Source organism: Canis aureus, chromosome 5, assembly GCF_053574225.1.
Source record: "Canis aureus isolate CA01 chromosome 5, VMU_Caureus_v.1.0, whole genome shotgun sequence".
NCBI classification, from domain to species: Eukaryota; Metazoa; Chordata; class Mammalia; order Carnivora; family Canidae; genus Canis; species Canis aureus.
In genome coordinates, this window is record NC_135615.1 from 31,580,618 (window position 1) to 31,652,706 (window position 72,089).

General features: G+C 38.5%; 1 pseudogene; it reads right to left on the reverse strand.

Annotated features, from left to right (window-relative positions):
* Window positions 1-29,337: 29,337 nt before the first annotated feature.
* On the reverse strand, window positions 29,338-55,519 carry LOC144313549 (eukaryotic translation initiation factor 2A-like; annotated as a pseudogene).
* Between the last annotated feature and the right edge of the window lie 16,570 nt (window positions 55,520-72,089).

Below are 72,089 nucleotides of genomic sequence, written 5' to 3' on the forward strand. Positions count from 1 at the left end.
GTAGAATGTAGGCTCCATATTATTTAAGGTGAAAAACTTGCCTGTAGACTATATGGGTGGAATATGGCAACTATATGTTTAGAAGGATATATAATCACTACGGTGCATTCTGACCTTCAGTATTAACTATCCTGGAACACATTTTGGCAGTTGAACACTATGTTAAACATGGAGTAACCATACCACTCCACAATTCCATTCCTAGGTGCATAGCTGAGAATCGAAAACATATGTCAACACAATAACTTGTATGTGCACATTCACTGGAGCATTGTTCATGACAGCCAAAAAGTAAAGACAACGCTAAGATCCATCGATGGATGAATGGTGAAACGGAATATGCTGAATCCATATAAGGGAATATTATGAAGCCACAAAAAAGGATGAGGTATAGGTACAACCTTTATCATGGATGAGCCTTGAAAACACTATGCTAAGGAAGGCAGTCATGAATAGTTACATACTGTGCGATCCCACCTACATGTAATATCCAGAATTGATACGTTTGTAGAGATAGAAAGTCAATCACTTATTGCCAGGCACTGAGGGAAAAGGTGCGTGGGCAGTGATTAACTACCAAGGGACATGTAGTTTCTTTTTCAGGTGACGAAAGTATTCTGAAATTAGGCAGTGATTGTGCAACTTTGTGTGTATATTAAAATTCACTGAATAGTATGCTAAAAAGGTGAAATTTTCAGTTTATGAATTTTACAGAAAAAAATGAATAAGTAAAAAACTGAAAAATCGATTGATATAAAATAATTAGTGTTGGAATTCCACCAGTATCTTGGCCTTGTACATTTTCTTCTACTTCATGTTAAAACAAGAGGTAGATTGGGATGGATATGAATGGGCTTTTTCAGTTCCTTACTTCTCTGCGACTTGGCGCTTCTGGGTTTGGGTTTGGCAGACACAGATAATGCAGAAACAGGGAGAAGTAAAAATAAAGCAGAACCAGATATTTTGCACAATGAAGTAGCAGAGATTTTGTGTTTTAACGTTTAAAAATTATCCCAAGATCCTATTTCTATTTTCCTTTTCTAGACTTTACAACTTTCTGATAATTAATAAGAAATGATACATATAATACTGTCTCTGTTTGAAAGAAAATGGCCAAATAGACTTATGTAAAATCTTCTTCACATGGAAGGTAAATAAATACATTTTCTAAGTAAGATTCATTATAGTGTAATTGTGAACTTAAAAGCTCTTGGGGTCTGAATTTGGTTTATGCTTGGCAAAAAACAACTTGCTTCTTCAAAGAAAGACATCTATAAGAGGTTTTGAGGTTTTCTAAACATCAAATAGCTCTCATTTGTATGATTTAATTGTAAACAAATAAGAATAAGATTTTAATTTACTTTGACCACCCATGAAAATTTGAGAATTTAAAAGCTGGGTGGGAGAGGGAGAAATAGAGTAGAAAACTAGTATGTGGAAATTTATTTAGAACTTTCTTGAAACCCATGAAGGGATAATAAAGGAAGACATTTTCTTTAAATGATTTTTTTTCCTTTAAAAGATAAACCTCGCTATGATCAATACAGTTACAATTTCTTTAAAAGATAAGGACCAATTGAAAATTATTTTATAATTTGGGAACAGCACATTGAATACTTGAGTTTGGCAACACTTTGATTTGGAACAGACATAATGAGACACGCGTCCCTGTAATGGTCAAAGTTTTCATACAAGAGGTATAGACATGATACATCATTTTCCTTGTCCTAAATTTTCCCAATGATTCAGGTTGGAAAATACAAGTTTTTTTCTGGACACATTTGGAAGTTCTAGATACAATGAGAACTTCATAAACAGTACAGTAAACTTTAGTTTTTAATATTAGGCTATACTAAAAGAACATATCTGTTGGGTAAATCAAATGTATTATTCAATTATATCCTACCCAATTTGACTTTTTTAAATCAGTTTGAAGGAAGAAGGAAAAAACTTGTCAGTCCATTTAATGTATCAGCACATTATCTAGATTCTACAGTCATTGAATCAGGGCTCCTTATGCCTTCTGAACTACCACATCTGGCATAATCAGTATTTTGAGTTAGTGCAGTAGCTAACCAATGCATAAAAGGAACATTAGCATTAGATCGTAATTTTATTTGTTATAGGTCAAATCTGCTAAGTGAGAAAATGCATGTGGAAAACCACTGCAAATGGCAAGGGTTGCAGACCCATAAAGCAGGCAGCAAGAATCTATAGTTGCTAAAAAAAAAAAAAAAAAAGAAAAAAGAAAAAAAAAGAATCTGAGTTGCTTGCCATCCGGATAATTTGTGGATGTAGGCAGGATGCCAGCACCTACTACAGTTCAAAATGAATAGTAATTAAATATATTTCTGTTGAATATTAGTAAATGCAAAGAAAAATAAGAAAGCCTTGAAATGCCATCTCTCTGTAGCCTGCAGGTCTTTCTGTAGCCTGTTATATTTATCCATGGATCTGCAATACACTGAGGGATACAGAGGTGTCCTGTCTCCACCAGTGGTTGAACACAGAGTAGGTGTGAGACTGCGTTTTGCTCTTCCCCAATATTCCCCAAATGGCTCCCTACACTGCGTAAATGTGTGGGGCAACAGAATGATACATATAAAGAGATGAAAGTATTCAGGCAGTTTCTGTTGACTTTAGGGGACAGTGTAATATTGTCTTAGGATTGGTTTTGCTTAGTTTTTAATTCCCACAAGCTTCATAGGGAAAGAACCTGCAGTAGAGGCAGGATTTGAGCACATGAGCAAAGTGCACCCTTTGCATCCGCCACCACCAGTGACCAGGCTCTTGAAGATGCCGAGAAGATTCTGGGGGTCTAGGATAATACACAACTAACTTAATTGTTAGATCAAATAAAATATGTCTTTTGATATTACATGGATGTATATTTTTATAAGGGAGTGTTGTGACTTTTAAATTGCATTGCCATTAATGACTGTATAAGAAAATATTTTACAGAGTGGCCATAAATCCCAAATTATGAGTTCCCAAGAAGAGAAAATTGTGTGTGTGTGTGTGTGTGTGTGTGTGTGTATGAAATTTCCTTAATAATAAGTCAAACAGGTGAAAAGAATTTTAAGCCAGATGGAAATAAAGGGTGATTTGGGAATTAACATATTACCTTAATATGTCACGGTTAATTAACCAAAAAAATTTTGTTTATTTTAGTTAATTGGTTTGTGCTTATTCTTTTCAAATTTTATCATGTAGCTAACAGTGTCATTAATCATGTAATTGTAAGTGGGCATCCATTGAGGATCTTTGAGAATGAAGAATAAAGAGAAAACACCCCCCCCCCACACACACACACATCCAAACCCAATGACAATGATGACTCCTAGAAAGAAAGCTGTTGCACATGACACACTGAAATTCATGATACAGGACAATTTAGAGCTGAATTAAACCAGCTTCGCTGGCCTGCCAGAGTGAAGGGGTCACCTTCTTTGACAAGCCTCGCTATCATTAAGTCAGGCGATGTACTCAGCATGTTGCAAGCTTAGCCCTCAGAATGCTGGTGACAGGGGACATGGTGAGAGAATGTATTCCTCGAGTATATGGAATTCAAATTTCAATCCTTAAATATAGCCAGGTAGCAGCTCCAACACTCCATCGTTAGAGGTTAAGGCAATTAAAATTCCTTTTGGTCTCTTTCATATTTTGTTTTGTATCATCTTCTTTCCCTCCTACACTATCATCTGTTAGGAGGATGCTGTATTACATAAATCTGGTAACTGCTTCCATCAATTAAAAAAAAAACGATACCTCGAACCTAAATTATACCTTTATCCTTCCTAGGGCTGTCACTGCAGACATCAATTCGATAAGGGGGAAAAACAATAGATTTGAACTTTGTGCTAAATGTAAAATTTGAGGATTATATGATGTGTTCTTTGCAATTGTTTCATTCATGGGGTGAGGGACTTGAAAATATCAAATCTTCATCTTATGTGATTATGCCAAATTACATTACCCTAAAGATAGTAATAGGAGTGGCTGGTCCTAAAGGTGTCTTTTTGGTGGAACATTCCAATTCTAATTGTGGACAAATTGAATTCACCGGGGACTTGGCACCTGAAATTTCAGACAGAAGAAGAGACAAGAAACCAACAAACAAATATATATGTTTCTTTTGACAAACTAGATTCTGAAGAGGAGTGTGTGTGCATGGGTGTGCAGACATGCGTGTTAAACAGGAGATAAACGTCCTCCGAGCAGAAGAGAGAGGCGTGTTTGGAGCACCGCACCATCTATTGGAAGAGAAAGAGGGGAGCTGCAAATGAAAGCCGTGTAAGTAATTTTAAATAACCTCTTAGCCACATGAAAGAAAGGGAAAAGGACACACAGGTGAAATTAATGACAACCAGTTCACCAAGAATATGCATACAGCATCCCAGCAAGCAGAAGCTAAGATGAAATGATTTGAATGTCTCACTTTTGAATAAAATGAATGTTTTATTTTGAATGTTTCGCACTAAGTCTTCCCCGAGGTCTCAATTGGGACTGAGCACCTGCGGAAGCTCCCGCCATGTGAGGCTAGTGCCATCTTCTCCTGAACAACTCTAAGTCTGCTTGTGCCATTGATACTGTACGATCCTACCAACGAGCCATGCCACCCTCATACCTTCATTACTCTAGCTGTTAAAAACAGGATTATATTTCCAATTTGGAACCATTTACGGTTGATTATGACCAATAAAACTTGGCATGATCTCCACACCTACATTAGGATGATACTAGTTCTCACAGGCCTGTAATCACTGATGACTTGCTGCTAAATGTCCTTAATATTGTGATTGAAATGTGTTTGATAAGGCCCTGTGATGGGATTAGCAATGAAGCCAATTAATTTTCAGAAAATTGACAGACGTTGTTAACCTGCAGCTCATTTCCCATTCTCCTCTGCGAACACAACACTGATCTGGCTTAAGAATCTACCCAACATGGGGAGTGACTGTATCATTTTTGTAGAGGTTAGTCCTGAAGTTCGACTCTCCAGCAAACAGAACCTGAGGTGGAGAGCTGTCTCTGCGGGTACTTACTGGGAAGCGCTCTCGTGATGAACTCTCCTGGGATTGAAGGAAGTGGGAGTGAGCTACACAGGTACAGCAGAGCTCTTGGCAAAGTTCATGGAGAGCTCCGAAGCCATGGGGGGCCTTTTGCTAGTGTCCCCAATCCAGGTGATATCAGCCGGGCATTGAATGTGAGCTGCACCTGCAGTGGGACATACAGGTGGGCAACACTCTTGTGCCACAGAAGGAGCTCTTGCAAAGGTTCTCAGCCAGCAACGCTGCCAGATGCTGGAGAACAGAACCTCTGGTTTCTTGTCGGCCCATTTGGGGCCAGTATAATAGAATGCCACAGACTGGACAGCTTATAAACAACAGACATTTATTTCTCACAGTTCTGGAGGCTAGAAGTCTGGTAGCAAGGTGCCAGCAGATTCCAGGGCTGGAGAGGAGCTGGTTGCTGGCTCACAGAGGGCAACTTCTTGCTGTGTCCCACATGGCAGGAGCAGTGAGGGAGCTCTCTAAGGTCTCCTCCTAAGGACCCTAATCCTATTATGCCCTCTTGAAGGCCCCACCTCCTAACACCATCACCTTGGGGGGTAGGTTTCAAAATATGAATTTTGAGGCGGGGACACAAACATTCTGCACATCACATTCTGGGGGTATCTGGACAAGGACCACAGTGCATCTGAGATGATGCATAGTATAATCCAGTCCTTCCCGACCTGTCTCCGATCCCTTCTGAAAAATAAGAGATTACATAGAGCATTGAGGTCAACAGATAAGGCTGCAGCAGTAGGAGGTCTTAGCTCTCTGGTCCTGAAGATGAGGGGTGTCAACACGTTGGCACACCCACAGCCTACTCATGACATGTGATGGTAACTTGATACAACGGTGGGAAATTCCCATTAAAAGAGATCTCATTCTTCTTGTAGAGAAATGGGCAGGATGTCCAGTTCTGACCTATGTGATGGAGAGTCCCCTGGGGAAATGCCTGACCTATAGAAAGTTGCCAGTGGCAATGAAAACGTGCACAGTCCTCCCATATAGCAATTTGTTGAGAGAGAGAGAGACAGAACACAGAAGGTAAACAAACTAGGGTAGGTACTATTGATAATGGACTCTGAAGATTTAAAAATATTTAATTATACTCTGTTTTCAGAACTGCAAGGTCAGCCAGGGAATTAAAATGGTAACTGTCAATGCGCTGGTGTGGCAGTGATTTTTATCTCTTTTTCTTCCCTGCATTTATTCAAGTTGAACAATACGCTTTCAGCAATATACCTGTGAGATTAAGGAGTATTTTAACTCCATTTTAAGATTAGAAGAAGGAATGAGAGGGAACTCCTTTGACCCAGCCTGCAGACGAGGAGAGTGGGTTAGAGCAGGCTGTGAAATGGCCAGAACTGCCTTGAAAATCAGCTGTGCAGCACGGGACTTGGACCAGCAGCTTTAGTGTTTGGTGAAAAAGCTCTGGGCTGTAAGCATCTACAGTAATTGAAAACACAACTCTACCCCCGAGGATCGGTACCAGGTCTTGGGAATCCCAAGCATGTCATACTTGTTTCCCCAGCTCCATGGCCACGTTATTCACCTTACGCTATGTCTCAGGAATGGACATTTTGGAGAAATAAGGCAAAATGCTGAAAATTTGTATTTGTTTTATCTTGTTTTAAGATAAACATATGCTTTGTTTAGTTGCAGGGATGCTGGCCTGGTGTTTAACTATCACTTGGTTCAGCAGGGATGGATTTTTCTTCCTCAGGCTTATTTCTTAAACAGTTATTCACTTGAGTAACTGTGTTTCTGAAGCAATTTTGATCATGTCATTGGACACAGCTAAAGTAAGACAGGCTGACTGGGGCCTTTTCGTTTCTTACTATGGGTAATTGCTATTTCTACAAATGTCAAAAAGTGCCATGTTTTCACAGAGCTGTGAACAACACTGTCAATTCAAGGGCAGCAAAATGTGAAAACTATTTCAGTGCTTTATGGATACTGATTTAGGAATAAACAATAGGATTTCATAGTTAATACTCAGTATTCTCTCTTATAAATCTAGTGCTTCTAAGCCACAGATACCCATTAATACGGAGGATCTAGAAAAATGGCCAAGATAGTGTCTTGATAATTGCTTACAGAAAATAATCATGACTTTCTTTAGTTCTTTTTTTTTTTTTAAGATTTTATTTATTTATTCATGGGAGACACACAGAGAGAGGCAGAGACCCAGGCAGAGGGAGAAGCAGGCTTCCTGTGGGGATCCCAATGCAGGACTCGATCCCAGGACCCCAGGATCATGCCCTGAGCCAAAGGTAGATGCTTAACCACTGAGCCGCCCAGGTTCCCCTTTCTTAAGTCCTTCATTAGTTATTACACACTGGGCCTGCCCCATCATATGCAATCAAGAGAATATCCTAAATTCAACTCACATTTCTAGTCAGCTTCTGTGTTAAAGTAGTTTCTTTCTTTCTTTCTTTCTTTCTTTCTTTCTTTCTTTCTTTCTTTCTTTCTTTCTTTCTTTTCTTCTTTCTTTCTTTCTTTCTTTCTTTCTTTCTTTCTTCTTTCTTTCTCCTTTCTTTCTTTCTTTCTTTCTTTCTTTCTTTCTTTCTTTCTTTCTTTCTTTCTTTCTTTCATGCTAAGGTAATAAAGTGGAAGGTGTTGAGTGGCAGGTATGTCCACAAGGAGATTATAATCCAGGCCAAAAATTTAGAATCAGTGGCTGCTGGTGAAGTCATGAAATAGTCCTGGAATATTTACTTCTGTGGCCTAGTGCTCAAACAATTCACACTTAAATCAGCAAAGATTCGGTGCCAACACTGAGCAAAACACGGCTATGGGCTAGTAAGGGATGAAATTTAATTTCCTTCCTCCATTCAGGGGGGAAATCAGAAAAAAACTCCTTTGGATCTAGAAGAGAGGAGTGAACAGGAGATTTTTTTGCATGCAGATGAGAAGGGAGTATGGGATTTTCCCTTGATGCTTTCACTCCTAGAAGGACAGGTGCTTGTCTTGGGCTTTGCCAGGAGCCATGCTGGCCCCATTGGCCCTGCTCACCCCTGTTGCTTCCTGGCAGGATCTGCCACCTGCGCAGTCCTTGTGAACCAGTGATTACACACAAAAGGCAGCTGAAGATGAGCTTTGCATAGCTCAGTGGCAAGCCTGCTGATGGCCTCATACCACAGGATGGAATGCAATGTGGCTTGAAAAGGAAGATTCATGATTATCATAAGCAGATCTTCCCATTTTAAGGTGGCTTCTGCAAGGACCTTACTCTTTCAAGGGCAGGAAGACCAAGATCTACACTCCCTGATCCTGTAGGTTCCTTCTATGAGGGTCAGAATTTGGGAGCTAGAACAGGGTCAGGGAGCTAGAACAGCACTGGAGAGCTAGATCTATTTACCCCCAAGTATTAGTCTCTGGTGTATGTTCTTCATGCCTCTTCTGGTTTTTGTTTGCTTGTTTTTTTGTTTCTGATAATTAAAGTGCAGATAAAATGATACAGAAGCTACATCATTATCTTCAGCATTCTTAAAACCCATGCCAGGGATCCCTGGGTGGCGCAGCGGTTCGGCGCCTGCCTTTGGCCCAGGGCACGATCCTGGAGACCCGGGATCGAATCCCGCATCGGGCTCCCGGTGCATGGAACCTGCTTCTCCCTCTGCCTGTGTCTCTGCCTCTCTCTCTCTCTCTGTGTGACTATCATAAATAAAGAAAAATTTAAAAAAAATTAAAAAAAAAAAGCCATGCCAGGTTCTGCAGCCTGAGCTGGTCCAGGTGGTAGACCTCTTTGCAGTAAAAATGAAGCAGCAAAAGGAAGTGAGCTCTCTCAGTTGAGAATCCATGAACCCTGCTGCCTTTCCGGCTATGGTGGAGAAGGGCAAAGGGTAAACAGAAGTCATACTATCTTCTATAACTTGAAAATCTTCACTGTCCTACCATGTTATTTCAATCATAAAATAGAGTGCAAATTTCATGCTTTTTCTGTAAAATCCAACTGGATAGATTTTTTTTTTTTTTTTTTTTTTTTGTGAAATCTTGATCAAGGCCAGGGCCCTTTTCCCTTACTGGTTTGTTTTCTTTTTCTTATTAAATTTTAAAATGAGATCATTAGTTATTTGCCTAAAAATTACATTGCATTTTTTTGGCAAACGTTTTTCTTATGACTTTACCATACTTTTAAGTTAAATGTTTGTATAATTGTATTTAAGGTATATAGACTTATGTCCAGCTTAGAAAGAGCTTCCCTACTCTATTATTTTTTAAAGATTTTATTTATTTATTCATGAGAGACACAGAGAGAGAAGCAGAGACAGAGGCAGAGGGAGAAACAGGCTCCATTCAGAGATCCCAATGTGGGACTCGATCCTGGGACTCCAGGATCATGCCCTGGGCTGAAGGCAGGTGCTAAACCTCTGAGCCACTCTGGCATCCCCCTACTCCATGCTTATAGAGAAAAGCTTTCCTCTATAACTTTGTAAGTTTATTTTTAAAAGTTTAATATTTATATCTCTGGGAATTTATTTTCATATAAGAAATGAATTATAAATCTAATGTCGGGATCCCTGGGTGGCGCAGTGGTTTGGCGCCTGCCTTTGGCCCAGGGTGCGATCCTGGAGACCCGGGATCAAATCCCACGTCGGGCTCCCAGTGCATGGAGCCTGCTTCTCCCTCTGCCTGTGTCTCTGCCTCTCTCTCTCTCTCTCTCTGTGACTATCATAAATTAAAAAAAAAAAAAATTAGGGATCCCTGGGTGGCGCAGTGGTTTGGCGCCTGCCTTTGGCCCAGGGCGCGATCCTGGAGACCCAGGATCGAATCCCACGTCGGGCTCCCGGTGCATGGAGCCTGCTTCTCCGGTGCATGGAGCCTGCTTCTCCCTCTGCCTATGTCTCTGCCTCTCTCTGTGACTATCATAAAAAAAAAAAAAAAAAAATCTAACGTCATTTTTTAAAAAAAATTGGTAAAACAGTTTCCCTAACACATTTAATGAATACAGGATTAAATATAGAATGAATATACACTCAAATAAATCCAATTACTTGCACAAAGGAAAACAAAACTATAATGCAAATTAAAGCCACCATGAGGAAGGGGGATAAAATATATAATTGTGGGGATTTTATGCATTTTAACTCAGTGAGTATTACCATTATTATTATATCTTATTAATTGTTATCATAAAGTTAATTTTAAGCAAGGAGCTGATAAATAGGAAGAGGGTAGAGAGGTCAATACAAAGGAGGCAAGAACTCAGCCTTAAGCGCCTAAGAGCAATTAACGATTAAAACCTGCAAGCAAAATAATTCATTATATCTATTAGAATAAAAATATACAGGCTCTTGACAGCTTTGTGGTAGAAAAGATGAAAAAGATATATTTTAAAAGGCTGAAAATATGAAATTCAAATGGTTTTATAAATTTAAAACAAGCAACAGATAAGAAGATACATTTGATATTTCTGTATTAGAAAAGAAGTTTATTATTCAAAGGATATAAAGAATACCTATTCTATTGATTTCCTTCTGCTTCTCTAGCAACGTACCAAAAATTCAGTGGATTAAAAGAATACAATCTCTTATCTTATAGTTCAGAAGGTCAGAGGTTCAAAAGTGGTCTCACTGGGCTAAAGTTAAGTTGTTAGGCCTGTGTTCCTTTCTGCCAAATCTGAGGTGTATTCCTGTTATTGTCTTTCAAACTTCTAAAGCCCATCTAAGTTTCTTGCTTCAGGGCAGTTTCTCCATCTTCAAGGCCAGCAATAGTTGTTATGGTCTTTCTAAGGATCCCATTTCTCTGGATCTGACTCTTTTGACTCTTCCTCATGTAAGTACCCTTATGATTATATTGGGCCCAGCTGGATAATCCAGGATAATTTCTGCATTTTAAGGTTAGCTGGGTAATTCCTCCTGAAAAAACTTTTGCAAATATACCCAAATGGATCCATACAAAAATATTTACTGTAACATCCTTCAAATGAGAATGGAAAGATTAAAAATGTTATAATATTCACACAATAAAATACCCACATTAGCTAGAAAGATCAAGATTAGTCAATATGTTTAAATCTTAAAAGCAATGTTGAGGGTGCAAAGGACTGCAGACAGGGTAGCAAGAAAAACAACAGAATGAGAAGACAGAAGAATTTATCCCAAATAAAGGAACAAGATAAGACCATGGCCAGAGATTTAAGTGAAACCTATATGAGTAACATGCCTGATAGAGAATTTAAAGCAACAATCAAGGCTACTCACTGGGCTTGAGAAAAGAATAGAGACATTAGTGAAACCCTTACCACTATGATAACATAGTTAAAAAATAGTCAGAGGTGAAGAGTACAATAAATGAGATTAGAAACATGCTTGATACAATGAACAGCAGGCTGGGTAAAGCAGAGGAACAAATTAATGATCTAGAAGACAAAGTAATAGAAAGTAATGAAGCTAAAGAAAAGAGAGAAAGCAGAATCACGCAACATGAGAATAGACTTGGGGAACTTGGGGACTCCATTAAACAGAATAACATCCATATTATAGGAGTCCCGGAAGAAGAAGAGAGAGAAAAGGAGGCATAAAGTTTATTTGTAGAAAGAATAGCTGAAAACTTCCCTAATCTAAGGAAGGAAACAGACATGCAGATCCAGGAGACACAAAGAACTCCCATTAAAATCAATTAAAATCTTAAAAAAAAAAAAAGGCTATAATAAGAGACAAAGAAAGGCATATAATAATAAAGAGGTCAATCCAATAAGAAGTTATAACAATTGTAAATATTTATGCACCCAACACGAGAGCACCCAAATACATAAAATAATTAATAATAAACATAAAGGATCAAATCAATCGTAATACAATAATAGTAAGTGACTTTAACAGCCCAATTACATCAATGGACAGATCATCTAAACAGAAAATCGACAAAGAAACAATGGCATTGAATGACACACTGGGCCAGATGGACTTAACAGATACATTCAAACATTCCATCCTATAACAGCAGAATTTACATTCTTTTCAAGTGCACGTGGAACATGCTCCAGAATAGATCACATATGAGGCCACAAAGAGGCTTCATGAATTCAAGAAGCCTGTGGTCATACCATGTATCTTTTCTGACCACAATGCTGTGAAACTAGACATCAATCACAAGGAAAATCTGGAAAGACTGAAAATATATGGGAGTTAAAAAACATGCTACTAAACAGTGAATGGGTCAACCCCACATAAAAATTTTAAAAAATATACATAGAAACAAATGAAAATGAAAATACAATGGTCAAAACTTTTAGGATGAAGCAAAAGGAGTTCTAATAAGAAAGTATATAGCTATGTGTCCTACTTCAAGAAGCAAGAACAACTTCAAATAGACAACCTAACCTTACACCTAAAGAAACTAGAAAAAGGAACAAAAAATGAAGCTTAGAGCCAGCAGAACAAAGGTAATAATAAAGATTAGAGCATAAATAAATGGCATAGAAAGTAAAAAAAACAAAAAAAACCAAAAAACTATGAAACAGATCAATGAAATCAGGAGCTTATTCCTTGAAAAAATTAATAAAATTGATAAACATCCCAGGTTTATCAAAAAGAAAAGAGAAAGGACCCAAATAAATAAAATTGTGAATGAGAGAAGGGAAATAACAACCAAACCACAGAAATACAAATGTTTATAAGAAAATATTATCAAAAACTATGTGCCAATAAATTGGACAACCTAGAAGAAATGAACACATTTCTAAAAACATATAAACAACCAAAACTGAAACACGAAGAAATAGAAAATTTGAACATACCTATAAGAAGCAAAGAAATTGAATCAGTAATCAAAAATCTCCCAACAAGCAGAAGTCCAGGACAAGATGGTTTCACAAGTGAATTCTACTAAACATTTCAAGAAGATTTAATACTCATTCTTCTCAAACTATTCCAAAAAAATACAAGAGAAAGGAAAATTTCCAGATTCATTCTATGAGGTCAGCATTACCCTCATACCAAAAACCAGATAAAGAAACCACTAAAAAAGAGAACTACAGGCCAATATTCTGATGAACATAGACAGATACAAAAATCTTCAACAAATTACCAGCAAACAAAAATCCAACAATATATTAAAAGAATCATTTGGTATGATCATTTGTTCCTGGGTTGCAAGGGTATTTCAATATTCACAAATCAATCAATGTGATACATCACTTTAATAAAAGAAAGGATAGAAACCATATGATCATTTCAATAAATGTGGAAAAAGCATTTGACAAACTACAACATCAATTCATGATAAAAACCCTCAAGAAAATAGGTTTAGAAGGAACATATCTCAACATAATAAGGCCATATATGACAAACCCAGAGTGAACATCATACTCTATGGTGAAAAACTGATAGCCTTTTCTCTAAGGTCAGGAACAACAGGAATGTCCACTCTCACCACTTTTATTCAAGATAATACTGGGAGTCCTAACCACAGCAATCAGACATCAGAAAAAATAAAAGGCACCCAAATTGGCAAGGAAGAAGTACAACGTTCACTGTTTGCAAATGACATGATACTATCTATAGAAAACCTGGAAGACCACCAAAACACTGCTGGGACTGAGAGATGAATTCAGTAAAGGCACAGGATACAAAATCAATGAACAGAGATCTGTTGCATTTTTATTCAATAATAATGAAGCAACAGATAGAGAAATTATGAAAATAATCCTGTGTACAATTGCACCAAAAATAATAAGATGCCTAGGAATAAACTAGCCAATGAGGTGAAAGAACTGTACTCTAAAAACTATAAAAGATTGATGAAAGGAATTGAAGATGACACATAGAAATGGAAAGACATTCCATGCTCATGGATTGGAAGAACAAATATTGTTAAAATGTCTATAGTACCCAAGGCAATCTACACATTTAATGCCATCCCTACCAAAATACCAACAGCATTTCTCACAGAGCTAACACAGACAATCCTAAAATTTGTATGGGACCACAAATGACCCCAATTAGCTAAAGCAATCTTGAAAAAGAAAAGTGAAACTGGAGGCCTCACAATTCCTGACTTCAAGTTACATTATAAAACTGTAGTGATCAAGACAGTGTGGTACTGGCATAGAAACAGACACACGGACCAATGGAGCAAAATAAAAAACCCAGAAATGGACTCACTACTCTATGGACAACTAATCTTTGACAAAGCAGGAAAGAATATCTAATGGAAAAAAGACAATCTCTTCAACAAATGGTGTTGGGGAAAGTCAACAACTACATGCAGAAGGATGAACCTGGGGCACTTTCTTATACTATACACAAAAAACAAACTCAAAATGGTTATAAAGACCTAAATGTGAGACTTGCAACCATAAAAATCCTGGAAAAGAACACAGGCTTTAACTTCTTTGACACTGGCCCTAGCAACTTCTTTCAAGATATATCTCCTGAGGCAAAGGAAACAAAAGCAAAAATAAACTATTTTGACTACATCAAAATAAAAAGCTTCTGCACAATGAAGGAAACAGTCAACAAAACTAAAAGGCAACCTACAAATGGGAGAAGATATTTGCAAAGAACACATCTGAAAAAGGTTTAGGATCTAATATATATATAAAGAACTTATACAATTCAACAACCAAAAAACAAATAATCCTATTTAAAAATAGGCAGAAGACATGAACAGATATTTCTCCAAAGAAGATGTACAGATGGCCAACAGACACATGAAAAGATGCTCACCGTCACTCATCATCAGGAAAATGCAAATCAAAACCACAGTGGGATACCACCTCACACCTGTGGGATTGGCTAAAATCAATAACACAAGGGACTCCTGGGTGGCTCAGCGGTTGGGTGTGTCTGCCTTGGGCTCAGGGCATTATCCTGGAGTCCCAGGATCGAGTCCCTCATCGGGCTCCCTGCATGGAGCCTGCTTCTCCCTCTCCCTCTGCCTGTGTCTCTGCTCCTCTCTTTCTGTGTGTCTCATGAATAAATAAATAAAATACTTAAAAAAATAAAATAAAATTAACAACACAAGAAACAACAGGTGTTGGCGAGGATCTGGAGAAAGAAGGAAACTTCTTGTATTGCTGGTGGGAATGCAAGCTGGTGCAGCCACTCTGGAGAATAGTATGGAGGTTCCTCAAAAAGTGAAAAGTAGAACCATCCTATAACCCAGTCATGGCACTACTGGGTATTTACCCAAAGAATACAAAAACACTAATTCCAAGGAATATGTGCACCCTGATGTTTACAGCAGCTTTATCTACAATAGCCAAGATATGGAAACAACGCAAGTGTCCATTGACTGAGGAATGGATAAGAAAGAGGTTTTATCTATATTCCATATATATATATATATATATATATATATATGGAATATGTATGTGTGTATATCCATATTCCACATATATTCCATGTATACACACACACACACATATATATATAATGGAATATTACTCCATCACAAAAAAGAATGAAATCTTTGCATTCATAGCCACATGAATGGAGCTGGAATGTATTGTGCTAAGTGAAATAAGTGAGAGAAAGACAAATGTCATATGATTTCACTCATATATGGAATAAGAAACAAGACAAACAAGGCAAAGGGGAAAGAAATAGAGAGGCAAACCAATAAATAGACTCTTAACTCTAGAGAACACACGGATGGCTATGAGAGGGGAGGTGGGAGGGTTAGGTAGGGGATGGGCCTTAAGTAGTGACCTTGTGATGAGCACTGGGTGTTGTACAGAAGTGTTGAATCACTATACTATACACCTGAAACTAATATTACCTGCCCTGTATGTTAAATAACTGGAATCTAAATGAAAACTTAAAGAAAAAATGTTGAGGAACAAAAGAAGCCTTGTAGATTAATATAATCCTTTAAAAAATTTGCTTATATGTAAGTTGTATACATATAAATATGTAAATGTGTATACATTGATGTGTAAATGTGTATATGTTATATAGATTTAAATAGTAAAGTGTGTATGTTAGTATCTATATGTGCATATGCCATATACATACGAATATGTAAATGTACATATGTTGAGATATAAATGTGTATATGCTACATACAAGTAAATATGTAAATGTGTATATGTCAATATGCAAGTTCATATACTTGTATATGTTATATACATATAAATATATAAACAAGTTTGTGTTAATATGTGTCCTGCCAGGAATCACATATGTTAATATGTGTATATGTCCTACCAGGGGTCACATAGTCTCATATGTGGATGCATCCCAGCAGGGCGCACATAGGCTCATATGTGGATGCGTCCTACCAGGGGTTACATAGGCTCATATGTGGATGTGTCCCTACCAGGGGTCACATAGGCTCATATGAGGATGTGTCCTACCAGGGGTCACATAGGCTCATATGTGGATATGTCCTACCAGGAGTAAATTAAAAGGCTCCACATTAAGACCAGGATAGAGACAAACAATGGGACTAGGGAGGAAAGATAAAGAAAAAAAAAAAAAAGATTAAAGAAAGAAAAGACCATCATGTTGGTTCTTATGAAACTATAGCCTAGGATTCAAGTAATGGTTCCAGCTACAGAAGATATGAGTCTGAACCCCACATGCACTGCTTCCAGGTTGCGGACTTAGGAGAACTGGTCAGTGCTCCCACAGCTCCTGGAGAAAAGAAGGAGAATGACGTCCACTGCTAGGGTCAGTACAGGGATGGGGTGCCATGATGTGCACAAACGGCTTGATGAGCACTCCTCCCAGGTCTGCCTGTTAGCTGAGGGCGGTGACCTCTGCCATCCCAGGAGGGCAGTGAGTAACTGAATAAGGCAGATGCGGAGCTTTTCACCTCTAGCATAAACACGCATGTAAGAGCGACTTGGAATATGACAATAACAATTTAGGTTTTTTTTTTTAAGACTTTATTTATTTATTCATGAGAGACACACAGAGAGAGGCAAAGACACAAGCAGAGGGAGAAGCAGGCTCCCTGTGGGGAGCCCGATGTGGGATTCGATCCCAGGACTACGGGATCACGCCCTGAGCCAAAGGCAGATGCTCAACTGCTGAGCCACCCATGTGTCCCACAACTTAGGTTTTTTGTAGCAAGAAGCATGCTGTTTCTTGTCTGGGCCTGACATGGGTAGACAGGCAAGGCAGTCAGTATCACCATCAGTGGTGATGTTATTGTTCAATCACACACTTTGTTACTTCTTTCTTATAACAGCTTCATTGAGATATGACTCACGTGGCAGAAAATCCACCGACTTGAAGCCTATAATTCAGTGATTTTACTATATTCACAAAGTTGTGAACCATCACTTTTGTTATGAGCTGACTTGTGTGCCCCCCAAATTCCTATGTTGAAATCTTCACCCTCGGTACCTCAGATTGTGAGACAGGGTCTTTAAGACATGATTACAATAAAATGAGATGGTTGGCTGGCCTTGATTCAATATGACCAGCTGTCCTTACAGGAGGAGGAGATCAGGACCCAGATGGGGACAGAGGAATGACAGGCGAAGACGCGTGGAGAGGATGACCATCTACACACCGAGGAGAAGGACCTCAGAAGAAACCAACATGCTGACACCTTGACCTCAGAGTTCCGGCCTCCAAACTCTGGAGAAAAAATATATTTCAGTCGTTTAAGCCCGTCAGTCTGTGGTACTATGTTTTGGCAGCCTCAGCAAATGAATACAATTACTATCTAATTCCAGAACATTCCATCACCTCAAAAAGACACTACACGCTGTTAGCATTCACTATCCATTCCCCACCTCACCCAGCCCCAGGCAAGCACTAATCTACTTTCTGTCCCTATGGATTATATCTATTTTGGGTATTTCAGATCAGCAGACTCACACAGAATGTAGTCTGTTGTGCCTGGCTTCTGTCACTTAGCACGGTATTTTTAAGGATCATCCATGCTGTCGCTTGTCAAGTAATTCTTTTTATTGTCAAATAGTATTTCCTTGTATGAATAGGCACTACATTTTGTTTCTTCCTTCCCCAGTTGATAGATATTTGAGCTGTTTGTACCTTTTTTGCTAGAGCAGGTAATACTGTTTTAAATATTCATGTATGCCTTTTTGCGTAAACATACATTTTCAGTTTTCTTGGGCCTGTGTCTAGGGGTAGAATTGCCAGGTCATATGGCGACTCTGTGCTTAATTTTTTGAAGAACTATAAAACTGCTTTCCAAGATGGCAGCACCGTCTTACATTCCACCAGCAATGTAGGAGGGGTTCCGCTTCTTGACTCCCCTGCTAACATGTGTTACTATCTTTCTAATTACAGGCACATGATGTGTCATTGCAGTCCACTTTATTGTGCTTTGTAGATCTTTCTTTCTTTCTTTCTTTCTTTCTTTCTTTCTTTCTTTCTTTCTTTCTTCTTTCTTTCTTTCTTTCTTTCTTTCTTTCTTTCTTTCTTTTTTTCTTTCCTTTTTTTTTTTACAAATTGACGTTTTGTGGTAACTCTGTTGAGCAAGTCTATCAGTGCTTTTTCCAACTGCTTTTGCTCACTTTGTATCTCTGTATCACATTTTGGAAATTCTCATCATAATTCAAGCTTTTTCATTATTGTTTTATTTGTTATGGTGACCTGTGTCCAGTGATTATGACTCACTGAACACTCAGATGATGCTAAACATTTTTTTAGCAAAAAAATGTTTTATTTTTAAAAAAGATTTTATTTATTCATGAGAGACACAGAGGGAAAGAAAGGCAGAGACACAGGCAGAGGGAGAAGCAGGCTCCATGTTTTGGAGCCTGATGTGGGACTTGATCCCAGGACTCCAGGATCACTCCCTGTGCCGAAGGCAGGCACTAAACCACTGAGCTACCCAGAGGTCCCCTAAAGTCTTTTAAAAGTAAGGTATATGCATTGTTTATTTTGGCATAATGTCATTGGCACACTTAATAGATTACATTATAGTGTAAACATAATTTTTCTATGCACTGGGAAACCAAAAATTTCATTTGACTCAGTTTACTGTGACATTTGTTTTATTTGTGGTGGTCTGGAACCAAACTGACATACCTATGAGGTGTGCCTGCATAGCCATCTACTGGGTGAAAGTTGTATCTCATTGTGTTTTTGATTTGCATTTTCCCAACAGATAGTATTTTGTTCAGATGTTTATTGGACATTTGCACCTTTACATTGAAAAATGTATATTTGAGTCCTTTGTTCATTTTTTGAAAATTGAGTTGTCTTTTTTATTATAGAGTTCTGAGAATTACACAGTCTGCATACAAGTCTCTTATGGGATTTGTTAGCATTTTATTCCATTCCATGAGTTGCCTCTTCACTTTCTTGGTAGTGTTTTTTGACACATGTACATTGTATTTTTTATGATGTCTAATTAATTTTTCTTTGGTTGCTTATGCTTATGCTCAGGTGTCTTACCTAAGAAACCAATGAGTAATCAAAAGTCACAAAAATTTATCTCTTTTTAAATTTTCTTTGAAAAATTTTAATAGTTTTAGGGGATCCCTGGGTGGCTCAGAGGTTTAGCACTTGCCTTTGGCTCACGGCATGATCCTGGAGTCCCGGGATCGAGTCCCACATCAGGCTCCTTGCATGGAGCCTTGGTTCTCCCTCTGCCTGTGTCTCTGCCTCTCTCTCTGAGTGTCTCTCATGAATAAATAAATAAAATCTTTAAAAAAAGTTTTAATAGTTTTAGCTTTTATATTTATGTCTTTGGTTTACTTTGAGTTAATTTTTTAATATGGTCTGAGGCAGAGGCTCTACTTCATTATTTTACATGTAGATGCACATTTGTTTCACCACTTGTTGACAAGACAATTGCTTTCTCAGTGACTTATCTTGGTACGCTTGTTGGAATGACTGAATCATAAATGTAAGGATTTATTTATAGGCTCTTGCATCTATTCCACTGGTGTATTTGGCTACATTTATGCCAGGATCGTATAGTCTTGATTCCCATAGTTTGTTTGAAGTCAAAAAGTGAGCCCTCTAACCTTGTTCTTCTCCAACATTGTTTTGGCTATTCTTGGTTCCTTGTATTTTCTTCACTTCATTTTAACTAAGCATTTTATTTGGATTATTGTAATTAATTTCCAGAGAAAAATATGCAGCTGGAGGGATATATCTCAGGTAGCTCAGATTGAAACAATCTGCATTTATGCCTATTATCTCTGTATAATTATTAGGTATGTCTTTCTTTTACTTCTCAGAATCTTAATTATGAATGCCAAAGTGTTGGTGATCCTAATTTTAGATCACATGAGTTGCAAAGCTCTTTCAATATCCAACTAGGGAATTGAGTCTGTCAGAGAACTAGGTATAATCTGTAATCCATTCCAATTCCATGGAGCTACTTGAAATTATCCTTCACTTCAACTTTTAAAGATAAACTTATCAATCACTTTTAATGTCAAGTTATCTCTCATAGGATACCTTCTAAGTGAGTTTAAAAAAGAAATCAATCCCTTTCACTAACTTTCGTCTTTAGGACAAAGGGACAAAGCATGGAGAAAACAGGCTTTTTAATCCCTTATTTTATTTCCTCAATATTATTACATTTGAAATACTTTAGAATATTATTTTTTGTTTAAATATTTTTTTTTAGCTTTGGAAAAAGAATTTACATAAAATATTTAAATTAGCCAATAAGCTTTTGTCAATCATGTCTAATGATAGTCAATGACAAATAATACTTGATGAAATGTTAGCATTGAATTAGTCTAGTGTAATATAGCAGGACTGACAGTAAAGATAAATTTGACAAAGGATTTAATGTATAATCAAACATTTAAAGTGAGTAAGGAATGAAAAACACCCAAGATAAAGAATAAGAGTACTGGTTTGGAGTTCCAAAGCAAGCAGGAGATCAGGAATTGATACCTGTAGGATTTACATCTGAGTTGTTTGTTTTTACTTTTACCTTTGAAGAATACATTTTATATAGGCCTGGAATAAAATATGAAAACACTCTGTCTTCCGACCCAATAGTTAACTGAAAGTTGAAAATAAAAAATGTGAAATAAAAATCAAGAAAAATATTTGAAATTGGTACTGTTTTAATTGTAGATGAGTTTTTAGTTTCCTACATGTATTTAGACCGTTTACTTAGAAAAAGTGAGGTTCTTCAATATAAACAAACATAGTTGAATAAGTAGACGTTCAAGTGCTTTCCTAGACCTCCTAAAGTGTCCTGTAGTATAGTGAAATAAAGTCAGGAAAATAATATCAAACTTGTTTTGCTGTGGGAGCAGATAATTAATGCAATGAGCAGCATCAATGCTGACTCAACCTGACGCATATTCAGGAAGGTTCTGGATCACTACATTACCTCAAGACTCTTACTTATTGCAAAAATTTTCCTTTGCATAAGGTGACAAATGTTTTAATATGAAAAGAAGGAAGACGAAGAGAAAAGAAAGAAAAAGAAAGGAAAAGGATGCATTGCTATTTTATGCTGTCTCTTTCTGGTATCTACTTTAGAGGGAGTCTTCTGGTTCTGTTTCAGACAATTCACCAATGAATTCTCAACAAGATCAAGAATGAAAGGAACAATTGTGCTCACTGTTAGAGAAGCTAAAAGAAGCCGCAAGATCACATCATGGGCTGTAGGAGACTCTTAACTTTGCTTTTGAAGAATGTGTCAGTGGATATATGAATTGAATATGTATTAAGTTCCATCATTTTTCAAGTTGAAGGTCACTTCAAAGCAGATGATTTCTCATTCTACCTCTCTCTCTCCCTTTCCTTCTCTCTCACACACTGGTGCACATACACATACACAGGCACACTCACACAGCACAACCCACCCACGTAGGAACATACACCCTCACACAGGCACACCATCACACACACAATTACATACGAGAACACACAGTTACACACTTCCTCTATATGATGACACATGTGGATGGGTAAAAAGACTTAGTTTCCAGAATGTCTATCATATGCTGACTGTTTTAAAAGAAATAGAGTGTGGGCTATTTATTTTCATGTCACTGATGATTTTAGGAAGAAATGGTAAAGACTGACAAGAATTAATAGAATGCTTTGCAACTAACTTTGTCTGGATTACTAAGGAGTTCTCATGAGATTGTTCCAACAGTGGAGGAAAAACTAGTGAATTGGGGGTGGATGTAATGTTTTGCTCATAAAGAATTAACAATGTACTATATTCCTCTACATGTTTTGAGATGAGTGGCATTCCACTTGAATAAAATCTATGTCACCTTAAAATATGTCATTAATGAATTATTAGTATATGACTATATATTTAAAATAAATGCTTTTTGGTTAAAATAGAAACAACTCAACTAAAACGAATCTTCTCTTCAAGCCACAAAATTTGCATCTATCATAGATAAGTGTGTGTATTATGACACAGTAATTTTAGACATGTAGCCCTTAACTCTGTGCAGATGGGTTTGTGGTAAAGTTATACTCCTCTCAGCTATATGTTATGATGGAAAATACACACAAAGAATTTTGGGAACTAATGAGGACTATTTCTTTTTGTTCCAAAACTTGAGTCTAGTACTTAATTGTTACGTAGAATCTTATTCACAGCAACTGCAAACAACGACAACTTTCTTTTCCACTTTTGCAATTGCCTCATGAATCAAAGAGCAGTAGTAGGCTGCAAAAGTAATAATAAAAATGCACCATAGGGATCCCTGGGTGGCACAGTGGTTTAGCGCCTGCCTTTGGCCTGGGGCATGATCCTGGAGACCCAGGATCGAATCCCACATCGGGCTCCCTGCATGGAGCCTGCTTCTCCCTCTGCCTGTGTCTCTGCCTCTCTCTCTCTCTCTCTCTCTGTGACTATCATGAATAAATAAATAAAATCTTTAAAATAAAATAAATAAAATAAAATAAAATAAAAATGCACCATAAATTTCTTTAAGCAATTGTCATATTTTATGTCTTATTACTAAATGGAACTTTAAAAAAATGGAACCATGATTTTTTTGTTGAATAAAAGATCTCTTATTCAAGTGTATTGTAATGTGATCCAAGGAACACACGGTTCCAAGCAGGGACTTGCATCATTCATGGCAGTGAAGACAGAAACTCAAATCTACATGCTGGTTCTCTGCCTTCCCTTCTCCCCACCTCCCTCATCCCACCATACTTGAACAAACAACGATATCACCAACTATCCAAGTGTCTGCTTCCCTTGGACTCCTTGTCTGAACCACTGTGTACAAGAAATGGATCAGGGATCCCTGGGTGGCGCAGCGGTTTAGCGCCTGCCTTTGGCCCAGGGCGCGATCCTGGAGACCCGGGATCGAATCCCACGTCGGGCTCCCGGTGCATGGAGCCTGCTTCTCCCTCTGCCTGTGTCTCTGCCTCTCTCTCTCTGTGACTATCATAAATAAATAAAAATTAAAAAAAAAAGAAATGGATCAGGATGGTGTTTTTGGCTCAAGGATGCTCTAGGGACAGTTCTTTATCGAGATCAACAGTGATATGATAATGGGTATTGCTGGTTTTATTTTTAGCAAGCCTTTTGCAATCCTTATGTACTCCAACCCACAGGGAAGGAGGATTACCCCATCATGAAAGAAAATAGAACTCTATTGAACACATCTTTTTTTTTTTTTTAAGATTTTATTTATCTATTCATGAGAGACACAGAGAGAGAGGCAGAGACACAGGCAGAGGGAAAAGCAGGCTCCATGCAGGGAGTCCGACGTCAGACTTGATCCCGGGTCTCCAGGATCATGCCCTGGGCAGAAGGCAGATGGTAAACCACTGAGCCACCTGGAATCCCCCAGAACACATCTTTCTTATGGAAAATTATAGTGCAGACACTGTGTGATGTGATAGATAATGTTCTAACTAATGTCCTATAGCAACTCCAATAGGAGGTTCCTAAAGTAGCACATTGGTTGTTGTATTTTGAATAAATTCCCCTGGTCAATATAAAACTTGCCAAAGTGTGTAAACTTCTGCAATAGATGTTTAATAAAATGCTTACTGGTTGGCTGAATTCTGAGAATTTTTGCGTGATCACTTACATGCAACAAAATCAGAAAGTAGAAGGGATAAAACTATACAAATGGTCCCTTCTCTCTTATGCATTCCAATCTAAGATCAAAACCTGAACACAGAACAATCAATTTATGTGGTATTCCGAACTACGGTAGATGCACTAAAAGAATCCCAGGTAAAGGTTTATATCAATATTGACACAGTAGGAATCATGGTGTGTGCCAATGCCCTAGTTTATAGTGACAACAAGAAGACTCACATAGATGTTCTAATATCCAAGGAGGGGTGGTAGGCTTTGGTGCCCCAACCCCCAGCATGTATGCGTGTGTGTACATGTGTATGTGAGAGACACTCTCATCCTTAATGACCATATGGAGTCATCCTTCTTTATCTTATGAAAATCTGTCCTTCTACCAGCATGGTTGGGTTGAGATTCAAATTTTCCATGAGGATAATTTTTACTATATTTCTTTGGGCAATTCTAAAGATATGAAAGTATAACTTATTGCTATAGAATGCCAATTAAGTGACTTCAAAAGAATTGACAATTCTTGTAAAATTGGTTGAGACATTGTGGTAACAGCTACATACATATACATTTATATGATTATATTTAATTCTTATAATTGTTCTAAAACATAAGCAAAATAATCCATATTTTACCCAGAAGGAAATTAAGAGGTTATGAGTTCTATCACCTATTGCTTGTCAAAAAAATCATCTGATTGTATGAAGGTGCCCAAGCTTCTTGGAAATCTGAATATTTTTAGAATAAGTATTGAATACATATGTAAAATATATGAGAAATACATAAAGTATTAAAATCATATGTCAGAAGAGTAATACAGCCCAAAAGGATGTTTATTTTTATAGACCTCTTGTTCAGTTTTTAGTGATACACCATGCAATGCAGTTATCAAGGCGGAATCACATTAATGGCCAACACACTAGGGACCCAGATCTTTATTCTTAACAGATCCTGAATGCCAGGAGATTACCTTGTGGACCCTCAAAGGCCTCATGGAGACCTAGATTGCACAGCTACTGTATGAAACTAATTTACATCCATTTTTGAAACAGAGGTCACTTGTGGGAATGCTACATTTCTTTCTGCAACTGATCTTAGGACTCTCCAGTAGAAAGTCTGCTGGTCTAATAAATGTCCTATATGACTGGCTAATAAACACCCCCTCGGGCCAAGCAGAACACCTGCTGGTTTCATATACTGCATTGCTGTGTAGGGGGCACCGTTTCCTTTACGCCAGTTAGATGAACCACTAAAGCTGTGAGCCTCCTTAAACATCTTTCCTAACAAGTATTAATGGAAGATAAATGCTATAGAAGTTTCATCGCGATTTTATATTAAAATAATTGTCACACTGAAAGAGAATTTGAAATCCGCCAGGATTCTTACCTTAGTAGCACACTTCTCAAAATAAGTGTGCATGCACGAGCTCCTCAATTATTAAAATAATGTGTGCTTAGCATAAAATGCTAAAAACCATGAAGAAGAGGAAAACATTCTGTAACTCCACCACCATTAATCAAGTGAACTTTACAACTAGGATCCTCTACTACATTAGTTTAGAAGTACCTGAACATTTGTTCTGCTAATACACGGAATATGGTCTTCTAAATTCTCATTTCTCTGACTTTATCATCTAAATGACCAGTTTTCTACTATTAGACATTTGTGTTATTGTTTATTTTGTACTCATATAATGTGGTGATAAACGTTTGATATAAAGCAAAATAAGTATAAAATAAATACAATTATCCTTATCTCTTGTCATTGTCTTCAAGTATATTCCTAATGGTATTTCTGGGTCAAAAGGTTTGAATATTTATTGCTTCAATATATACTCACAACTGCTCTCCATCAAGGTTGCATTAATTTGCAGCTTGGCAAACAGAGTAGATGCCCATTTTCCTGCATGCTTACAAATGTGGAGTATTACCATATCACATTGGCTTGCTGGTGAATTCATGGTTTACTGCTGTTTTAATTTGCAACTTTTATTGCTAAAACGATTGAATGTCTTATGTGTTTGTCATTTGCTTTTCCTCATATATTCATACTTTACCCATTTTTCTGTTGTAGTGTTGACATTTTTTACATGACTTTTATGAGAGTTAAATAGAGGAAGAAAGCTGACACATTGCATTGCGCACATTTAGACTTGTTTTATATTAACCTTTGCACACATTGTGAGCATTAACTCAGGAGCAATTATATATACCAATGGTCAGGAAATAGATGGTTGGTAGAGCCCATTTGCAAGTAACTGGGATAAAAATTTAAAGGTTCTTTTTTTTAAAAAAATTCTTTCTTTTGAAAAAAAATCCTCGTCCTTGAAAAACACTTGAAAAATGACCCATTTTTAACAATCTCATCCAGAGTATTTTAAAGGAAAAAGCCACTTAATAATAATAGTGATAATGTTAGTAACAGCTAACATTTACTCTGAGTGTATGTTTAAGGCACTGTGCCAAGCACTTCATATTCTCAAAACGATCCATGAAACATACTCTATTTACATTTTATCATCAAAGAAACTGACTCGTAATGTAAGATGAACAAGATTACTAAACCTTGTGTATATTTCCTACCACAGTTTCACTCTGGCTGAAATGGGAAAAATATGCATAAAATTGCCTTCTGTTGTCATGGAAGAAAGAGATTTCCTAAAGTAAAATCCTGGAATTGGTGTATTAAGCTGAACCCTATGACATGACTCTTTTGTAGGTCAATAGTGATCAAATATTGATCATATAAGTTTCTAAGGTTCCAACAAATTCATTTGAAATGGTTAGAAACTACAGAAGACAGTGCATGCAAACAAATCGTAAAAGTGATGGAGAGCAGTTGTGTTGCAGGGATGTCATGACTAAAGCCCATGTCTTTTATAGAGGGTGGTAGATCTGTCACTGACACAGGGTGCACAAACTTTCCAAACACTTAAGATAATTGTCCGTTTAGAAAGATTACATCTTGTGAATGTCTTCTTGAATATTCAGTGACTACAAATGTTTCTCTTTTTTTCATCATTCTGGTAAAATTTTTTGGCTCTTTTGTTTTCTGCTCTTTCCCCAAACCCAGCCCTACTCTCTCTCTTTCTCTCCTGCTGTCTCACTGTCTATCTTTGTCTCTGCTGCTCTGCCTCTCTCTATGTCTAGGGACCATTGACTAAGGAGCTACTAGGGTCTATGCTCCATGTTCCATTCTCTTGTATATGGTGGCAAACAGGACAGTCTTTTAAGGAGTTTGTGTATGAGTCAGTGGAGAAGAAAAGAGGAGACTTGTTTCTATTCGATAGAGAATTGCTTTGCAGTGGAACTTAAAATAATCCTGGATGATGGCAGGGTGCCTTTCCACAAGAGGTGACTTTGAAACTGGGATGCTGGAGGGGAAGGAGCCCCAGGAGAGCACTGTTTTCTTATTGAACTTAGGAGACAGAAGCTGGAATTCAAAGCTGCTGATGTAGTCAGAATCAGTAGGGCTGAGGACTGGGGGTAAGTAGTTTTCACTTCACAGCACCATGTTTATAAAGAAAATTAAATTCTTAATTAAAATTCTTCCCACAAAGAAAGCTTTACATTCAGATAGTTTCACTGGTAAATTTCATCAAGCATTTCAGAAATAAATATTCCAAATTCCTTAAGATATTAGAGGAATACAGAATAGTTTCTACTTATCCTATGGGGTTAGTACCAGTCTGATATCAAACCCTGACATTTTTACAAAATTGCAGGCTAATATCCCTTATGAACATAAATAGCAAGATCTTAATAAAACTTTGGCAAATCAAATCCAGCAAAAATCTAAAAATAAAATGCATTTTACCTTCCTGGTGTAAAAGCCACAAAATCACAAATCTCCATCTTGTCAGAACAAAAGAAAAGATCCATATGATAATCTAAAGAGATACAGAAAAATCACTTGCCAGAAAAAATTCATGATAAACACTGTCAGCAAATGAGGGATAGAAAGGAACCTTTTCAACCTGATAAAATGTTTAGTGAACTACTAAATGTTCAGCTAACATCTTATGTAAAATCAGAAACAAGGCAAGGATGTGGGCTCTCACTATTGCTCTTTGGTATTGTACTGGAGGATGATGCCATGAGGCTTGACAAAGTGAAAACATCTAAGCAATCGAAAACAAAGAGGCAAAATTGTCTTTATTTTCTGGGGTCATTATCACTTATATATAAAATCCTTAGAAACCAACAAAACATTTATCAGACTAAGAAATGAAAACAGTATGGTGCCTGGTCAAGAAACAAAAGCAATTATATTTCTACAGTGTAGCAGCAAAGACTTGGGAAAATTGTAGCTATGAGGGGATTTTTAAATGCTATTTAGAGTAGCATAAAAATCATAAAGTATTTGGGACAAATTTAACAAAAGATATACAAGACCTCTACGCTGAAAATGACAAGACTTTGAAGAGATATGAGAGGTGAGGAACTACATAACATGAAAGTTATACCATGTTCAGGGATTAGAAGATTCAATGTCATTAAGACGTCAAGTGTGCTACTTCTGTACATACCGGGGATAGAGAAATGACTCCTGAATAGTTCCATGGACTCAAGGGACCAGTGGGAGGGGGTTCTGACCCTGATGCCCCATTTCTATGGGGGCTCCATGGCAGGGCTCCAGGTCCTCAGTATGAGGGCAACGTGGCCCTCTGCCATGGCTCCCAGCATGTCTTGCTATTCCCTGTAATGTTCCCATTACACGTGGCTCCTGATGTAAATGTCTGTGTGCTCCTTTGAAAAAGCCTTGGAAGAATCATTACTTTATGTATTTGCTCATAGCATGTTGCAGAGTCTCAAATCATGGAGATCCAGTCTCTTCTTTTCCATTCCTGAAAGTTGTTGTGTTCACATCTGATATCAAAATATACTCTAAGATAAGGCACTACAGAGCCCATAATTTCCTAGTGTCAAATTTAATGATGATTGTGGTACATGCATTAGAATCACCTGGAATGTTCTTTAAAACTGCAGACTGCTGGATCACATGTCTGACCAACCAATCAGAATATGTAATGCAAGCTCCCACAAGTCCGCGTTTTAAAATGTCATTGTGATGCACCCCACAATCTGAGAAAAAGTTACCTCCCTGGCCAGGCAGTTTGAAGAAATGGCCGACATCTGCAGTGTTAACCCAAGGAATTATTCAGGCAAGTATAATTACCAGAATGTTTATCAAAAAGCACACAATGCAGAGTTTTCAAGTGGAGGTCAGGCAAAGCTGATTTGTGTTTATAGGAGAGCAATTTACTCAGAGTAGGTCCTGTGTGGTACCAGGATAAATGGGAAAGTAAATTTAGCCCTTTGGAGGAAGGAAGTTTTTAGGACTAAATTAGGTGCTATGGCTTCCTGAAGTCTAGAGCATTGCCTTCATCTGAGGGGCTGATGTGACACATGAGGCTGCCTGAAAGGGTGAAGAAGTAAGTGGTTATTGCGAACAAAACCATGATCTGGGGACAGCACTTATGGCAGGCAGAGCTCATGAGGTTCTGGGAGGCAGGGCCCACCCTGATGGTCAGAATGTCCATTTGATCACTAGACCTTTCTTCTGTCATGGAAGCTCACTACCTTCAGTTAGTTCTTCATCTTCCACAAAACCCTCAAAACCATTTCTTTTTCTTATTTTGTCCTCTGTCATATGTCAGTCACCCACAATGGTTGTACTGTTCCCATGCTTCACATATATGTTACGGATGAAGACCTGTCTCTGGCACAATTCACAGCAGTGTTGCTCTGCTTCTGTCCTGAGTTTCAGGGTACAGGTCACTAGTAACAGACCAGATTCCTCCTACCTGCAACAAAAGGTGTCATTTCCGTGGCTGCTGCATGCTACCAGTGCAGCTGAGAAACACACTCGGGTCTTGATTTTCAGATGTGATGCACAAAGTACGCCAGCTTCACAGAGTGTGGCGAACCAGACCAGATTACTTACGGATGTATTTCCCTGAGATCCAGCTATGCAATGTAGACCCGTTGTAGTGTACGTTCCTGGCCATCATCTGGTTGTGACACATTATCAATATCACCCTGTGAACTAGGGTTGGTTAAGTATTTCACAACTTTATAGACGGTTTTCCAATCATCATTTAAAATGTATGACAGGAGTGCCTGGGTGGCTCAGTCAGTGAAGCCAGTCATGATCCCGGGGTCCTGGGATAGAGCCTGGTGTTAGGTTCCCTGCTCAGTGGGGAGTCTGCTTCTCCCTCTGGCCCCCTACCCCATGCTCGCTCTATCAAATAAATAAATAAATAAATAAAACCTTTAAAAAATGTTTTAAAAATGTATGCTAAATCCTGGCATGTCAAAGTCTATGCTCAACAGTTGGTATCTTTAGTTCCGATCATTAGACAAACACTGTATCTTGAAAGGATGGTTTTTATCACCTCCATTGGGTGAGTTACATGTGCTCATGAGGGCTGTGGAAGGTGTATTTCCACAGCTACGCATCCCTGTTTCTTCTGCACTGTGTTTATGCCACATCTGTAAAGATTTGAAAAACAGGGTACATCTCCTGGAGATGACTTTACAATTTCTTCATGTCTATCAAGAACTTAAAGAGCTAAGAAATGGTGTAAAGTTCTAATTAATGTGTCAGTTTTGCTACAAAGGAGTTACTGAGGTTTTTGGCACTGCAGCATGTTCCACTGGAATGAAGCAGTAGGCTGCATATTTCAATTCAAGCCGTAGTGCTGGCTCCATCAGAAACCAAATTAGGAGCCCGTGTAAACCATTTCCTATGTCTGAACATCTAGGCCACTGGTCAAAAAACTAAAAATATGATACATTAAAAAAGGGACCCCCACCTATGAGGCCCACCATCCCTAAAATGCTTACTTTCTATGAATCCATTGAATATATGGTGTTGCCCTAAGTTTGTTTTGGGTAAAAATGTTTTGTGAAAATATAAATCCTAATTATAGCTTGATTCTTTCCCATGTCTGGCTAGGTAGCGTTTTTATGGAATGGACTGAATAACAAATTGCTTTGGTTTGCCTAGCTTAGGGAGATGAACCAAAGATTAGCATTCCACATGGAAGACATTATTTGTCACCTCCTGACCATGGTCTCTGGGCAGAGGATGGCATGAAAGCCCAATCTGTAAATGGAGAAAAAGCTGTTTGCCTAGAATCTGTAACTAGTTGTGTATTATCATCAGCCAGGGACCCCCACGTATGGACCCTGTGTCTCTGTGGGCTGCGGAGGAGCTCTGAGGTGCCAGGAAGCTCTGTATGCTGACCCATTAAATTGGACCAGGACAAAAGGGGTTGTGCCTTGCTCTCTATTTAGCATAAACAACAGAATCCACACTTCATACCAAGTATGCACCTTCATTGCTTATCACAAGGTTCCTTATGAATTTCAGAGCCTCCGAGGACACGCATGAACTCTCAGGTGACGACAAAGTATGGTGAGGCCGATGTGTTGCAGTTGATGACAAACCCAGTAAGGTTTTCTTGCTTTTAGACCTCATGTTCTGGGTGTCTCCATCACATGTCCGAGGCCAACACACCAGAAAAATGTCAACGTTTTCAATAAAGGAGCAGTTAGTTAAAAACTGCGATAATAAAAAGAACTCGGACTGTCTTGTTTCTGTTTTTCTGGTTTCCTTTCTTTTTCTGTGTTGGAGGCCTGTTCTTTACAACTCACTGAGCAGTTGAGTTTAAGTGAGGGCAGAGTTTCATTTGAAGCGAAGCTGGACTGAATCGCCTCTTTGGAAACTTCCCAAGTACAAAGAATGCTCGGCATTCCAGGCCTATGACAGAGGGCGACGTGACCAGTTCCAAATGTCCTCTGCTTTACTGGTGCAAGGCCACTCCAGGAAGTGGCCGTTAAATGCAAAATAGGCTTCTAGCCTGAAATACAATCTCAATGTTTCCCTACTTGCTTTCCCGTGAAGACTGTTTTAGCAACACCATCAGTGGATGGATATTATTCTTCAACTATTTTACCTTGAATCTTCATGGCAAAATGATAAGTTATGCAACATAATTCATACTCTGTCACAGAAGATGCTTTTCTACTATTTGAAAGCAGAATGGTAAATTTGAGACCCAGGAAAAGATGGAAACACGTTTTCCCCATTTTCTCCATGTCGTCTAATCAGTCGTTTTTAAATGTATAACATGGCTTTCCAATCTGCATGAGTATTGTTTTTCATTCTGTGCGTCCATGTGTGTATGTATATGTAGGTACGTATTTCACACAAAGATCATATCCAAGTGTAAATATTTTATGCCTAGATTTTACATACTTTATTTTTTACTTTATGTATTTTGAATTTTGATATTTATATGTATAGCTGAGTGTAAGTATTCATATGCTTATATTTATTTTATATCTAAGCATAAATATTTGTATTAAATATATACCTGTGCACAAGGAGGGAATCCCTTAATGTGTTTATAAATGACCACATAGGGATTTTATGCATTCATACATTTAACAAATATTTATTGAGCACCTACTTTGTCAAGCACTATTCTATTTTGGGGGATATTTCAATAAACATTAGACCAAAATTCTTCCCTCATGAATCTTACCTGCTGTCATTTCTAGAGCTCTTGACTCATTGTTGCTACTTGGGGTATAGCAGGTACACACACCTGTGGGTTTATCAGTATCAAAAATATTATTATCATAGGAGATAACATAAAATTGGCACTTTTTGAACTCTAGTTTCATTTGTATCAATGATTACTTGCAAGACACTTTTTCCTTGATTGATTCTATTTTGTTACAGTTTAGAAGTACTATCTTTATTAGGAAGCACCCTATCTTCACTCTATAAATGCTTTGTTAGGAAGCATTTATAACTCTTTAGATTTTGATAAAATTTTAAAATATTAAAAATATAAAAGACACATAAATTTCAAGTAACTGTATAATTTTTTCCCTTCTACATTAATTTGACAGATAAGGTAGCACAGAGGAATCTGGATTCTGTAACCTAGTTCAAGATCCACAGTCAAATTTCTTCTTTGAGTATAATCTCTGTTCATATCCATCATGCTGTGTTGTTTATTTGATTATGAAAACTGTATAAGACAGGTTGTAAAAAAGTATAAACTACAACAAGGATATTAAAATTGACAATAAAACAAAAACAGAGACACATACTGGGTGTACGTATGTGGCTAAAATGCATTCCTGATCGTGAATATTCTTAGATTGTGTCATTGCCTCTCAACTACAGTTGCAGATTAAAATTACTTAGGGAGCTCAAAAGTACAGATTTCCAGACCCCTTCACCTTTAGAGTCTGACTTGATTGGTCCTCTGACAGGGGGACTTTGCAAGGTTATGTTGTTAAGAATCTGAGAACAGCTCTAATCTATAGTCAAGGCAGGAGACACCTAACCACAGACTTGTCTCTCAGTTTCTGGGCAGATCAGGCCACTTAATTAAAAATGTCTACAAGGTTTAGATAAGTATGACACTGTGGGCCCCAAACTAAGTAGACTTTTCATGAGGGATGCTCATGGGAGGACATACTGTGATGTAATGAACTGCATCCTCTCTGTAGAAACGTGTCTATAAAGAATGCAATAATGAGAACCTTTGAGCTCTTCTGTGTAATGATTCTGAAGGTGGCACCACGTTTCTTCCACTGCTACTAAATTTTCTCAGCTACTGTGTTATTAAAAATAGAAAGAAAGAGAAAACGTGGAACAGGTGCAAGCCTGCAGAAATGTACGGCACTGGAATTTATAGCGACATCACTTCTGGCATGTTTCTAGTAGACATGGATTGGATACAGACCAATTCTCACCGTATTGACTCTGCTATATTAAGCGAAAGGGCTCCCATCATTAAATTAATGAGGGAAACAACCTATAAAAGTAATTAGGCAGGAAAGAAGGGTAAAATTAGGCTCAGTAAACGGTCAGAGAAGGGTTTATTTTTAGTAAAGCTTGGACATTTTACAATAACGACCATAATGTTTTAGAAGTACCATTAATCTTGGTAAAAGGGCTGATACCGGTGGAAATGAAAGCAGTGAAGTGCTGAAGGCTGATCTATGTGTTTTAACCAGAGTCTAAGAATTAGATTTTATGAATCTAAGCAATTAACTTTTTATGTCTATTTGTAATCTCTCTTTAAAAGCATAAAGCATAAACAAAAATCAAAATGAGTGCACTAATGCTTCAGGGAAACTTGATTTTTAAATAACCTGTTCCCTCTCCTTCACAGGCCTCCCTCCTCCTTTATTAACCTTTTGTTTAGAGAATCTGGCACCACCCTGAAAGTGACCAAGGAGGCTCATAGCATGGACACAATTCCTATGGAGACTGGCTAGACCCTGTGTTTCCCTAGAACCCCTGTAGCCCCTTCCTCTGGGTGGGCTTGCAGTTGTTGAAGATCAAAGCCCTCTGCAGCCTCCTTTGCCTAGAAGAGCCATAAAGCTATTGTTCCTCTTTATCCCAAACTCTGCCTTTGTGTTATATTTTGGTTCCAGAGCACAGAGGTCAGTTTTCGGCAACATATTCCTACATCTTTTGATGTGATAAAGAAAGGGTTCCTGTCAAAATCAATTAAAAAGCTGAGATTATTTGGAAGCTTTAAATGTTCAACATTAAGACCACAAAAACCAGCTTATAAAGGTTTAATATTGTGACCTTCAAAAGGGCATATTCTATAATACAGAAATCACCACCCATCCTCATTGATGCCTGGGTGATCAATTATCAGTGGTGTTATGCCTGAAGGCCAGTCATTGATCATCTCTATTACCACTGTTTCCATGCTCTTGTGATCCTGCTGCCTAACCTGAATTTTGAGCATTAGGCACTACACCACTCCCCATCCCCAGTGTCTGGTGTTTCATGGGAGTGTGGTTAGAAGCCTAAATTGGAAAGGTTGTCATATCTTAATGTCAGATTTTTTTTTTCCAAAATGCTTGTTGTAAAAGATACTGTCAAGTAGTTCAACAAGTATTACTGCACTTGTAAAGGTAATGGTATCTCAAAATCTATACTTAAAATGATTTTTGTCTCAGCAAAAATCTGGAGTAAAAGCCTATTGGGCTACCCTAAAAATTTGGAGACCATGGCCAACCATGAAAGCCCATGTACTTGGAGCTTTTAGTCTCTTGAGAGAAATGGTAAGCTAAGCTCTTGGTACTGCTAATAAGGACTCACAATATTTCAGGACCGAAATTTTTGGACAGAAACAGACAAGTGTGCTCTGTTTTGGAAGGTGAAGATACAAATTGGGAGGGATAGTTTTTGGAATTTGAAAAGTAGAAGACAAGCAATAACATTCTTTTGGGCTACTTTTTTTTTTTTACTATGATTTTTAAAATTTTACTTCAAGTAAAATAGAATGCTTTTGTGTGTGACAGTGTGGAAGGACACTCAAATATGCTTGAATCCAGTTCTGCATGAGGAGTTCAGAAGAAGTGAAAGATCCAGACTACTTACTGGCCTCCAGGTAGGGAACTATATGTGTAAAAATAAAACCAAAACCCAGGGTAAGACACTGATCACAGCATTAGCAAACATGCAAGCAAAGAGTAAGACAAATACCAAAAAGCAAGCATCACAGAAGTAAAGGCAAATGGCAAAGAATCAAATCAATTTATGCAACTAATTCACTAACAAAAAAAGAAGTACTGGAAAAAACAGCAGGAAAAAATTGTAAAACCACTAGAAGCAATGTGTTGTCTTCTTTTTTCAAGAAAATGAAAGGGAACACGAGGTACTTGGTGCTCCAGTGTACATGTAGGTCTCAAAATTAAACACAACATCCCTCTTGCCAGACATCTTTGTCCTGGTCCTCCCTTGGTGTGTCTGCCCTTTGGCTCATCTGCTCCAGAGTCTTACAAGATTATAATCAAAGTGTTAGTGGGAGCTGTGGCCTCATCTGAGGCTGGACAGGAGTGAGGAGGGGAGGATCTGCTTCCAAGCTTGGTGGTGGTCACATTCTGTTCCACACAAGTGTCAGTGTGTCTGCTTCATGTTGCCTACAGGACAGGCTATTGTAGTCTGCTTTCTCTGTGGCCCTCCCCACATGCCAACCCCTAACCTATAGCTTGTTTCTTAATAGTGCTCAAGGGATAGAGTCCTCTGGTGAGATGGGAGTTACAATCATTTGAAACACAATCATACACATGTAATCAGGGATCCATCCCCTTTGCTGCATTGTGTTGTTTATAAAGGCCAATCACAGGAGATACCCCCAGTCAAGCAAAGGGACAAGACACAGGATTCAAAAAAAGATGATCAGAATAGTCAGAGGTCATGGGGCCATCTTAGACTCTGTCCAATGCATATATAGATGCAAAACTTTGGATAAAATGTTAACAAATCTAAACAGCAGAATGTGGAAAGGATTATATACTATGACTGATGGAGTTTATCTCAAGAATACAAGACTGGTCTAAAACAGCCAATATTAGTTCTCTCCATTGAAAAAATAAAGTAGAAAAATCATATGAAATCTCAATAAATGCACCAACATAGTTCAACTTTTATTAATGATAAAAGTTCTCTGCTTAATAAGAATAGCAGTAGTCAAGGAATAAGAATAGCAGTAGTCAAGGGCATCTAGGAAAGATGTATAGTTTACATTAAAATTAATGGTGACAAATTGGATGGTTCTAATAGAAGAACAGAGGAAAGACAAAGTCTTTTACTCCCAGAACTTCTCTTCATCATTATACTAGACATCTTAGTACAACAAAGCAAGCAAAAGAAATAAAAATTGCAAAATAAGGGGGGATAGTACAATTTTCATTCACATATGACATGATTATATATATGTATAACATATCATATATATAGTCCTAAGAAAAATATTACAAAGCTACTAGAAATAATAATTTAGCAAGATCACAAGGAGAAAATCAATGTAAAAAAACAAAGTATTTCTTAACAATGAGCTATCAGAAATTGTATAAAAATCTACTCACAGTATCAGCAAAAATCAAAATACTTAGAAATTCATTTAATTTAAGATATGCAAGATGGGTTCAGGAAAGCATTTCAGAAAGAAACTAAGGAGGATCAAATAAGTGGAGAGATATACCATGTTCATTGACTATAATGTTCAATAACCTTAAAATTTCAATTTCTCCCAAACTTGTCTATGAGTTCAATGTAACCCTAACCAGAATCTTGGCAGGAATTTTTGTAAAAATTGACAAGCTGATTTGAAATTTACATGGAAATGCAAAAAACCTACACAAGCTAAAACATTTTTGAAAATGAAGAAAAGTCATTTTCTTACAATACATGATTACCAGATATAACAATAATTAAGACACCATAGGAAAAATAGTTAAATAGATCGACGGAACAATCTAGGTCATCTAGAAGATGATTCACACTTACAGTTCTTTTGTGCAACTGTGTGGTTGCCTCAAACTGTGACCTTGGACTCAGTCTTGTGACCTGTGTTAGCCAGTGGGAAGTTAGAATGTGATGCTAACAGAAAAAAAGTACATGCCAGTTATGCTTGCTCACCCTGGCACCTCCTCCGTGACCATTGGAACACACTCAAGCTAGTCTGAGAGAGGATGAGGGACACAGGGCCCAGATACTCCCACTGCCCTGGCCCAGAGCCAGTTCACAGCTGGTTATGTGAGTGAGCCAACTAAAAAAGAACAGCTCAGCTGAGACAGACGAAATTTCAAACTCACAAAGCCATGACTTCTATAAAAGCTTATTATGGTTTGTTACTGCAGCATCATTTTGCAATGGAGAGTTGATGTACTTATAACTTACCTACCTCAAAATTTCACCTCAGAGGAACCTTTATTCATTTTAACAAGTTATTAGTGTTATTGAAGGGTGTGTGTGTGTGTTACATACTGGTTGAAAAGTTTGGTGATTCATATTATGGGTTTTGATATTTTTCCCTCTTTGGTAACTCAATCAACTTTTCTAGTAATGAAGGTAGTGCTTCTCCAAGATCCAGATATCAGATGTGACTTTCAGAGAGTACTACATATAAATATTTGGATCTTAGTAAAGTTTCCTAGATGTTAGTGTGACTTGTGTTTCCCATCAAATTCCAGAATTCTTATCCAATTGAGTCCAATTTATGGAATGAAAATATTTACCCTACAGAAGAGTTTCTGTAAGATGGCACTTGACATTTGCATTCATCATGATTGACAGTTTTGGTTTTGAAATGTGGGACCTGTACACCTCTTGTCTCCTCAGTTTCTGTTAAAAAAAATCTCTGATATTTCATTTCCATTTTTCATGTGTTAATTCATGTCCAACACGTTACCATACTTAAAAAATAGTCTTTATTTTATTCATTTTAGTGTCAATTGACTTAGCTAATATCTTTCAGGTGTAATCTGCAGCCCTTAGAAAAAGCTCTTAATGTGGGAGTGAAGAACAATACCAAATATCAGATGACAATGAATTAATTTCTACTTAGAGTTCTGTATTTAGCAACTACTCTCTTTGAATTTTTTAACTGAAAAATGTGTGTATTCTTATATTTCTCCCTTAGCATTTCTTTTTAAAGCCTGCTAGTGACATTCCAAAAGATATTTTTTTAACCAGATATTTTAATTTTAGAAACTGTGATAGGAATTTTGGGAAACCACATGACCTCTCTGAGCAGCAATTGACTATATTAGAATCTGAAATGATACTACATGATGGGAAAGAATCCCAAAAGTAACCTCAAGGAATGTATAACATTTGGGAATAATGTTATTCTTGAGATCATTTCTTCATCTGAGCTTTGTTCAAAAATTGAAAATAAAGCTACAGACTGAAACTACAATTTGCCTCAGTGGGTTAAATTGTACGTCAACTTAAACTTTGTTTTTTTCCACTCTGCTAAGATATAATTAATTCACAGTAAACTACATATATTTATATTGCACAGTTTGAAGAACTTAGACATTTGTATGTTCTGTGAAACCATCACCATAATCAAGATACTACCGCTTCCATCTCCCCCAGATGTTACTTTAGGTCTCTGGGCCATCTATCTCTCCCTCCAACCCTGTTCCAGCAATCAGTGATCTGTTTTCTGTCATTATGGATTAGATTGCATTTCCTGAAATCTCATAAAATGGAATCATAGAGCAGTGATAGTGTTCTGTGTCTTTTTTTCACTCAGCACAGTTATTTTGAGATCCATCCATGTTGTATATATCAAAAGTTTGTTGCATATTATTACTGCGTGGTTTTCAATGGGATAAATATACTGTGTTTTGTTTACCTGTAAGTCTATTAATAGGCATTTGGGATGCGTCCGGTGTTTGGTTATTATAAGTAAAGCTTCTATGAACACTCATGTAATAAGTTTTTTTATATACATTTCTTGGGTAAATACCCAGTAGTGGAAGGGCTGCTTCTTGTGACAAGTGTATGTTTACCTTGTTTAATAAAATGTCAAACTGTTTCTAATCTTACACACAGTGTATGAGAGTCCAGTGGTTCTACATTCTCAGGCAAGTCCTTCTCGCCATTCTAGAAAGTGGGTGGGGGTATCTGATTGTGGTTTGAATTTGCATTTCCCTACTGACTTTTGATATTGAGCATCCTTTAATGTATTTTTTCAAGGGAAATTTGTGTATTTGGGGGGATTTTGAAAGAATTCTTTATTTAAATTCAATTTAGTTATATAGTGTATTAGTCATTTCAAGGATAGAATTTAGTGATTCATCAGTTGCATATAACACCCAATGCTCATTACATCTAGTGCCTTCCTTAATGCCCATCACACAATTATCCTTTACGCCCACCCATCTCCCCTCCAGCAACCCTCAGTTTGTTTCCTAGAGTTGAGAGTCTATCATGGTTTGCCTCCCTCTTTATTTTCATCTGATTTTATTATTTCTTCCCTACCCCATGTTCATCTGTTTTGTTTCTTAAATCCTACATATGAATGAAATCACATGACATTTGTCTTCCTCTGACTGACTTATTTCGCTGAGCATAATATCCTCTGGTTCCATCTACATCTTTGCAAATGTCAAGATTTTATTCTTTTTGATAGATGAGTAATACCACATCTTCTTTATCCATTCATCTGTCGATGGACATCTGGGCTTGTTCCATACTTAGACTATTGTGGACATTGCTGCTATAAACATCGGAGAGCAGGTGCCCCTTCAAATCACTATGCTTGTATCCTTTGGAGAAATACCTAGTAGTGCAATTGCTGGGTTGTAAGGTAGTTCTATTTCTAACTATTTGAGGAACCTCCATACTATTTTCCAGAGTGGCTGCACCAATTTGCATTCCCACCAACAGTGTAAGAGGGTTCATCTTTCTCCGCATCTTCACCAACACCCAATGTTCCTTGTGTTGTTGATTTTAGCCATTCTGACAGGTGTGAGGTGACATCTCATTGTAGTTTTGATTTGTATTTCCCTGATACTGAGTGATGTTGAGCATTTTTCCATGTGTCTGTTGGCCATTTGTATTGGGGGGGATTTTTGTATCTTATTTTGTGAAGCACTACTATTCAATATTTTGCCCATTTTATTGGGTTATTTGCTTTCCTATTGCTGAATTGTAAGGGGATTTTTATAATCTAGAGACTAGTCCTATCTTTGATATTTATATTGGAAGTATTTTCTCATGCTGTTCATTTCCCTTTTTTTCTTGATCATGTGATTTTCTTAGTTCTTTGAAGAAAAAATCATTTTAATTTTAATACATATCAAGTTATTAATTTTTTCTTGTAAGATTCGTGTGTGTGTTTATCCAGAATCATAAAACTTTTATTCTCTTTTACATATTATTCTAGATAATTTAGTTTTATTCAAGTTTTTAAATGTGTGGCTATGAGTAGAGGGTCTATGTCTAGTGTTCTGGTATCACTTGTTGAAATGACTTTCTGCTTCTCATTGAATTGCCTTGATATCTTTGTCAAAAATAAATTTACCATGCACATGTAGTTGAACTTCTAAATTGGTGATTCTGAAACAGGAGAGGCAATTCTGTAGAGTTCTTAGACATGTCCCGCTAGATGTATTCTTATATATTTTATCATTTCTTGTCCTATTTCTTAAAAAAAAAATCTTGGATAAATGGTTAAAGTTATAGATGAACTTTAAGAGTGGACACATGGGTACTCCATATATGCTGGTGGATTTAACAGATGTGTTTGTCTTGATTTCTGATAACTTGCTTTCTCTGACTCTTTGAATCCCCAAATCCATGTCTTCCAGCACCTGGAGAAAGGCTCTCTCTTGCTGCATTTTCTTTGAATAGTGTTTTCTAGCTATTTTCCAGGTGCTGCTTCTTTTCTCAGTTGTTCAATCGCTTGGAGCTTCTTGTTTAGGTTCTTGATCTGTTGGTCTGTCTGGTGCTCTCAAGAGGTGATTGAGAGGCAGTCTTTCATGGTATGCTGTGAGGGGCAGGAGCAGAGCCACTCGGGACTCTTGCCACTTCTCACTCCCTGCTCTTCAGCTTTCTTAGCCCTCAAGCTTCCTTTACTTTTGAGGGGTTGTTTCTGATAGCAGCTTTTCATTTCCTGGTTGTGGTTTTACATTTGGAGGTAGCTCCTCCTCACACCATTTAGAACTGGTGATTGGTTTATTTCCTAAACCTGGGCATCTGTAAGCCATTGCAGCTTTATGTTCTTCACTAGGTACTTCACTTGGAACTGCTTGATAAATCATTGTTTTTCCTGGAAATAGTCCATCCAAAAATGGGTGCCAAGATTTCTTCATTTGATGGCACATACTTGTGCAAGATAGGTTAATGCCAAATCTTGTACCCGATGTTAACATGGAACCTGGAAGGACACGTAGCTTGTAAGAGCACCAGAGGGACATATTTAGAATCAGAAATAACTTTGTAGTTCATAACATCTCACACTTTTTTTGTCTCTTCAGCTTTCCAAATTTAGCTAGTACTAATATATGTCCATGAGGACTGTCACAGACGCCATTATCATGACCGGTTCCAAAGTCAAACACAAAATCAGATTTGGCAAGTATAAAACCATAATTTGAGCTACATCATAAAGAAGCCAGTTTTGGTAACCGTGTTCCTATAGGTCCTCTGTTGTTGCTGTGAGCTAATACTGGACAACTGCTGAAATACAGCAATTAAAATTGTTCACAGTTCTTTTTATCGAGAATCTCTAAAAGTCATAAAAACAACATATGCCAGCTTTTAATAAATTTCAATAATATTTAAATACTCCCTTTATTTACATAGAATATTTACTAGTTTGGCATTTGTTTCTTTACTCAAATTATCCATCAAATGTTCAATAAAACAATGTTTATGATCTGAAGATTACTGGATCTCCATAATTCTGAAAGGATTCTGTGGGTCTTTACAGAAGGTCTTATAAAAGGAATGACAAGATAATTGTTTGATTAGCACATGGATGGTAATGACTGGAAAAATGGGGTTGACATAAAAAAATCCATTAAAATTTATGGGGCAGTGGGATGTAGAAAACAAGTGAGTTATAACAGCAGAGAGTGATATCTCATTAACCCTATAAAACAAGACAGAGACTTTTTTTTTTTTAATTTCCCTAGACTCTAAACCAGAAGCTACTTGTTTTTAAGCCCATGAGGAAGCTCTTCCCTCCCCTACTTGGCTGATAATAAGCCCCAGTCTATCCCAAATCTTGGTACTTACCAGGCTTTTATAGCAAATGAGAAAATAGTGAAGTTAATGCTCCTTAACAGGCATTTCATCTGTACCAGTTTCATTCTGAGTATGACAAATCCATCCAATACACTCAATCTTTACACAAAAATGATTTAAAATGGACGATTAGTTGGGTGCAGTAATTGAACTTTCCCCTTGGCTATGAGAAAATCATGTCTCCAGTAATAAAGACTCTTTAAAACAACTGAATTTCAACACTAAGAGTGACCTCAGAGACTGAGAGGTTAATTTCTCATTTAATTTCTCCATTTTCTGTCATTCGTACCTACCATTCAGAGTCTCTCAATCCAGTTTCCTTAATTTCTTTTCCCTTAATGTCTACACTCTACTACTTTCCTGTTGGAAGGTGGCCTTGTGCTTTCAGCCCTAACAGACACATTATTCTACTTCCAAGTAGGTTCAGTTGGCCATGTAAATTTTTTACAGTTAGTGTGCCATGTGTATTTGATTCTAAAATAGGCAGTGGGGGAGTTCTTCACTTTTAAAAGTGTGGGTTCCTGACTCTGCTTTTTGATCTTTATAAAGCCATATGGTTTTTTCTGACCTTGGATAATGGAAGAGATATCGAGCAATTGAGGATGTGCAAAGACTGTTGAAAATCTATTGAGAAATAACAGAACACTAGCATAGGACAGAGAGTACTGCCCTTACCACCTAACACATCTGTATCTCTATTTCTTTGGATGCACCAGGCAGGAGATCAGAATTGCTATTAATGAAACTAAATACCAAACACAGCGCTTGTGAGGCTAAAACCCTCTTCCCACCGCTGGAGATTTCCCCTGGCTAATCAGCAGATCACCCATGGATGTGGAGGGGAGTGAAGACACAACCAAATAGGGCGATTGAGGGAATCTGGTGTTAAAATCTTCTTCCCTGGATGGGCGAATAGAATTCAGTTCAATATCTTGATATTTATTTGTTCAATTAGAATGGTGAGGTACTCAATTTCAAGGAGCCTCGGGAACCCAATCAAAGTTTTCTTGAGTTTTTATCTAATTCTAAATTTTCTTTTACTTGAGTCATAGCTTCTGTAATTTTTAGTGCAGGAAACTGCAAAATAAATTTTAAAAGTTGTGAGGAAGTAGTGTTACCCAAATATCAAGTATAAAAAAAAAAATCAGCTTGCTTAACTCATCTGTGTAGTTTGGCCAAAGCTGCTGAAGGACGTCCAACTTAGAGTATTTTATGTCTTATTTTTCTATTCTATGAGTGGATAATAATTCTATCTTTTCTGGCCAATAGAATTGGATAGAAAATATTTATATGACTAAAATCTATGCACTTTGTCCTGTCCATATTTATGCCCAAATACTATTCCAATAGTTAGGCAGTTTAAAATAAGCCATAATATATTCTTCTGAACAAAATTATATAAATGTTGTATGAGTCTGAAAGTTACTTTACTTGTAGGAATATATTACAAGAAATTCCTTCATTTCTAAAATATATAATAAGCTTATAAGAGAGAGAAAAAGGTTACTATAAATGTGCTTTCTTATTCATTTAAAATAGTTTCTCAGAGTTTCTAAGACAGGTGGAAAGGTCAAATACTCATGTTAGTATGTTCATTTAATGACAATTTTTTCATTGCACAGTAAGTGAAATATTTTAAGACTGTGATTCCATGGGTTACTGGTCTCAGATCAAAAATAGATGCCATGCACTTTTACATAAATTTGCTGCACAACCATTCACCACTAATGATTCCCTAGTCTTTCCTCTATGCCTTCATGAGTTTGGAGAATGAATATATACTGTTCACATGAATTTTGAGAGTCACCTGGATGTCATGACTGGCTGGCACTGTTGGAACACAACAAATTGTGTTATTTCCATCACACAATAACCAACATCTTTCACACTTTGTTAAACAAGGGATCTAAGGGGTTGAAAGCATTTTGCAATCAGAGATGGTTATGTAATCTACAAAATTGTTTTTTATACTATTATGGCCTTTCAGTTCTAAATAACTTAGAAACAATTTGGACTTGAGAACATGTGGTCTAGCAGGGCTCAAGGGACAGCGTCCTTTAAAGGACTCAACATGGTCCACTAACGTCAGTGACCACTCATGCTAGGGACCCTGCTCTAAGGCTTCCTGTGCGTTTCTAATGGGAACCCCCTTGAGAACAGGCACACGGACATAGCTATAAATCCATGGTCTCCCACTTTGATTAGAGCAAAGTACTCTATTGTAACCTTCTTTGGTTCTCAGTTGGAGCGGGGCTACTGATGGCTTTTAGTGGAGAATAGCTCAGCAGTAAACCACTGCCCACAAGCTAATGTGTCTGTGAAAGTGGTTGAAGAAAGTGACAGCATGGGGTGAGTGGAAAGAATCAGATGCTGTGAAAAATAATAAAGTAGGCACAGCTATCCCTGCCCCAACTATCCCTGCCCACAAGCCAAGAGACTTAAAAACAGTGCAAGGGAAAATGATGGGGGAAAATGGTAGGGTTTTCCATCATTTTAAATGTGCCAAGGAATCCTAGCTGACTTTTTACAGTTTCTGTGTCTCATCTTGAGAGCAAACTGTATTAACTGCCAACCCAACCTCCAGAATCTATCTGTTGACAAAAAGAAAAAAAAAAAGTCTTATGGACTTTTATGGACACCCTTGTCTATACCTGATTCATGATTATGCCAATTCAAAAGAAATGTGTTCAATTTTTATCAGATTATAAGATTGTTTTAAGCTCTGATTTCCGTCTACATTCTGTATTCTCTAAATTCTTTAAACTCAAAAGAACGTCCTTATCAATAAATCCACAGGTTATTTCTTCATAGTCCAGCTGCTCTGTACAATATGGCTAAGAGATGACATTCTTCATTTTTCATTTCTTTCCCCAACTGGGAAAATAATGGTCCATGATTTGTCTTGAACTGCAAATCTGTTCCTTTGGCCTTATGGGGCTGTATCTGGAGATTTCATTGCAAAAGTGAAAAAGTCAAGGGTGGGAGATACAGATTTCTAGTAAGTTACTGGTTCCAAACCTTGGGTTAGATATTCTTACACATAATGTAGGGGCCAAGTGCAGGCTGCCCCAAGATGGGTCACTTTGGCATAACGATTATCTTGAATTAGAAGCAATCAAAATCCAGCAATTTCAGGAAAAGCTCTTTACCTTCTCCACAATAGGTTAAAGAGACTTTAGGTAGAGGACCTGCTCCAGGAAGAGGGCACTCACCACGGATAACTGCGTTATGCTAGGAAGCAGGTATGGTGGCTGGAAGGAACCTAGCGAGGTCTGTTCCATCAAGGCCCTCTCTTTGTCCCGTGGCTTCTGGGTGGCCCAGCAAACATCGGTTTACCAAACGCTTGCTCTTTTTCATTTTCCTGTGAATTGTATTCCTTCCCTTTGAAGTCCCAGAACCCCAACCCTCTGTCCTTTGTTCAGGATGACTTCTATACTTCATTTTGCCTCACTGTGAAATTTCCATGTCTGTGTGGATTCCCTGTACATACGAAATTAAATTGGATTTTCTCTTGTGAATATGGTCTCATATCAGTTTGACTCTTAGTCCAGCTAGAAGGACCTAGAGGGGCAGAAGAAGTTTTTTCTCCCTGACAACAGTCATCCAATATGATATAAAAGAAAAGAAAAAAAAAAAACCCAACCAAACCATTGTGACACAATGTTCATGATCTATGTTAGGTATAGCATGGAAAAAGTGGTTTTTAATCACTAGCCATAATTTCTGCTCTTCTAACATGTCAGAATGGGGCAAAATGGCCAGAAACTTTTAATAAACATGACTTATGCAAATCTCTTTCTTATATAACATACATAAAATATAAGATCTCACTGTAATATGCTAATATTTCTAAGATGCTGTTATGAAGGCGGGCCAAGTCCATTTTGTTGTCATTAGAATGGTAACAACAGAAACCTGGCATTCATCATGTTATAATGTCTCTTTTCTAAAAAATGTGGAATCAGAATTAATAGATTTTGAGCATTGTCTATTGCTTTTCAGTACATTATTCCAAGATGTACTTCTTTCCCAGAGGCTTTCTATAAAAAAAAAAAAAAAAAAGAAAGAAAGAAAGAAAGAAACGTAAAACCTGTAGAATCTCTTTGTTAGGAGACTGTAGAAGCCTCTATTCCATGTTTTTATTATAGAACAGCGAAATACAGTCTCTTGGTGCCTCATTAAGAAAGCTTCAATCAGATGCTATCTTCCTATGAGCCTCAGATTAAATAAGGGAATTGTGAATGCTTGGCTCCCGTGACTGATCAATGAGATTCACGGTGCCGAATGGGGTCAGGTGTCCCTCCTCCAGCACACACCTTTTATAAGACTAGTCATCTGGTCTTCTCCACAAAACTGAGCTGAGAGCTGTGGGCAAATCCCTGTGCTTCCCTGTTGACTGATGAGCTTGCAGGTTTGTGGGTGGGGGCAAGGCTCTCCAGAGGTGAGGAGAGAAAGCAGCAGGAGTAACACCCAAGAGTTATCACCACCTCCTTGACGAGGTACCGTTTAACAAACTATAGAGCTGATTCTTTGTCTCTTGGCATCCTGAAATATCCTTCTCAGAGAAACTCCTGGTCAGTTGGTGAGGAAGAGTCCCAATTTTGCTGAATCCCAAAATAGCAGACGTGCAAATTCAATTAAGTCTTACATTATTAGTTATGGATTTATTGATTAAAGTACTGTTATAATGAACTATTTTTTTAAACATTTGTTTTGTTGATTATTTATTTATTTATTTATTTATTTATTTATTTATTTATTTTTAAAGATTTTATTTATTCATGAGAGACACAGAGAGAGGCAGAGACATAGGCAGAGGGAGAAGCAGGCTTCATGCAGGGAGCCCGATTTGGGACTTGATCCCAGGACACTGGGATCACTACCTGAGCTGAAGGCAGATGCTCAATCATTGAGCCACCCAGGCATCCCTATAATGAACTATTAATTGGCAAATTGATAAAGGACATTCTAATGCTGAGATAAGAGCCTCTTTAGGGTGCTCCCCCATATGCGCAAATGCGGCTTCTTATCATCTTGTTTCCCACAGTTTTTTGCTTTTATCTCATACAGTAGCATTCACTCACTCTGTATTATGTCCAAACACCAAACACTATTATCATCTTTGAGCCTTAAGATAGTAAAGGAGCAAAATACTGGGATTATTTAAAGAAATACGATTTGTTCAAAGAAAATTATTTGAAAGTTGCAATTCCTTCTAAAACCAACATTTATAAACAATTGGTGATCATCTTTCTAGCTAATTTCATCCAGGTGTAACTGTACTTACTCATTACTACCACTTTGGCACATTAAAACGAGGTGGATTTCTTTTATTCCTATCAATAATTATTATTCACGTGTGCATTCATAGTGAAATTCATTCTAATGGGAGTCATTAATTTATGTAGGACATTCTCAAGTCTTCAGGCAAAAATTTAACAATTATTTCATTTCTTACTTTTAAAAATGAAATTCATATGCAGTTAATAATGTAATTAGTACAATGTCTGAAAGACGTCAGAAATTACTGCAGTCCTTGGAAGGCAGGAAGTTACCTCTTTTAAAGAATGGGTTAATATGTGGGAAGAAATAAAATACTCACCCAGCTTCAAACTACTCAAAATCACAAAGCCTGGAGCTTCAATATTAAATAATGACTTTATTGCTTTGCCTAAACCATTTTCCCTTTTCTCCAATAATTTTTTTTTTGTATTTTTTTAATTCACTGAGTCATAGAAAATAACTCCAGATCTGTAAGCCTAAGGTGGTAATTTTAAAACTAGTTGAAGGGAAAATTTAAATTACTCATTTTCTTTTTCTCTTGTTATTGTTCTTTGGAAAACAAAGGCAATGAGGGGACATTAGGGATCATCTGGTCCAATTTACTGAAGAGGTGAGCAAACTTGTGCCCAGAGAGATGAAGCAAATTAACCAAAGTGAAGCAGATCGACGCAGAGTGGACAGTCAGGCTTTCCCGTCTAGAGTAGGGTCTGCATCCCAGCCAGTGTCCTCATCTTTTTCTTACTCTATGGTTCTTTAGTCGAACTTTTCTCTCTATGTAAATGTAAATTTTAGAATGCAAATTTCTCTATTCATAACAGGCCTGTTGATAGAATCTGTCTTTTACTTTAAAAAACTCTTGAGTTAGAAAATCTATTATGTAGGGATAATTCATGTGTGGTGTACTCATGGCTCCCTGGTCTGGTCCCTTATCCATTTCCAGTGCTGTCTTATTCTCATGCATTCTGAAATCTAAAGATCGCTCAAAGGAACTTAAAAGTGTGTTCCTCTCCAGGGCATTTGTAATTCTGATGATGTGGTCTTTAAGAAATATCTCCAAGGTGATGGAGTGTGAGGTAGTCATGTTTGTAATTCAGATGAAGAGACCTACCAGTACCTCCTGCCCCAGTGTCTCAAACATCTATCCAATGCTTGTTTCTATCCCATCTTGTTTCCCAAAGGATTTGTGGCCATCCCACTGCCCACAGTTTCTGCCCTGGTTTAAGCAAGCCTTCTGCAGCCTTTAGATACTTAATTAAGAATATCACTAATTATGAGGCATCTAGATACTTTTAGCCATGAAGTATACTTCCAAGAGCTAGAGGACTGTCCGTAAGGCATAAATATGGAAAAAAGGATGAATCAATTATGAAAATCACAAGCAAAAAAAAAAAAAAAAAAAAAAAAAAGCATAGGTAAAGAAAAATAACTCCAAAGACAAAGTAAAAGAAAAATGGCTGGGTATCCAAACAGCCATGATAAAAAAAAAAAAAAAAAAAAAGGTTTGCTAATACAATAATCAATTCAAGGCTATGTCTAATAAGCTCTTTTATACTAATAAGTACCAAGATTTTGTCCCTCTTAGTAAATGCTAATGCAATGCAAATGGTATTTCTCTATTTTAAATAAATGTACTCCTCTTGACTATAAATTAATAGAAATAGATCCAATTATAAGAGTTTAAAATATCCCCCCCTTTTTAAACCAACTTCTAAATTATATAAATATTAAAATCTAGAAAGAAAACAGAATACATTATTGGGTCAATATCTTACCATAAACATCTCAAATTAATTATTAACTTCCTACAATCAACTAATTTATTTTGATATACTGAAACATAAAGGGTTCCAGATAAATTATTGTTAATTGCATCAATTTCATCTCTAATTCCATATATTTTCCATTGAGCTTTAATTAGAGCTATTTATATGTGTAATATTATAAACATATTACATATTAGATTTTTTTTTCCAGAGCTGCAGTCATGAAGGAGAAAAAAGTAATTGGAAATCAAGAAATAGAATAAACATGGTATAATTCAACAGTGTCAGGAAAGGAAATCAGACAAAAATGATTTGGAAATAGTTTTACTTTCCCTTCGGCCGATGTACTGCCAGAGTCCCGGCCCCTGGTGTCCTCATGCACCACGTGCAATGGCACTTCTCAGACTTTAGGGCGCAGAACAAGTGACTGGGGAACCTTGCCAAAATGAAGATGATGATTCTGTAGGTCTGGGATGGGACTTATGAGTCTGGATTTTTTAACAATCTCCCAGATGACGTCAATCATGGATTTACAATCACAGTTAGGATTTACAATCACATAGTGATATGTCTCAACTGTGGTCCCTCCAACAGAAGCAAGATTAATTACATTGCTTATTAAAAATAAATGCAGAATGGGGCACCTGGGTGGCACAGTAGGTTGAGTGTCTGACCCTTGCTTTAGGGTCAGGTCATGAGATCAAACTCTGTGTTGGGCTCCACGCTCAGCAGGGAGTCTGTTTGAGATTCTTTCTCTCCCTCTCCCTCTGCCCACCCCTTCCATCTCCTTGCTCTTTCTTTCTCTCAAATAAATGGATAAATCTTAAAAAAAAATAAAATAAATGCAGAATATTAGAGATCGCCCCAGACCCTGTGAAGCTACAACAAGCCCTGCACGAGAAAGCTCCTGCACACTGAGGATTGAAAAGGGGATTGCACATTAGGCATCGGGGGTCAAGAGCAACTGTTCACAAAATAATCAGTTGAGTACAAGACTGTTGAAGAATACTGGTGCCCACAATTACTGTCTGAGACAAGTCATGAGATGATTAATTTTCTAAGATAACTGTGCCATCTTGCCTCTTCACTGAGGACCCTGACTCTGGCTTCTGGACCAGTAACCCTTACCCTCCAGCATGCATAGGAGCACCTGCAGAGTGTGGTAAAACCCACCCAAGACCTTCCGTGTAAAGTAGAATTTCTGTTTTTTTTTTTTTTTTTTTAAGATTTTATTTATTTATTCATGAGAGACACAGAGAGAGAGGCAGAGACACAGTCAGAGGGAGAAGCAGGCTCCCTCTGGGGAGCCCGACATGAGACTCAATCTCAAGACCTGGGGTCACAACCTGAGCCAAAGGCAGATAGATGCTCAATCACTGAGCCACCCGGTGCCCCTCGAATTTGTGTTTCTAAGCTCCAAGTGATGCTGCTGCTGCTGGTCTGGAGACCACCCTGTGCCCCAGGTTACTGCATGGTCTTGATCACTCACAGCATCTAGGAGGCAGATGTCCTGTTGCATTTACTCAACTTGAATACTGTCTACAAAGGGGTAGGTTTATTGTACACAAACTCTTCACCCAAAGACCGAGATGGTCCAGGGGCTTAAAAACCAGCATAAGATACGGTCCTGTTTTCTGCAGTTTTTTGGTCCAAGTGGATAGAACAAGCTAACATATCAAACCATTCCAGGACACTTCAAGGAAGCACCCACAGCAAAGGGTTAAGATGAATGAATTATTCCCACTTTAGAATTCAGTGCGGACTAAATTAGCTTTTATTGGTTTAATGAAAAACATGGCATTAAACATACTCCTGTTTGCACTGATAGCAAATTGAAAGAACATTAGTTCAATATTTGCAGATTCTTTGGCCTTTTCGATAGAGGCAATTATATCTCTTACGAATAATGATTGCTTTGTCTTGCCTTTCCAATCCTTATGTTTTTAATTCATTTTATGATTATTTTCTATTTCCATGTGATTTTTTTTTTTTTTGTAATATATCACATGGTTCTACAACAGACGTGCTACCAGGGTGGGAGCTGAGGGCTGCCCCACCGTATCCTGGTCACATGGAGTTCTAAGGCAATGACTCCCCTTCTGCTTTTGCTCTGCGGTGCCCTCCACTGAGAATCTGCAAGGAGGGGCTGAAATTGCACAACCCACGACATTGTTCATATGCATATATGCAGGTACGTGCATATCTATTATGCCTTTCGTATTTATGTTTAAAGATGTGCACTGAGAAAGCCTTATGGTCACTGTCCCCAAGGCATCTGGCTCCTCCTCCTAGTGCCCCCAGGCCAGCCCTCTAGTCTCCCTGCTTCTGTGCGTCTCCAGGATTTCCACACACCCGTTCAGACAGGTAGGTACAGGTGTACAATGCTATGTTAGGCCTTTAACAAAAAAATGTTTTCATAAAAGGCACATTACCGTGTCCCTTGTTTGAGTCACCTAGAAATATGTATCTTACAGATTTTCCCTACAGCACTGAGTCCTTTTTTATTCTTTCAAACTTTCCATTCAATAGCTCAGCACGGCATGGATTCATCATACTTTACTTCGCTAACCTTCTGTTAATGAACGTTGAGGTTGTTGACAATGTTTTGCGTCACCTTGCTTGAGTGTCCCATGCACATATTTCAATGGATAAATGGGAAATCCAAAGAGCTACACTGTGGGTTCAGAGGCAGTTATGCATTTGAGATTTCGACCGTGTTGTCACAGTGCCTGTCCAGGGGTTGGACGTGGGTGTGGACGCCAAGGCAGATGGGCACGTCCCTCCTGCCCAGGCCATACCAGCAGGGCTTAGCTCACACTTGAAACTGTGCCAAAAGTGAAAACTAGGGTTGCTGAGAATCAGAACTTTCCTTTGCTGTAGCATCTGGGGAGCTAAGTGCCTTTTCTTCTGTTTAAAGATTCCTCTTCACTCATGGCCTTTCCTTGGTTTTCTTTAGACTTCTTCATCATTTACAATCAATTTTTTATATCTTGTTTTTAGGAACCTTCAGTTTATTAGGAGGATAACTATTTTTTTTTTCTGAAATATGGACCCAAACATTTTTTTTTCAGTTCTTGGGTAGTTTTATCTTTGCATATGAAGAGCTTCCTTTTTAATATAATAGACCTTTTTTTTTTTTAAAGATTTTATTCATTTATTCATGAGAGACATGGGGAGAGAGAGAGAAAGAGAGAGAGAGAGAGAGAGAGAGAGAGGTAGAGACATAAGCAGAGGAAGAAGCAGGCTCCTTGCAGGGAGCTCGACGTGGAACTTGATCCCAGGTCTCCAGGATCAGGCCCTGGGCTGAGGGCAGCGCTAAACCACCGAGCCACCCGTGTCTTTAAGTGTAATCAAGTTCATCAACTTCTGTTGATGTGCGCTGGATTTCAGATATTATAAAATATCTACTTCACACATATGAAGAAGCATTATTTGTTCCGTACATTATTTTCCATACATTATTTTCATGGTTCCATTTTTTAAGAATTAAGTCTTTATCCATCAGAAACTTAACCTGGTGCACATTTGGAGATACACATCACGTTTACTTTTGTTTTCTTCAGATGGAACTGGTTGTCCTAGTACAATTTATTAGGACAGCTTCACTACAAACTTACCAGCTCTCTAAAACGAACACATTTTTGGCTCTAGTGATCCTCTCTGTGGTCCATTCATTTTCTGTTTTATTATTTTTTTATTAATTATTATTTTACTTTTTCTGTTTTTCATGATTGTACCTTCTGAGTTTTATTTGCCGTTGTTTACCTACTTTTAAAGTGAGGTTTAGCTCATTGATAGCAAACCTTTCTTCCCCCCCCCAATATATGCATTCACAATTTATTTGATCTCATATCATCTCCTGTAGAACCTATACATAGTCTTATAGTGAATCTCTTGTAAACAACACAGAATTAGTGTGTAAATGTGAACAGGTAGGCAAGTGTGTTTTAATTCTGACAATTTTTGACCTTTTTCTTAGAGACTTTTTGTGTTTAAAGTAATAACTCATTAATTTGTGTTTAGATTTACCACCGTAGTAGTCACTTCCTATTTTTAGGCTCTTTCTTCGCCCTTAGAGTAAATATTTTAGATTATTTCTATTATTCTATCTCCCCTTAGCTTTTTAATCAAACCATTTTTATTATTATTCATAGATTATCAGAGACACTATAGTATGCATTCTTGACTTATGAACACCTAACACAAACGGACACTTTTACCTCATTTAAGACAAGACAAAGATCTTGCAATTCTTACTTCATTTAACTCTCTCCCAAACTCAAAGATATTTTTGCTTTTCCTTTTGAGTCTAAATTCATTTTACATTCCAGAAGATACTATTTTTAAAAATTTCAAGACTTGATATGTATTTGGTTTGCCCAAATCTTTACCTTTCCTTCCTCACACCTTCCTGCAGCTCAATGCTTTCATTGGGACATTTTTCCTTCGGCCAGAAAGTCACTCCTCATTATTTCCTTTAGTGTATATTTAACAGTGATGAACTCTGTTAGGTTTGTATAAAAAATTATTATTATTTTACCTTCACTTTTGAAGGGAATTTTGGTTGGATATATGATTCTGGATTGGGAGTGTCTTTCAGCACTTCAAATATATTGTTTTCTTTCTTTTTTTATTAAATTTTTATTTATTTATGATAGTCACAGAGAGAGAGAGAGAGAGAGAGAGAGGCAGAGACACAGGCAGAGGGAGAAGCAGGCTCCATTCACTGGGAGCCTGACGTGGGATTTGATCCCGGGCCTCCAGGATAGCGCCCTGGGCCAAAGGCAGGCGCTAAACCACTGCGCCACCCAGGGATTCCATATATTGTTTTCTTAACCCTATTACTTATTCTCAGAAGGTATTCATTTGAAAGTTGTCTGTATTTTTTCCTCTAGTTGCTTTTAGAGTTTCTTGTCCCCTTGGTTATGATTTTATCATGATGTCATCAAGCACTACATGAAAATCACATATTTGCTCGTAGTTCATATACTCCTTTAACTGGCAGCTCAATCCCCTTTCTCATTTTCAGAAAATTACTAGCATTTTTTTTTTCAAGTATTGCTTCTGTGCTATTCTTTCTCTTGTGCATTGTATTCTCCCATTTTCTACATTTTTTTTTTAAAGATTTTATTTATTTATTCATGAGAGACACACAGAGAGAGGCAGAGACACAGGCAGAGGGAGAAGCAGTCTCCATGCAGGGAGCCTGATGTGGGACTCGATCCAGGGTCTCCGGGATCATGACCTGAGCTGAAGGCAGATGCCCAACCACTGAGCCACCCAGGAGGCCCTCTATAGATCTATGTAGCAGTTTTTTCTTCTTTATTGTTTCCTGAGTCTAACCTACTTTTACCCATCCAGTGAGTCTTTAATTTCAGTTGCTATATTTTTCATTTTTTAGATGACCACTTGCTGCTTTTTATAAAGTCTAATTTTTTGGAGAATTTCTTCATCTCATCTTTCATTTCTCTGATAATATTAAGACTAATTATTTCAAGGTCCATGAAGGTTAAATCTTTTATCTGTATTCTCTGTTTCTGTGTTGTTTTTTTTTTTTTGTTTTGTTTTTTGTTTTTGTTTTTGTGGTATGTGTGTGTATTTCCTTCTCAACTGCCTGATTATTGTGAATTATGTGTTGTGAAACTTATTGGAAACATGCAGAGGAATTTGCTATCTCCTTTGGGAGGATGGTTCTTAGCTTCTTATAGAAGGCTAGTGACTCTACACATCCTGAATCACATTTTGCAATTTGAAAGAGAGGTATGACCTAAAGCCGAGTCAGTATTTTTCTAAGTAATTCTCATTTCCCCGGTGTAATCTTTGGGGTCCAGATAAGCTAGGCATTTACCAGAAGTCACCTCCATTCTCGGGGCCCTGCTCCACCATTCTGTGGCACATACTCACCTGCATCTCACTCTCTTTGGGGCAGGAGATGCTTCTAGTTGTAAAATTGTTCCAAATCTCAGATCACTTCCTGGGGATGCCTTATTATCTCAGATCTTGGCATCATAATTTTTCATAGATTTCTGACAACTTCAGTCTGATTTCTAAGACATTTTATCTGGCTTTTACTGTTCTGTTCATTAGAAGAGTGGCCTTGAATATCTGGGCCCACCACCACCACCAGAAGCAGAAATACCTTTTTCTGCCTATTTGAAATGCCATCCTTTAAATACACGACATTGGTTTATAAACTTAATCCAGGTTTTAGATTTCCTTTCTGTTGCATAAGTTTTTCTGTCTATACATGTGGCAGCAACTTTCTGCTTTATTCACTGAGGCTTTATAACACATTCTGATACCTGTTAGGATGACCCCTTTTTACTGTTCTATGTTTTTTTTTTTTTAAAGATTTTTTTATTTATGATAGACATAGAGAGAGAGTGAGAGAGAGAGGCAGAGACACAGGCAGAGGGAGAAGCAGGCTCCATGCCGGGAGCCCGACGTGGGACTTGATCCCAGGACTCCAGGATCACACCCTGGGCTGAAGGCAACGCTAAACTGCTGAGCCACCCAGGGATCCCCTGTTCTATGGTTTTTGAATTAGTTCTCATTATTTCAGTTTTTTTGTTTTCCTTTTGTTCCCCTCTCCATGAACTTTGAATAAGCTTAGCTCATTCTCAATAAAAATATGTTGCTATTTAAGGAAAGGGGATAATCCTAAATTTCCACATTGAGTTAAGACAGAAATCTCTGTGACGTTGGGTCTTTTTATTTGAGAACATTGTTGATCAATCGGTATGTTCGTAATTCTTCTATCCTTCTATAGTTTTAATGACTTTTTTTCATAAGGATATTGGTATTTTAGTTATGCTAATCTTATGTAGTTTATCTTTCTGACGTTGTTGGGAAAGTGAAATTTTCCCGTTACTATTGGGGGTTTACATAAATGAGAGCTATTTATAGTATGTTATATGTGATACTGGATTCGTGTTGTGGTGTAGTTGTTAATGAAATTATCTTGGTTTTTATTTTTTTATTTTATTTTATTATTTTAAAAATATTTTGTTTATTTATTCATGACAGGCAGAGACACAGGCAGAGAGAGAGGGAGAAGCAGGCTCCCTACAGGGAGCCCGACGTGAGACTCGATCCCAGGTCTCCAGGATCACACCCCAGGCCAAAGGCAGCGCCAAACCGCTGGGCCACTGGGGCTGCCCTATCTTGGTTTTTATTTTTATTTTTATTTTTATTTTTTTTAAGATTTTTTATTTATTCAGAGAGAGAGAGAGACACAGGCGGAGGGAGAAGCAGGCTCCACGCAGGGAGCCCGATGTGGGACTTGATCCCGGGTCTCCAGGGTCACGCCCTGGGCCGAAGGCGGCGCTAAACCATTGAGCCACCCGGGCTGCCCCCTATCTTGGTTTTTAATTGAACTAAAGCATCTTTCTTTTAAAATAATCATAGATTCGTGGGACGTTGCAAAGATAGTACACTGAGATCCTGTGTACTTTTGTCCAGTTTCCCTCCATGGCTACAGCTTCCATAATCATAGTGTAATATCAAAACCAGGAGTTTGCTATTGGTACAGCATGTATGTGTAGCTCTGTGTCATTTTATAACATGCTAGTTTGTGTGACCACCCTTGCAGTCAAAATACAGAATGTTCCATCACCACAAATATCTTCCCCTGTGCTATGCTTCCATAGTCATAACTTCCCACCCATCTCCACCTTCCTTAACCCCTAGCAAACACTAATTTTCTCCCCATCTATATAATTTTTGCCATTTTGAGAATGTCATATAAATGGAAACATATGATATATGACTTTTTGAGATTGACATTTTTCGCTCAGCACAATGCCTTGAAATCCATGTGAATTGTTATACGTGTCACCAAGTGTGTTCCTTTTTATAGCTTGGTAGTATTCCATGGAATAAATGTAATGGCATTTTTTTTTAACCATTCAGCTATTGTAGGACATTTTAGTTGTTTTCAGTTTTTTGGATATTTAGCATAGAGTCTCTGTGAAGATCATTGTATAGGTTTCTATGTGGACAAAGGTTTTCATTTCTCTAGGAGAAATGTTCAGGGGTGGGATTGATGGGTTGTATGCTAAGTATATATTTAGTTTTGGAAAAAAGTTCCAGAGTGATTGAATCAGTTTGAGGGAAGGATAGGAAAAAATGCATCCCTTTACCTTTCCATTTATAACATAATTGTCTTCAGTATTTCCTCTATCTACAGACAATTGTAAGTTGTGCCCCACCTCCAAGCATGATTTTGAAAACACAACAGGAGAAGAAAAGGCAATTGTATCTACCCACATTTTTGCTTTCTTCCTCTTTGATGTCCTGAGTTTCCTTCTGTTATTTTCTTTCTGTTTAGAGAACTTCCTTTTAATCATTATGTTAATGTAGGTGTGCTGGTGACGACTGTCTTAATTGTGTCTGAGGATGCCAGGACTTCCCCTTTCAGGCTTGAAGGATATTTTCACTGGGTATGAGATTGCAGGCTGACCATGCATTTCTCCCAGCTCTTGACAAAAGTTCACTTCCTTCTGGCCTCCATGGTTTCTAGTGAGAAATATCTGATTGTTCTAATTGTATTTCCTCCAGAATGAGGCATATTATTTCTCTCACTGCCTTCAAGATTTTTTTTCTTTCTCTTTCATTTGCAGAAGTTTAAAGAGGATGTGTCATGGCATAGATTTCTTTGGTGAATCCTGTTTAGTTTACTAGTCTTTGGCCAAATTTGGGGAATTTTCAGCCATTATTTCTTTGAGTTCCTTCCCAGTGCCACCACCTTGCCCATTTTCTGGTGCTCCAACCAGCGAGTGTCAGATCCTCTGGTACGTCCCAGAGGCTCAGTTTGCTTGCTTTTCAGTCTGTTTTCTCTCTGCCATTCACACTGGGACATTTCTATTGTTCTGTCTGGAAACTCACTGGTTCTTTCTTCTGTCCTCTCCATTCTGTTGTCGAGTCCACCCACTGAATTTTTATTTCAGTTATTATATTTTCAGGTCTAAAACTCATTGTGTCATGAGGCTGTGGATCTTGCTTAAATATTGTTAGCAGGCCCCCTCCTACACTATAGGAGGAGGGTGGGTCTGCCTCATTACCTCTGGGGGCAGTGGCCAGGGTCAAGGGTGCTTGTTTTGGGTGGTGATGGGAACTCTGGCTCCCTGCTGCTGATTCTGCTCTGGGTGCAACAGGCAAAGATCCCCATGTGGCTCCAATGACAGTAAGAGATGGGGAGACGTTGTGCCATTCACAGTGACACAATCCTGATTCCTTTTACTCTTCGGTTGGAGTGGAGCAGTTAGGATCTGAAAGTTTTCTTGTGTGGTTGTCCATTTCCTTGCTCTCTGCTAAGGAGAGTATGCTTTTCTTGGGCCTTTTTGTCTGTACCCATTGGTGTCTCCAGATTGCCAACTTTTCCATCTCATTTTCCAGGATGCATGAGGAAGCTCAAAGCCATCTTTTTCCTCATGCCTTGAGGTCCTTAAGCATTCTGTTTCCTTCTCTCCACTTTTCAGAATCTCCTTACATTTGGAGACTTTTTGGGTATGGAGCTGTATTAGCTAAAATTCATTTTCCCCAAATAAATTTAAAATGCAACAGTAGTTGAAAGGTTACAGCACAAGAAAGATTCCCTAAATCTCAAAGACAGTGATAAAATTACTTAAGAAATTTTGTAAATTTATGCATTTTGCTGCAAAATGCTGATTTTCAGCAAACCAAGTTGTTTTTGCTTTTGACAATTTTACTATCTTCTTTGCACCTGATCCTTACAAAATTCACTTCTCATGTTACAAGGCAGGGGCTGGGAAGAAGCAGCAGGAAAGCTGGGGCCCTACCCATAGCAAGCAGGTTCTCATCAGAAGAGGGAAGGAGAGTCCGAGCATGCATCTGAACCTTTGGATTTCCTTCCCTGCTAGTAAGGACACATTTTCCTTTCCATGTGGATTTAGGGGAAGGCAGTATGTGTACTTTCATTTCAGGGCATAATTATTGAACACCTTCATTGTGACCGGCATTTTGCTTGTTGTTTGGAGATACATATATGACAAGGGAGTGGAGCTCCCGATGTTCTGAAGTGAGCTTTCTGGAGCAGCAGGTCATACACTATAGGGTGGAGAGTGACTGAGCAGAGCCTGGCTAAGACTGAGTGCAAAATGCAGCAAGGAACAAAATACATGTGACCTCACCCCTGAGAGTCCAGGCCTTCTTCCCAATGGGGACAATCTAGAAAAAGAGAAAAGCATATTCAAATATATGGACATGATTTTAATTGCAAGGTAGGCAAAGGTTGTTTTGGTTTTTTTTTTTTGTGTGTGTGTGTGTGTGTGTGTGTGTGTGTGTGTGTTTGTGTGTGTGTGTGCCTTTGTTCACTTTTTCTTCCAGGAACTATCGAATCAGCCCTGCTTTTAGTGACCTCATGCTGGCAGTGAGCACCTGTTAAGAGCTTAGCAGTCTTATAAATTTCATTTGGAGGCATGAAAGATTTCATGACTCTCATTTTGGTCATGGCTATAATTTGCAACCAGATGCAAATGCTGAATGTGGATAATTTCAAGGCTGATAATAAAATTCCCAATGCCCTGGCACTTGAGCATTAGGTAAAAATTGAATTATTATCAGGAAGTTTTAGGACCTAGTCAAATTCCCCATCTATCTGATTGCAACCACAATATACACTAAAAATTCCACAACTGGAAGAGGAAAATGAAGAACAAGCAAACAGATAGAATGAGGGAGTGAGGAAGGGAGGCACAGAGTGAGCACAGAGGGAGGGAGGGCACTGGATTCTGTGTCGCAGTCGCATGGGGCTTGCTGGCCATCAAGTTCCCACTGCACACCCCCAGTAACCCACGTGCTGAGGGGACACAGCCATGCAGGGCGTGTACTGTGGCACAGGGCCTTGCCTTCAGAAAGTCTTGTGCTCAGTTTAGTGTTGTGCTGCTGCCATCTTGAAATTCATAGTGATTTGGGTTTAAGTGTTGGTTGATGGGACACAGGAACACACACCTGAGCTGAGGAGATAAGCAAGCATAAGATGCATGTCTCCACTGCATGGGGAGTTTGCAAGGCCTGTGAGCACAGAATCCTGGCACACCTGCAGGAGTGGGGGTTCGGCAAGACCCTGGCGTTGAGCAAGTGGGGGCACTGACCGCTTGAGGAGGCCTGTCCATCATTCCAACCGGAATTTAGAACACACAAAGAGGGAATGATAACCTAAGAATTGCTTGTGGCCAAGGATCCTTGTCATATCCTTTCTGAGCAACTTTGTCATTTCCCTGTATTTGCCACCCACTTCCCTGGGACAATGACAGCATGATGGAAAGAAAGAGAAAGTGGCAACCTATTGCCCCTTGCCTGTCTGTCCTTCCATATGCAGCAGTCAGCAGAACACAGAGAGTGCTGGTAGACTGTGTGCATGTCACAAATGGAAATAAAGGCACTGAGTCTGTTTTGTGTAGCACCGCCATTCTCCTGGTAAGAGCAAAATACATACAAGTGTCTGAACTGTGAATTGTGCAACTGCCACGATTCCAAAGACATAGTTAAAGAGCATGTAAGTTAAATGTTTTATATTTATATCTAAAGTTGGCATTGCACAAAAGGTGAATGGTAAATTCCATGCTATCAATTTAAGTTTTTGTCTTTTATTTCTTAAATGACACGCAAAGGACACCATGACAAGTTGAGAGACCACACAGGAAAAGAACAGCCTAATATTGTATCCCTTTTAATGGCACATATTTCATGCACTTTGAACAACAAGCTCTGAATTTTCCTTTTGTGCAGGACCATGCAGATTATGTAGTTGGCCCTGGTCTCAGGTCTAAATGGACTGGAAATCTAATGAGGGAGCATCATCTAGCTCAATCATTGGCCAAATTTGTCAAGTGCTCTGAGGGATTTTGCAGCAAAGATTGTGACCTTCTTGCCTTAATTATTGCTTCTTTAATCAATAGATCAAGGAAATAAGAATCATTTTACATTTAATAATGGATGAGGACTAGGGTTGTTTAGAGCAATAACTGTCTTTCTTTCTTCTTTCTTTCTTTCTTTCTTTCTTTCTTTCTTTCTTTCTTTTTTCTTTCTTCTTTCCTTCTTTTACTTTTGTTGCTAGATGAAAGTCACCTGTGAATTCTAGTTACGTGGTTTCCACAAGAAGCCATTTAAAGATGAATCCATTTACATGTGAGTGCTCATATTTTTAACTAAGGGGCTGCAATCTGGGAGACAGTGGACAGTGAAGTAGTGAAAAAGAGGTGGCATCAGTATCCTCCAGTGTCTTTTATTTGGGAAAAATACCCCGGTGGGGAAGCAAAGGGAAGGCCATATAATCTGTCTGCCTTGTGATGGTTGATTCTCTGCATCAATCTGATCAGGCTAAGGGATGCACAGATCACTGGTAGGACACATTTCTGGGTGTCTCTGAGGATGTTTCTGGAAGAGATTAGCAATAGAATTGGTGAATTTATAGAAAAGATTTTCTCCAATGTGGGTGGGCATCATCCAATCCTTTGAGGACCCAAGTACGACAAAAAGGCAGAGAAGGGTTAACTATGCTCTCTCTGCTCTAGCTGCGATGTTCATCTTCTCCCGCCCAGGTTCTTGGGCCTTCATGTTTGAACCAAACAATGTCACCAGAATTCTGAGATTGGCAGATCATGGGACTTCTCAACCTACACAATCATGTGAGCCACTTCTCCACAATAAGTTTCTCTCTCTCCTCTTCTCTCTCTCTCTCTCTCTCACTCTCTCTCTCTCTTTTTTTCTCTTCTCTGTTCTATTGGTTCTATTTCTCTGCAGAACTCTGGCCACTATAGCCCTCTTCTTCCATCTCCTGTCACTCTTGGACCAAGGTGACACTGCTACATGGCACATTGCTGTGTGTCCTGGCAGCATGACCTGGGTGCTAGAGACTCTGCTGCCTCTTGCTGTGCTGGCACATGGATGAGGAACAGAAACTCAAGCATCCCTGAAGACTGAGACACCAGGAGACAGAAGGACATTACGTAGCCATAGTGCACCAGGGCAGGAATGGAGGCCAGTGGACCTACTATGACCCTAAAAGTAAATGACACTAAGATTTTACACCAGAACAAAAGTTTTCACTGGTGTTCTGCTTGCCACAAGGATAAATTCAGATTTCTTACTCTACCTTCAGGAGCCCAGGAAGCCTTCCTAATACACAGCACAGCCAGCCCTCCTTCCAAAAAAAGTGCCCCAGTGTACGTGTTCTATTCCAAAGAAAGTGATCTAGTCCTTGTCCCTCAGTCACTCTTCACAACTCGCCTTGCGCTGATCCCCTGCCTGATAATCTTTCTCCTAAATATGTCAGTGCTCCCCACCTGTCTTAGTCTAATCAGGCTGCTGCAATGGAACGCCGCAGACTGGGCAGCTTTCTCTCAGCTCTGGAGGCTGGAAATCCAAGATCAAGTTGCCAGCTTATTTGGTGAGGGCCCCTTTCTCACAAATGGCTTCTTCTCTCTGTGTCCTGACATGGTGGATGGGAGGAGGGGTCTTTCTGGGCTCTGTCTCTCGTATAAGGACAGTAATTCCATCACAGGGGCTCTACCCTCAAGATGTATGTGCCTCCCAAAGGCCCCACATCATAGCCATCACCTTAGGGGCAAAGGTTTGAATAAGAATTTAAGGGAACACGAATATTCCGTCCATGGCGGCACCCCCCCGAGTCTTCTCTGTGGGGTGCTGTGCATACTTTTCACAGTGGAAGGAGTTGCTCTGAGACCACAGGTGGACTCACTGAACTCTGAACTCCTTAGACTTTAGCAGACTTTGGAAAGCTTTTCAGATGATCAGATCACATTATCTGTTTAAGAGAACATTTCAGTTTGCAGCAATTTTGTAGCTACCTGGGCCCAGCCCCTCGCAGACAACCTTCAGTGGTGTCTGTGGGAGGTGCTCCCAAGGCTGAGCGCCATGCATGTCTTGGGCTCTCAGCTGCCGTGTCCCCTCAACTCAGCTGCCCCTCTATGTGCAGGCCTCCCTCATGGGGTGGCCCTCATGGGTGAGGCTGGGAGCATAAATACCCCAACATCCATGCTCAAAGGGGGACAGTTCAGATGTGTGTTCCACAGCATTTCCCAGAGATACCCCAGGAAGCGGGCTCAGTTGCCCACAGAAGTGATCCACCCAGTGAAGACCCTTGCTTATTCCTTCCCTTCTGTGTCTCCATTCCCTGGTCCCCAGAGAACGCTCATTATGATTTTTTTTCCCACATAAACTATTGGCGTTCAAATCCTCATATCATACCGGCTTCTGGTGAAACCCAACCATAAATGGTCCCTACTGTACAAGAATCTCACCCTTACCAAGACATAACACTTGCAGTCACCTAACTCCCTATGTTCTCTATTTACTACAGGTTATGGATTCTGTGGGTCTAGGATCCTCGTATCTCTGGCCCATTTATCTCTTATGAAAGGAGAGGAGGACAGGAAGTAAGTTGTCAGGAGACCAGAGTTCTATAAGGCTAGGGATCCCCACACATTAGCCTCATAACCTCAACAAGTCACCTGCCTTCTCATGAATAGAGTTTCTACATCTATAAACAAGAGGATGACCTCCATGTTTCCTTTTCAGAGTTGCTGGAAAATAGTGATGAGAGTGGAGTCATTCTCAAAACAGAAAATGGAATTGCTAGTAAGTGGCCTGCAGGAGACAGTGGGACCAAGCTAGGTACAGAAGCAAGGATACTCCAAGGACATGTCTGCATTATTTCTGACCATTTCAGAACACTGGAGATCTGTTTCCTTGGGAGGGAAGACATTTCATGAAATGTTTGCTTTGGGTTCCTTTGGTTTCATTTTCAATAACAACACCCATTTTCATATACCCTCTGATGAACAAAACCATATGGAAATTCCGTATGTGGGGTGAATTTCCCTTTTACCTAGCCAAACCTCACCACCTCTGAAATGTTAATCTGTTATCTGAGATCATGTCAGCTGACACGAAACAGACGTGAATTTATTAAAATGAACTCATCTGTCCCAAATATAGCAAATTTCCCATAGCTCTCTCTCAGAAATTACAATTCCCTGCAAGGCCCACAAAATTCAGGAGACACTAAAGAATGTTCAGCCACAAAAGGCCACTCTCAGAAGCAAACACAAGAGGCGCACTGGTATTAGTTCACGTCCCTGTAAACACCTTCAGTAATTTCCTTTATCTGCTCTGTTGCCATGTTCCAGGGAAAGTGAGAGCTGGAGGTGTAGGTGGTAAATCGCACAGAGTCGTCATCATTTAGCTATTGGATCTATTACCATTCATCTTTAATGTAGCCCATACTTGACTTTTAAGGGGTTTTGATTGTTTGTTTTTTAAATAAAGGAGCTCAGCCTCCCATTTTCAGTAACATCCATACAGTGCATGGTGTCCCAGAGTGTCACCAATTCTTTGTGTTTATCAAACATGCACTGGAGCTACCCTGAGCCCTAACTTCTCTGAATGCTTAAATGCTTTCAACTACAGCACACTGGTGATATACTTAAAACCAAGTCTGTTTTTTGTTTTGTATTTTTTTTCTGGGAATTTCAAGGAGGTGGGCTTAGGAGAAGTAAACAAAAATAGGCCCCCAGTAGATTTCTGGAAAAATACCTACTAAAGCCAAGGTATATTACCCAGAGGACATTTTTTTCCTTCTTTTGGGAGCAGAAACACCCACCAAATGGAAGAATGGTTCAGGGTAACTATTAGCTGGAAAAGGGACAGAATATTTGATATCACATCTTTATAACCTCTCCCTAACACGTGGTTAAGAATAGTTTTCCGTTCTTCCTTTTGCCTTCTTATGCAGCATTTGTTAAAGTATTTACATATTTTCAAGAACTCATGGGTTTTGTCTCTTCAAGGTTCAGGCCAGCCTGTGTGATATAACAGATAATATGTTTACATTTGGCAAGGGAGATATTTGATTTCATAACAGCGGTTTGACTAAAAAAATGATTTTGCAATGTGTGAGCTGGTGTTTGGCCCATGTTCCATGCTTCCTTCTGTTTAGCTCTTACCTTGTACTACAAAAGCTCTGTAACCAAGACACAGCAAGGATCGAGTTCAGAAAACCAATGGTCTTTCCTATGTACAAACATGACATGGTTCTGATTTGTAATTCAAAGAAATGACAAAATTTATGAGATTGACATTTAAATTAAAATGGTAATCCATGATGTCTCAAATTGCATCAGCTACAGATAATTTATCTGTTCCTCAGAAATCAAAACGGCATTTACTGAACCCACATCAGAGTTCTCTGCCTTCATTCTAAAATAATGGGGACTCATTTCTTATTCACGTTGTGTGGCAGTCTCTGCTCTCTGCCTTATGGGATCCTCCCCGGCTATCATGGCCTTGCTCCAGCCTCACTTCCTCCTTGAACATTCTCCAGAATCCCTCCAGGTCATTTAATTGCTGTGATTGCTCATCTGGAGACTAGTAACTATTCAAGGATGGCATGTATATTATTTCACACTGCCTTTCGCAAACCATCACCCACTGGCCACATATGGTCCCAGAGTTCAGTCATGGTATGGCTTACAGATTGTTTTTTTGTTTGTTTGTTTGTTTTTCACAAAGCGAACTACAGAACATCATTTACTAGTAAATAGTCAATATTTTTGTTGATTAATCTATTTTTCATAGTGATATACTTAAGAGATAGCACTATATGTGGGGAAAAAATTAATGTAGTAGAAGAAGCAAAATTTTACTTCTCTACTCAAAAGGTTTTCACCTGGGCTTGAGAATTAAGTTGACACAAGACAGATCAGCAGAAAAAAAGCCCACGGGACTGTTCAGTGTAAGTTTTAGGTGATGCGCAACCCTCACAAGGATTGAAGACCCACATAAGAGGCAAACCTAAATGCTTTACTACCAGGCTGAGCAAAGACAGGGAATTTTAGAAAAATAGCTCAATATACAAGGATGCTAAAGGAAGATGGGATCATTTTAACAAGGCCTGTTTGCGCAGAATTCTCTCGGCTTCCACTCTTCATCCTTGGTGATGAGGATGTTACTTTCCTTCGGGCACAGGAGGACATCATCCATGTGGGGTCTTTCCTCCCGCTTCCAGAAGAAGAAGGGGAAGGTGGATAACCCTTCTTGGACCTGACTTTCAAATGTCTTCAGCCAAAATATGTAGTATTTGTGGATACTGCCTCTTGCCGCCCCATCTCAATTTAAGTTTGAACCTATTTAACTCTGCCCAGTAGATTTAATTTGCTCTGGACGTGAAAGTTCATCTACTCTGTATCCAAGGGCAATTTGAGGACACTTTGGTCTAATTCCGAGGGCCATCGTCAAGCACACATCCCCCCTAGTGGGTTCTGACAAGATTTATGGAATGAGGACAGATGTGCGGCTGGAAGCTCTGCCTTGGTACGACTTGGCCTTAAGTCTGCAGTGGAACAGGAGCCCCAGAAAAGTCTCTCCAGGAATCTGGAAGCCAAACCCTGTCAGGACGCAGCCCTTCCAGAGGCCATTGTGAAATGTACTGGATCCCAGGGCTGCTGCCACAAGCCCAAGATGGAACCGCTGCCTGGTATGGTCCTTTTGGTCACCTGTGGTCACCCTGGATGGCCTGTCCCCATTGGCTGTGACTGTAGCTGCAGCTGCCCTGCATCTTGTCTCCAGAACTTTCCTTCTTAACATGTAGGACTAACTTTACATGACTGGGTATGTGCTGCAGAGGCTTTTAGTTCTCTAGTTGTGTCTGATTTCTTGAGAAAACAGAGAGGAGCTGGGTTCCCCAAGCCAACGTGGGCGCAACTATGAGATCTGCCAAATCAGAGCATCCCATGCCTCGCTTTCTTACCTCTCCCACATACTAGGTCTTCACGCCGGGTACAAAGAGTAAGAGGTGAGAAGTGAAACAGGTTCTCCTACTCAATTATGATCATTCTTAGCTTTATTATCTGACATCATACAGTCAGTCATCCTCTCTGAGGCTAATTTTTTTGGTGCCTACTAGTGCCTATTTTATGAGGTAGCTGTGGAGAGTTAGGTAAATTATATGAAGCTTTTAGTCCAAAACCTGCCATCCACTGAGCCTCCAAATCTGTTTTCTTCCTTAAAAAACATCAATACAAAGTAACTGAGTTCACTTTTAAGGCTAGAATTGTGGCTTGGTTTGTTCTTTATTTTCATTTATATTTATATTTATTATTTATTTTTTACAGCTTTATTGAAGTGAAATTGATATTCCACTACCTGCACATATTTTAGATGTGGATTCATCCTCAAAATCTAGACAAGGAGCATATCTGGCTCCCCCCTAGATTTCTTTGCACTGGTCTGTAGTGCTCCCACACACCCTTCCCTGCTCCCCTCACTCACCCATCCTCAGATCGCCACCAATCTTCACTCTGTCACTTCACATTAGCTTGCACATTCTGTATTTATAGAAATGCAATTACACAGCATGTACTCTTTCTCGGGCTCACTTCTTTCACTTAGCATAATTATTCTGAGATTCATCTATTTTGTTGTGTATATTAGTGATTTTAATTTCAGAATAGGATTTCATCTTATGGATATGCAGTGCATTTATGTATTAATCTGTTAATGGACATGGGGGTGGGTTACAGGCTTGGCTATCACTAGTAAAGCTGCTATGAACATTTCTGGATCTAAATGTAAGAGCTCAAACATAACAATTCTAAAAGAAAACATAGGGTAGAATTAGTGACTTTTAATTTGGCAAATATTTCTTAATTATAAGTAGAAATCAAAGATTATGAAAGAAAACACATCAATGAAGCGTACTTATCAAAAATAGAACACCTTTGCTCTTCAGATGACACTTAAGAAAATGAAAAGATGGGTAACTCAGTAGAAGAAAATATGTGTGAAACAGATTTTCAAGAACAAATCTGTATCTAGAATATATAAAGAACTCTTACAACTCAATAACCAAAAGACAAAATAATTTGAAAAAAAATATTTGTAAAGACCTTTCACCAAAGATGGCACAGAGATGACTAATTAGCACATGAGAAAACGTTCATCACATTTTGTCATTATGCAAATACAAGTTAAAACCACAATAAGATGCCACTACATGCCCACTAGAATGGCTAAATTCAAGAGTGATCACACCACATGTTGATGAGGATGTGGGCAGTGGGAGCTCTCTGCTGCTGGTGGGCATGCAAAATGGTACATCTGCCTTGAAAAATGTGTGGCAGTTCCTTAGAAGTTAAACATAAACTTACCATATGATGAGGCCATTCCATTCCTAGGCATTTACCCAAGAGAAGAGAAGCATATGTCTCCACTAAGACCTATAGCTCTAAGTTAAAAGGAAATAAACTGAGCTCAATCTATGGAAACCCACATCTCAAAGTGATGCAGGCTTCGTAATACAGGTCAGTCTCTCAAAGGATCATTTAAAATTCCGTAACAAGAGAAAACCTTGAAGTCCTCTTCATTTTCATCTGTGGTAGAGATCAGGGGCTATTAGAAATTATGCTGTAAAGGGAAGGAGTGAGACAGAAAGTAGAGGGAAAAAATCCAGAAGACACTCTCTAGCACTACAAAATAAATTAGAGGAAGATATATACTAATAAACACACCAACAAACCAAATAATTTTGAGACATACATACTAGGCACAGAGTGTTATTCCATTCAGTAATCCTAAAATACCCAAGGGTAGTTTGCAGACGCAGCTCAAGGGGAAAATACACTGTGGCAGAGCAGAGTGGACTTCAAAATGAGGTCTGGGCTGTAGGTCCAGGTGTGCGACCTTGGGCAAGTCACTGGCCTCTTCAGCATCCAGTCTGATGTTAGCCTTATACAAGCCCTACAGCATCTTCTAGCTCTGCAATACTGGTTTTCCAGTGAATGAGCTTTCTTCTTTGTAAAACCTACCATTTGGATATCATGATGGTAAGGAGTGAAATCTTTTGTCATTGGTGGTGTTTCTATATCATAACATCATTACTTCCACCAAACTGATGGAGGCTGGCATTTCCACTGATGCATGGGATGGCCATTTCAATGACAATTTTTTTTTAAATTTTATTTATTTATGATAGTCACACAGAGAGAGAGAGAGAGAGAGAGAGAGGCAGAGACACAGGCAGAGGGAGAAGCAGGCTCCATGCACCGGGAGCCCGACATGGGATTCGATCCCGGGTCTCCAGGATCGCGCCCTGGGCCAAAGGCAGGCGCCAAACCGCTGCGTCACCCAGGGATCCCCTAAATGACAAATTTTTTAAAGACAATCTTAAATACATAAACGCTACATGATTTACAAAGTAAATTCTGACTTGGCCTATGCATTAAGAACTTTGGACAAGGTGTGCTAATTCAAGATAACAATGGATAGTGTATAAAATAGACAAAGGCAGAAAATCCCTTCGCTTGTTTTCACTCATTCATGCACTATATTAAGCTCTGTGATTCACACCCCAATTGACAGCTACTAAGTAAACTGTTCTAGAAATAAAATCTTTGTCTAATAATTCGCCCCATATGTTTCTGGCAAATAAATAATTGAGGCTTAAGAGAAATGGTATCTCTGCTCTCATTTCAAAAGAACAAAGACACAGTATCCATTTCTACTCTTGAAAAAAATTATTCACATCATAGATCACTTACGTTTGAAGGAAGCCAATATTAATATTTCCTTTTCATCTTACGGTGCTCATAAAGTAGTTCAGACGCTTTCCACACATCTGCAACTTAGATGTGGATGTGCCACATCCTCTAACGATGTACTCCTAACATGCTCATGTTTTAAAAATTCTCCAAAGGACTGCCAAGCAACAGTTTGGCCTAAATCAATCGGCTAATCAGCCGATGGCATCAGCCCCAAGTCAATGGAAAGAGAAGGGAAAATCCATCTTTGTTGTTGAATAGCAAGCAACCAGGAATGGGGCACTGACATGCACTTGGTCATTTTGTCAAAGGCTCACTTGGGCAACTGGGAATTTAGGCAAACCATTGGAAACACAGTTTCTTTTTCCTTAACAGGACAAAAGGCACAGCGTGTGGGGGACAGGGTGTGAGGCAGGTGGTGCTTCTACATACCCTGCCGGTCTCACCTTCCCCACCCTCCCAAGGAGCCCCAGCTGAGACTCCAGCATGCCTCCCTGAGTGAGAAACAGTACATCCAAACTAAGCCCAAACATGAACTGATCTGAGTTTCAGTTCTTTTGATATAAAAAGAAGAAAATAAAGACACATTAAACACATGGATTTGTATTGAGAAGGATTTTCTTCACCTAGAAAGAGCATCTGCTTCAGTGGCTGGAGAGGCAGCCTAGCAAGCCTGGTTTCTTCCTAAGAGGGACTCACCTCTATTTCTCCACCCACCCCCCTCGGTTACTTCCATGAGCACTGTTTGTCAAAATGTAGTATTTCCCATTTGGCAGTAATAATCTTTCTAAGTTTGACAAGATTTAAGTAATTTCAAATTGTTTTCAAGGCTCACTTTCAATTCGTGTTTTAAATTGCAGTATACGAAGCATGTAAAACACTTGTTTCAATGAGAACATGATGCTTGCACTTAGTATTTACACAATATGAAATAAATCATGTCAGAATTAATAAGGTCTAATTCTATTAATGTCAGAAAAGATTAACGTGGGTTCTCTCTTCTAAGCAGACTTGCCCGGTTCTCTTTGAATTATTCTTGACAGTGTTAAAATTAGACTAAGCCTACAAATAAAATAGGCCAGCAAATAAATTGAAGTAATAAATTAAGACACTCTGTAAATAAAGGTATCTGTGCTAAAAGGAGCTGATTTGATTGAAAACCCTTAGTAGGTTTGTCATCAACGACATACTTCCTAGTCTTTCTCCTGATGCTTCTAGCTGTCTCTGAATTGTTTCTGAATTCCTTTGTGTGTTTTTTATTAAATGAAATTTTCATACTCGGAGTGAAAAAGTTAATTATAATTAGACGAGACTATACCAAAGCAAGTGAGTGTGATTTAATAACATGACAAAAGAGATTTTGCTCATCAGGTGGATTTGCCTGATTACCGGCTAAAAATGTCCACGTAAATCTCACAGGTTTGTGCTGTTAGAGACAATGTGCACAGGGCGTTTACCTGGACTCATCTCTTTCACTTTCATGTTTGCTTCCTCCGCTAATTCATGCTCACAAAGAGGTGTTCTTGTAAGAAGAGGGAAAAATAAGATGCGTTTGATTGAACCTTTTGCTGAGCTTTTTCTATCCAGCCTTGTAAAACATTGTCTTCAAACAAAAAGAGTTATTATTTAAAAATATGGTTAGCATTCCAGCTGGTAGTAAGTGATATTAGTCCTGTAATTCAGTAAAAGGAATACAGGTCAGGCTTGGGGGAGTGGCAAGGAAAGAGAACAGGTAAAGTTGTCTGAAACAGTGTAGAACAATGGACGAATAATGTCTGAACGTAGAATATCACGTTCTTAATGGGAAGAGTACTTGACAAAGGAGGTTATGGATATAAGCATATTGGTTATTACAAATTTATATTTTTAAGAATATG